Source organism: Orcinus orca, chromosome 1 (genome assembly GCF_937001465.1).
Source record: "Orcinus orca chromosome 1, mOrcOrc1.1, whole genome shotgun sequence".
NCBI classification, from domain to species: Eukaryota; Metazoa; Chordata; class Mammalia; order Artiodactyla; family Delphinidae; genus Orcinus; species Orcinus orca.
In genome coordinates, this window is record NC_064559.1 from 97399771 (window position 1) to 97470756 (window position 70986).

Sequence of the window (70986 nt, forward strand, 5' to 3'; positions counted from 1 at the left end):
AACAAACAAACAAATCGTGGGTATATCCATACAATGGAATATTACTTGGCCATAAAAAAGAAGGAAGTAATACTTCATGCTACAATGGGGAGGAATCTTAAAAGCATGCTGGTGAAAGAAACCAGTCACAAATGCTACCTATTGTAAGATGCTATTTATATGTAATGCATGGAATGGACAAATATATAGGGACAAAAAGTAGATTCATGATTGTTTAAGACTAGGGGCACAGGCAGTGCTGGAAGATGACACCTAAAGGGTATGGAGCTTCTTTCTGAAGTGGTGAAAGTGTTTTAAAATTGATTGTGGTGATTGTTTCACAACTCTGTGAATATACCAAAACCCACTGAATTATAGACTTTAAATGGGTGAACTGTATGGTATGTGAATTCTATTTTAATATAGCTGTTGTTTAAAAATTTATTTTTTTAAAGTTAGCTTTTAAGAACATTCCACTGCTTAAATTCTGAATTGTACAATTGCTAAATAGCTTTATGTTCTCTGCTTTGCCAACTGTGTGACCTTAGTCAAGGCACTTAAATTTCTGAGCATATCTTTAAGCATTCAATGAAAAGGCTGGGCTAGATAATCACTGCATGACTTTCAAGGGCTAAGAGATTGTGTAAATTATAATCATTTATAATTTTATCTGCTGAGTAGAGCAACCTACCACAAATCTAGTATAAGAGCACTAGTCCCACTTCTTTTTTTTAAATTTATTTATTTATTTATTTATTTTTGACTCCGTTGGGTCTTCATTGCTGTGTGTGGGCTTTTCTCTAGTTGCAGCGAGTGGGGGTTACTCTTCGTTGTGGTGTGCAGGCTTCTCATTGCGGTGGCTTCTCTAATTGCAGAGCACAGGCTCTAGGTGCGTGAGCTTCAGTAGTTGTGGCTCGTGGGTTCTAGAGCACAGGCTCAGTAGTTGTGGCACACAGGCTTAGTTGCTCCGCAGCATGTGGGATCTTCCCGGACCAGGGATCGAACCCATGTCCCCTGCATTGGCAGGTGGATTCTTAACCACTGTGCCACCAGAGAAGTCCTAGTTCCACTTCTTAATATTTATATGCAAACCTCGTTTTATGGCCTTTTTCTTTATTGTGCTTCTCAAATACTGCATTTTTTACAAACCAAAGCTTTGTGGCAGCCCTGTGTCGAGCAAGTCTATTGGCCCCATTTTTCCAATAGTATTTGCTTACTCTGTGTCTCTGTATCACATTTTGGTAATTCTTGCAATATTTCAAATGTTTTCATTATTCTTTTTTTTTTTAACGTCTTTATTGGAGTATAATTGCTTTACAATGGTGTGTTAGTTTCTGCTTTATAACAAAGTGAATCAGCTACACCTCTACATATATCCCCATATCCCCTCCCTCTTTTGTCTCCCTCCCACCCTTCCTATCCCACCCCTCTAGATGGTCACAAAACACGGAGCTGATCTCCTTGTGCTATGCGGCTGTTTCCCACTAGCTATCTATTTTATATTTGGTAGTGTATATATGTCCATTCCATTATTCTTTTATTTGTTACGGTGATCTGTAATCAGTGATCTCTGATGTTACTATTGCAAAAAGATTATGACTCTGAAGGCTCAGATGATGGTTAACATTTTTTAGCAATAAAGTATTTTTTAATTAAGGTATATACATTTTTAAAAGACAATGTTAAAAGACATTTAATAGACTACAATATGATATAAAAATAACTTTTATATGCACTGGGAAACCAAAAAATTGTGACTCTCTTTATTGCGGTGTTTCCTCTATTGTGGTGGTCCGGAGCCTATAATATCTCTGAGATATGCATGTATGTAATGTGCATCTTTTTCTGTTTATGTTGCTACCTCTATTTATCTTTAGTCTGGACTGATTAGCCTACTTCTTGTGAACAATATTATGGTTCACATTGAATATCATATTATAGTTTACAAAGTGCTGTCAGGCTAGAAGACAGGCAATAGGGCATAATCATAAAAGAGTGGTGGCTCAGGAGCCACGCTGCCTGGTCTTGATACCTTCTCTACTACTTCCTAGTTGCATGACCTTGGAACAGTTCCTGGTGCCTCAGTGATATCAGCTATACAAAAGGAATACAAAAATACCTACTTTGTAGGGTTACTGTGAAGATTAAATAAATTAATACTTTAAAGTGCTTCAGACAGTTGCACAGCCCATAGCAAACACTCAGTGACCATTAGCTACAATGTTATTATTATTATCATGTCCCTTGTTCTTCACAAGGCTGAAGAGGCATTCCCAGGGACCATTCAGAAGAAGCAGCTGGAGGTCAAGACAAGCTTGACTGATTGCCAAAGGTCACCCAAAGCAGAAGTGTCTAGAGATGAGAGCGGACCCGAAGCACTCTAGTTTCCAATCCAGTGATCTCTCTACACACTGCTTCCCTGTGAAACTAAGGGCTGGAGTTTGACCATTCACTGGTCTGATGAGCTTTACTCCAGCAGAATCTGCCTGGTAGGTCAGACAGTACCCCACAGTGCTCCACCAGCCATCTCAAAGTTCTCAGCTTGAGAACCTTCAAACAAGGCTAGTAACTATAAAGCTTTCTGTGTGGGGCACAAACCTGTACATATAGAACCTCCCAAAGACTGCTGCCTTTACTTCCTTCTCACTGGAAGTAATTAATCTCTTCTTTTAATAGCCACATCACTTTATCTGCACCTCTTCCATTTGGCATCATTCACTTCCCAGCACATGTTATGGAATCCTGCACACATGTCTTATCTGCTCTGCTACACTGCTCACTCGTTGAGTAAACTGTTGCTGCCTTATTCTTTTTATACCTGATTACGTACTCTATCAGTATCTGTTGATTGAATGGATGGATGCATGAATGAATGAAGGTATACTTGAGCGATTGAAGTATTTGGGATCAGAATCAAACCCCTGCAGAAAGACACAATTTAATTCAGCTCTAGTCAATTTTGAGTGGTGAAAATATCCCTGGCACTTTACCAGATGTTATAGGGGATCCAAAACATATGTCATAGTCTCTTAAAATTTTTTGGATGGGCAAAGACTTATCTTCATGAAGAAATTATACCTGAGGGAGAAAAAAGGAAATGATATAAGAGAGTCCTGGCAGTGCTTAAATTAGAAGGCTTCTCCAAAATTTCATTTTTTGTTAGTTGTTGGAAATTTGGAGCACATTTACGTATGAAAACATTGTCATAAATTGTGATCTGTTTTCAATATTGGTCCACAATATTTTGCCAGAAAAGTCAAAGACGGAAAGGAGTTCAGAATTTATCTGGTGAAAACCTTTCATTTTATAGAAAATACAGTGTGACTTTCTCAGGATCACACAGTGGGTGAACTGAGACTAGAATCTGAATCTCTTGACTTCCTATTGTGTTCATTTTAGTAACACTCAGTACTAATGACAGAAAAAGCCATCATTATGACAGTGCACTATATTTATATCAATATTTATCAAACACCCATTACATGACAGACACTGCAAATGTTTTTTCACCCAAACTACTGCAGACCCAGGCAACATCCTTGACTACTCCGTCTCCTTCCTCTACCTTCTCTCCTACCTGGTCCTGCTGATTTTACTGCCTAGATGTTCCTCAGATCTATCCCCTTCCCCCCACCCCTACCATCACTTTCTTAGTTCAGGTCATCTTAACTCTTATCCAGCCGATTATAGCAGCTTTCTATACAATCTCCAAAGTGATTTGTCTCTGATATCTTAAAAACAAACCATATCATCTCATTTCTCTGCTCAAAATCTTTTCATGAGTCCACACTGTCAATAGGATAAAATGTATGCTCCCTAACTTGTTCTACGAAGTTCCCCATAGTCTAGCCCTCCCTACCTCCCTGTCACTCCCTGCCTCCCACTGGGTGCTACAGTAACACACACCTGCTTGCCATTCTCTGCTCAGACCATGATGTCATTCCTCCCTGTGCCAGCTCAGTCCTCCTCCCTTCTGCCTGGATCCTCACCTCCCCACTCTTCTCACCTAGCTAGTCTTTATCTGCCCTTAGGTAACAGAGGTATCCATTTCACTCTCTCCAGGTTGCTTCCAACCGTCAACTGAGTACAGGTTCTTGAACTCCTTACCCAATGGACTGTGACAGAGGAAAATTCAAAGCAATCCTTTCACCCCCTCTTAAGTGATCAGAGAGTTTCTAAAGATTTGAAGTGTCCAAGAGCTTTGCTTGGGTGAGAATCCTCAGTATTGCTGGATGTACTGCATTGACTGAAGAACTGTGGATGGCCTCTCTGAGGCAGAGACAGATTGCATGCAGTGACTCTGAGTACCCAGAGAGCAAGAATGGTCAGGGTTCTAGATGTAGATGGCCAGCTACGCTTGCAGGAGGATTGTCCCCAGCAGCCACTGCTGGAGTGGTCCTCTATGTAGGTGCTACATCCAGGCAGCCTGCTCTCTTGTCCACCAACCCTGGCCTTTCCTGGCCCAGTATCTCGCCTCTATAAACTGCTCTCTCAGGGACTTATGACCCTGACACTTTTCTCTCCTGTGTCTCCCCCAGGTCCTCTCACCTTTTCTCTCAGATCTTCTCCAACAAGGGGTGATTCCACCATCTTTACATAATAGGGGTTTTGGTCCATCAGGGCCCATACATTTTCTTAAAAGCCTATTTAGCAGGTTATGATCTGGGCCATCTGGCAATTTTTCCTGTCCAGTCTTTAAACCCAAAGGTTGATCATTTTCCCAATGAGGGCAAGAAGGTGTTTATTTTGTGCCACAACATTATCTCTCTAGTTAGAAAGAAATTGGTGACATTTATTTACAACAGGGCATTTTGCTAAGTTTTGAGACTTAGTTCAACATCACCACTGACGAGAAGTCACTCTAACAAGCAGTATTTTCTCCCCTCCCCTCCCGCTGGGCTGGGTGCCTCTCCTCTGTGTTCCTTAATAGGCAGAACAATATCTCTCTCGTTGCACTTATTGCACTGTGTTGCAATAATCTGTTTATATGCCTATCTCCACAATGTCTATGAGTTTCTGAGATAAGACGAACATGTCTTATTTGTATTCTTTATCCCAACACGTGTCTGACACATAGTAGATGCTCAATAAATGATTGTTGTTGTTTCACTGACCTCCTTTGCTAATTGGAGTAAATCAGAGAGCTGGCCCCTGCCCTCAAGGAACTTACCTCCCATTTAACATTGATTATTACTGCTATGAATGATGATCTCTTCCTGATAAGAAGGGTAGCTGAGACACCAAGAATTACTATGAAGATGGGAGACACATAGAAATACATTTAGCTAACCAACAACCATCAGATCAGCTGAATGGCTAGCTGTGATGATTCAGCATCAGTCAGAGGCCTATGATAAGAAGTCCACCAGGAGCCCAGGTATCTTACATTCTCTGCAGAGTTCTGGATGAGATATACGCTTTGTGGAGGGGTGGTGGGGGCTCTGACCCACAGAGCACAGAGTCAGATACCAAAGGGGTATTTAACAGATACTTCTTCCAAAGAAGCTCCATGTCGAGGAAAAATCCTAAAGTCTGGAGAAGAGCTGATGAAAAAAAAAAAATAAATCTAGCAGAGTCTTAGGAATGCATGAAGGGTGCTTAGAATAGGAAGTCTTATGGGAACTTTCATTCTTACAGAGAAGATGAGGCAGGTCCTTGTGCGATTGGCATATAGATATCTTTCTAACCTCTTTTCTCCGAATGGCAAAAATTGGCAGAGAAGCAGGATCTAGTGGTGATGAGGGACTTCAGCTAGCAGGACATCTGCTGGAGGTCTCATGCAGAACAGCTGATGAATTCTTCCCTTGCCTTGCTGACAACTTAATCTCTCAGTAGGTAGAAAAAGCAATGAGGGGGAACTGCTACTCAGGACTTAATTATGACCAGTAAGAAAGACCTGGATCATGATGTATATGTTGTAGGAAACTGGGGAAAAGTGACTATGGCATCTCTGAAAACTAATAATAAATGATAGGGTATCCTTTTATTATAATAAAATATGGCAACCATCTCAATACCTTTGGGGAAGCATTATATGAATACATTAGTTCAAATATTCAGATCAGTGTACCCCAGACACCAGGAGAGCAGATTTTTGAAAGTTCAGAGCAAAGGATTATAATCTTATGATCCATGATGCAAAATAAGAATGGAGCTCCACTCTCTAATGGGATGGGCACTTCTAAGAAATGAAATTCAAATAATATAACCATGAGTCATCTTGATAAAAAAAGGAGAAGGCAGCTAACAAAACCCATGGGGCTTCATAAAGAGTTCTTTGATGAGCTCAGATTGAATAAAGCCCTGCACAAAAGATATAAGGAAGAATGTGTAACTCATAACAAATCCAAAAGTTCACGTGGTCCTATAAAGACAGTAATAATATTAATGCCCAATATTTACTGAGGATTTGCTGTTGTGCCAAGTATTGTTCTAAGCACTTTACATATATCAACTCATGGATTCCTTGGAAGAACATTATGAAGGAGGTGTAAAATTTATCTTGCTTTTACAGAGGAAGGTTCTAAGAAAACAAAGTGATTAAATTACTGACCCAGGGTCAGAACACCAAAAAGTTGGGATTTGAATCCAAGCAAGCTGGCTCCGGAGTCGGCACTCTTCACCCCTATGCTCTACTTTTATCTACTTCACAACTCTTCTCAGGCCATTGTAGGCAGGTTCAAGAGCAGAATGCATAGGTCTTTGGCAAAATGATAATTTGATATGGCTTTTAAAGGGGATACTCCTGTAACAGGAAGAAGAAGGAAATATAGACTTAATGGAGGAGACAAAATGGGAACAGATGTCAGAGGAAAAGCAGTCTTATTAAACTCTTCTTTTGTTGCCATTTAATTTGAAGCGAGGATTTTTTTAAGTCGGAAAAGGTAGATTAAACATGGTTGTAATATGGAAGCCAAAATAAAAAGGAAAAAGTTTCTCGTTGCTCCAAAATAATAGCTGTCCTGGATTCTGGGGATTTTAGCCGGCCAGAAAGGAAACAAGACCCATTTGTGCTGTGATGGCATACAGGGTTCCCCTGTCAGGAGGGGTAAAGGGGTGATAGGCATGGAACCCAGGACCCTAAAGACCACCCAATTCAGCTCTTTGTCTCATTTCACTCCATATAGTTGACTAGATTTTGCTCAGACTATTCTGTGGGAAGCATTCATCAACCATTCCATCCATGTCCAGAGGAGGAAAAGCTGATGGTAAAGAGTAGATGCTGTGCTATACGAAGATCTCCTGATGGAAATGGGGCCCCCTGTGACTATAGATGTAACGTTTGCATGGTACATCACCATTCGGAAAGTGCTTTCAGGTGCATTATCTTCCTTGATCCGCACAATATTCTTCAGCAGTAGATGCTCCTGGCCTATTTGATAAGAAGGTTAGAGGAGGAACCCAACACTCTTGTAGAATTGGAAATTAGTTTACACCAAAAGCTCTGCCCACTATCCCAGACTCCTTCGTGGTTGCTGTCTTCAATCATCTGAAGGGCAGTTGTGTAGAACAGGGGTTATATTTGTTCTCTTATCTCTATCTGGGATCCAAAGGGAAAGGAATTTCCCAGCAGGGTGGCACCCTGATCCTTGAAGTGTTCAAATGGAACCCAGAGATTAGCTTATAAGGTTATGCTACTGATTGGAGTTTGGTCTGATACCATAGTGGTCCTCAGGTTTAAATTTCATGAACAAAACAACAACAACAACAACAGTGATAATAAATGGAGGACCGACATAGGATTAACACTCTTACCATCTGCCTTTTATCAGCTCGTTAAAAAAAGGAAACTGAACACAGAGAGAATAGTCTACTGTTACATTGCTTTCTTTGTTTTCTCATTTTGCTGTAGACTGGTAAAAAATTTGTCACAAATTGGCAACAGTCCACAGCCCATTATTTGGGAAGCATTGGATTAGAGGGTTTTTAAGGTTCTTTCTAATCCCAAAAATTGTACACCTCCAAATCATACATTTTGTTACCTAATTATGCCTTTCTTATATTTTAGCTAACATCCTGAAAGCATTCTCAGTGCCAAGAAATGTGTTAAGTTCTTTACATGTCAGGCAACTTAATCCTCTAAATAACCCTATGTCATCGGTAGTTGCTGGTCCACTTTCAATGGAGACCGACTCAGAGAAGTTCTATGACTTATCCCAGGTCACGCAGCTGTGAATTGAACTTTGGTCTCTGCCTTCAATGTCTCTGCTCTCAACGACAATATTACCTGTTTTATTATTAAATACAAACAAAGTATTTCAAATATCTTCCTAGACTCTGAGTTACTAGATGGCAGGGTGTGTACATTTTAGCTTCCAAATCCCATGATTGATGTTAGCACAGTACCTCTACTGCATTCAAAAAAATTAGAAGTATTTATTAAATACCTACTGTAGGTATTTAATAAATACCTTCCTGAGGTGCACAGAAGATATTTGTTGATTAGCTGATCAGCAAATTAGTATAGGAGAATGTTGAATCTATGAAATTGGTGAAACAGTTCTCTCATTTCACTTATGTGCTGTCTGAGTATTCAATTTCACAGAAATCACCAGCAAGGAGAGTCTTTTCTCTGACTTACCAACTCAAAGGAGGAAAGTCCTGATGTTCTATTGCTTCTCAAACTCTCCTCCCATGCCAAGGAGAACAGCAAGGACCCTGTCCTTTATTTCCTGTGTTCTCCAAGCAGCACCAGCTGCCTGCCTTGCAGCCTGAAAGACCAAATAGACTCCCCTCTGGGTCTTTTTGAGCCTCTGCACTGTTAAAAGGCTGTTGGGAAGAACCCACTGTGAGCCAAATAGTGGGAAAAGCTGGTTCTCTGAGAAAAGGAGAGAGGACTTGGGATAATGTGGTGAAGAGGAAAGATTCTAAAGGGACCAAGAGCCCGATGGTTGACTTCACAGTTTATATTCATATAATGTTCATGATGTGCCCACTGTCCTGTGTACAGAAGGGGTTTTATTGTATTGCACTGCCACCAGAACAGTGAGAAACCACGTAACTTGCCAAGAACGTCCAATCAGCATAGTTGTTATCTTAGTCTGAGCACAGCAGATGTGACTGAGCAGCCTCCCCCAGCTTGTCCTGAGGACAGGGACTCAGGAGAGGCTGCTGGAGCTGCCCTTGCTGCCCCTCTCTCTGCCACCAAGCTGGAGCTGGATGTTCCTGTCCCCCTGTCAGCACTGCCCTTCCCACAACACCTGTACACAGTCACCCGGTGTCAAGGCTCGGGGATTGTGAACAGATGAGAAGGAAAGTGAGAAGAGCAAAATCTATCCATGACAACCTGAAGGTGGCAATAATCATATTTACTTGAAAATTGCCTAAGAATGAACTATGCATTCTTGGGTGGGTATGCAAATGAACCCAAATGAGAGACCTTCTTAACTAGTTTCTACATCTGGATGTGACCCTTGTGGTGAAGCCAGAAGGAAGTGGGCTCTAAGTGATATATTCTGCCCAGTTCTCCCTTTGGGCTGGGGGGCAGGGGTGGCTGGATAAACATATTCTTTGTTCTCTAGGCCACCTTTTTCCCATAGCTGGGATTTGGGATTTGAGATTTGGGCACGTAGCTCTTGATCAATCAATATATATTGCTTTGCTTCAGTGTGATCTGATCTGGAGAAGATGGGCTTTGTGTTCTCTGACCCCTTCCTCATTCCCCAGCCCCTCCCATCCCAACCTGGCCCAGAACATTATGTGATAATATGACAACATTATCATGTTGCTCTCAGTACTAGAATAAAAAGGAAACATTCTATACCCCTGAGACTCAACCATCAGCTAGAAAACAAGAAGGCAGAACCTGATTCACTTTAAGGTCCCTCCCAGAAGGTCAGATCTGAATGTCTGGAATCGCTGATGGAAAATATAGCTACAGGGCTGTGCTGTGATGACTCATCACCAGCTGGATGCAAGAGAGGAAGAAGCAAGGGCTTTAAAGTTGAAGTCATTCTGGAACACAGACCCGGGTTCAAATCTTAGATTTTTCTGGTTCCTAACCATTTATGCTTGAACAAGTTGCATAATTTCTGATTAGATATTCCCTTTTGGTACTTAACCTCTGTCCTCCGCACATGCGCTAATACACACAACAGACATTTAACATTTAAAATGCATACTTTGGGGCTTCCCTGGTGGCGCAGTGGTTGAGAGTCCACCTGCCAATGCAGGGGACACGGGTTCGGGCCCCGGTCTGGGAAGATCCCACGTGGTGCGGAGCGGCTGGGTCCGTGAGCCATGGCTGCTGAGCCTGCACGTCCGGAGCCTGTGCTCCGCAACGGGAGAGGCCACAACGGTGAGAGGTCCACGTACCGCAAAATAAATAAATAAATAAATAAATAAATAAATAAAATAAAATGCATACTTTGTGTCCAGTACTGGGCTGGGTTACAGAAATTGAAAGATAAGGAAGCCATAGACTCTGTTCTTAAGACAACTAGTCTAGTGGGAGCAACACACAGGGACAGAGACTAAATAACACAGGGTAAAGTAACTATTGTGCCCAAGATGCTTTGGGAGCACAGAATAGGTGCACTTAATTCACCAACCCAACCTATGAGGATACAGAGGATAGTTACAGGTTAGGGGACACTTGAGTCAAATCTTGAAAGACAAGTTTAGGCATTGACCAGACAAAGGGGAGATGTAGAGAGCTTTTCAGTCCAATGGAGCATCCCCATGCAAAGGCATGGGGTCCCGAGAGAAGGTGATTTGATTTTGGGGAGTTGTGCGTCATGTCTGGAACTCAGGATGCTTGGCGAGGCTGGAGAGGTGAGTTAGGCGAAGCTTAGGGAGGACTGTAGGTGCCATGCTAAAGCTTGGCTTTCCTCTAGGATGGTGGGCCCCTCAGAAGGCTGGAAATGCTAGTTCCTCCACTTGCTCCAAGGAGCTGGATCTGTGTAATCCCAGCCCACATCCTACACCGTGGACCAGAGCTACTCCTTGGCACAATTGTGAGGCTGGGAGAGTCTATCTGGGCTCCCCCACCTCTGCTCCTCCTTGCATTTTGTTCTTTGTTCCTCCTCAGCTGCCTGATTTTCTGCTGTTGCCCTCGACCCTCCTTGCAGCAACATTTCTGATAAATTAACTTGCACTTAGTGTCTGTTTCTTAATTCATTGCCCCTCTTAAGGGAATATACATGTTAAAAGAGGAACCCGGTTGAGGACAATGTTTACCAGTGAGAGAGAGCTTTCTAACAGCAGTCATTTCGGGAATCAGCAGAGTGGACATGGGTGGCAGGGATTAGACTATGAGGCCTTCCCCACACCATCCCGTCCCATCCTCTTCCCATCCCCGACACTCTCAGACCACACAGTAGATCTGAGACAGCCTGCTGGAGTTACATCTGTGCCACCAAATGCAGACAAGCCCTGGCCAGTGAGGATGGGGCAGCACGGCCTTTGCCTAAAGGGCATGGTGCCCAGACAGCATCTGGAAGGGGAATGTGATGTGTGGCTGTGCCCACAGGCAAGTGTGAGTGTGCCTGCCTGTCTCTGTGTATGGTGTGACCCTGTGCGGTCCCCTCACTACCTAGAGGGAGTGATCCTTTTCCATTCTGTGGCTGGCAACCCCTCAACACGTGGTCACTTCTTATCCTCTCTTACCTCATATCTGACTTACTGACAGTTTCCCACTGTTGCCCTTCCTAGAGATCCCGCTCACCCAGAGTAAGAGGAGAAAATAAAGGTAGAAAGACTGTATTCCCCATTGCCCCACAGCCCTCAAACCTGTGCCATTTGGGGCAAGACTTGAGGAAGATCTATCCTTCTGGGGCAGAGGGAGCCTGGGAAGGAATCTGGGTGTGGTTTTTATCTCACTTTGTCTAAAGCATGGAAACCGTCTGTGCAGGACCTCCCCCCCCACCCCCCCACCCCCCCGCGCCCTGCATGATAATTCCCGAATTTTGGAGTGGAGTCTGGAAGGCAGGGAGACTGGAGAAGTGAAAGGTTCAGGGAACCAGGTCTCCTACCTGCTGGGGGTGGGGTGGTAGATGGGGGATGCTGGATGAAAACAGAGCCCAGGTTGAATATCCAACAAATTGTGCGGTGCTCCCCAAACTTCCATGAGCCAACAAATCACCTGGGATCTTGTTAAAGTGCAGATTCTGATTCAGCCGTGGGTCTGGGGTGGAGTCTGAGAGTCTGCATTTACTACAAGCTCCCAGGTCTTGCCAATATTGTGATCCATGACCCACACTTTGAGTGGCAAGGGTGTAGAATATGTAGCATTAATCTTTCCCAAAGAGTTGGGGGAAGCTCACCGTGGGCTGCTGAGCAGGCAAGTTCTCCCACAATAAGGAGCCTCCAAAAGATGCCATATTCCAAGGGACAGAAACTATAGGAGAGAACATGTGAGAAGAGCTGGAATATGGCCATTTTAGGGTCCCTGGGGAAAGGTTGGGTATCATAAACAGCATTTAGGTGATATCACTTTTTGGCAGTCCAGGCACACTTTGTGCTCTGCCCTAAATAATACTGTAATGCAGCAAAAGCCAGCCCAAATGCCAGCAAGATGCCTGCAACAGTCCCTATTATTACCACCACCATCATCCCCACTGGCTCAGCCTCTCTTTTAAAGGCACACTTCCTGGGAGCTTCCTATTAAACTGTCTCAGACAGATTCTGTTAGCCCTTTGGTCACAGGGTTAAGTGGAGACACAAGGACAGAGGTGGAGGTGAGTCTCAGCAGTCCAGCTCGTTCTATGTACTATTGCCTTTGTAAAAACGTTTCAGGGGAATTGCCCAGAAGGCAATGGACAATTTAACCAATTGCCTGCCCGGCAAACTTTAATACTAATTGCATTGTATTTCCTCCTAGCTGTAACTCATTTTACAGCTTCCACATCTGCCAGTTCATTTAATCTTTATGTCAGATCTGTAAGCTAGGCAGGCCAATGTCATTACCTGCCTTTTCTCAGGTGGGAAAACTAAACCTCGAAAAGCTGGTAAATGACACGTTTCAGAATGCCACGATCCCTGTCTCCCAACTCAACCCAATGCTCTATCCAAATACCCATTTCTCATATTTTGTATGTTCCCAGGGAATTGAAAGGACCCGTGGAGTCCCTAATTGATGGCCTGGTGTCCTGGGGAGTTGTCAACTCTGGTTTTTAGAAGTTACCTAAATTGAGATCATCTAAGACATGGCAAGGGGCAGGAGGAATTTGGTAAGCGATTTCTTAGTTTTACCATTTCTATTTATTAACGTTAATTCTAGTGAATAACTTTCTAAAATATGTGTTTAGGCTTCTCTGCTTTATTTTCGTAAGGCTCCTCATCATCATAGAGCCTGTGTCAGAAAATAATTCTCTGGCTAAACGGGGGTCTGGAGAAGTGGAGCCGAAGTGATAATTTCTGACCACTAGAGGGACCCCAGGCACCAGCTACAATTTTTCTGCAGCAGCTGGTGCCTGGAATGGTACCCACCGCCTGGAAAAATTCAGGTCAGGGGCATATCTGGCTAAGAATCCCTTTATTGTTCCACACACCAGGTCTGGAAGAGACCAAAGCATCCCAGCTCTGAGCCAGAGGACTTTAATTCGAGGATCCAAGCAAAGAGATTAAAATGGTCACAAGTGAGACCCAGACACCAGAATCAAAGAATATGCATTTTAGTCTATAGCTCTTTCATTTAACATATCACCTTAGGGTTTTCAGAGTCTTCTAGTCCCAACTATTCGGGTTCAGAATATCCTGACTTGAGTCAAGGGCTGTTGAAAAAAATCGCTTCCCGGGAGATTCTGACGCACTGCCAATTTGGGAAAAAGCTGCTGGACTGGTCCTGGCTCTATCCCAAAGCATGGGATATCCCTCGACTATATTCTGATGATTTGTTACTGTCCAGCCTCAGCTTGAGTCCTTTCTGTTACTGTGAAATCCTGACTCAAATCAGTTCTATCCTCTTATTCTTTTCCATGGCACCAGTTCTTTTCTCTTATAACAGCGTTTGTAATTTATCTGGGTGTTTAGTGTCTAATCTCTGCCTCTCTTATGGTCTCTAAAATTGACAAAAGCAAGGCCCTCATCCTCTATGCCCATCACTGTGAAACAAGAACACAGAGCAGTATAGAGCACATAGTGTGTGTGTGTGTGTGTGTGTGTGTGTGTGTGTGTATTATTTTTTTACATTATCAAAAAAAAAAAAATGCCACAGCCCATCCCTGTAAACTGCAATCTTGTTGAGGAAAGCCTTTCCTAACATTCAGTCAAAATCAATCTCTGTTATTTCTCCACATCCCGTGTTTCTAGTTCTAAAGCTCCAGCTACATATATGTTTAATGCTTCTCTCAAGGACAACTCTTCAGTTATACAAAGATAGCTGTGTATTTTTCTACATTTTTCCAGTGTCAATGCCCCACCCACACTCAACCCTGCTCTTCCAGCCCCTGCTTATAGAAGAGGCATGGTCTCTGGAGTGGCATCATTTTGGCAACACCCCTTGGAAGACCTCTGATTTGTTAGTGGCCAACATTTGGTACCCAGAGCTGAGCCGTTTATTCCCCAAATGGCCTGTCCTGGGCAGGAGAGGACGGTGTAGTGCCCTCCCTTGTCCTGTACACCACATCTCTTAATGCAGCTGGAGTCTGCATTAGCTTTTCAGTCTGCTACACACACTATTGAATCATCTTTAGCCTGTGCCCAAGCAAAACCTCTAATTTTTTTTTTTCATAAGAACTTTTGTTGAGCCAGGCCTCTTCCATCCTGCTTTTATGCAACTGATTTTTTTTTTTTTTTTTTCTTGCGGTACGCGGGCCTCTCACTGTTGTGGACTCTCCCGTTGCGGAGCACAGGCTCCGGACGTGCAGGCTCAGCGGCCATGGCTCAGGGGCCCAGCCGCTCTGCGGCATGTGAGATCCTCCCGGACCGGGGCACGAACCTGCGTCCCCTGCATCGGCAGGCAGACTCTCAAACACTGCGTCACCAGGGAAGCCCATATGCAACTGATTTTTTAAAACACACGTTTTTTATTAATCTCTCAAACTTTATTTAATTTCTGCAAAAGTTTTTTCTCTCAGTGACCTTCCCTCCAACTTACTCCTTTCACACTTCCAGAGTTTCCATAGATCTCCCTGTCAATCAATCAAGCATGTGAAGTGAGCAGCCCTCTTCTGGGGCCTGAAGGAGTAGGTGTAGAGGAGGAGAAACATGGTCATATTTTTGGAAGCTTCCAGGCTGATAGTCAAGAGAGTCCACTTCTTCCTCACCTCTTTCTCAGGTCACAGACAGAAAAGGGCCAACTGATTTGTAAACAGCTTTCTTTTCTAATGCTCCACACCCATCCCCTCTTTTCTGAGTAATTGGCCTTCACTGCACTGGCTTCCAGAATCCACCACATCTACCTTATAAGAGTGTGAAAGGAAAAATGTCCTTTATTCTTGTATCTTCTCTGTATCTGTACATAAAGAACATTCTGGATGTGACAGAGAGACAGAACTACCCATTGGCCAGGGGCTTTATGGTTTGCTAAGGGTCTGTAGCTGTGAAACAGAGGCCTGGACGGAGCGGTCTACGTGATGGAGGGCCTTGTAGATTTCCAGTGTGTCCTGGGATCTGGATATGTCCAGGGTTATTAGGGAGAGGGCTGGGAAAGCCTGCGAACCAAGGAAGGAAGGGGACAGGAGGGGACCAGATGAGTCCAGAGAGATGCTGATGTCCAGAATTGTGTCTGATTCACTTCTGTGTCTTCTGGGACCTCTCACAGTGTCTTGAACTTAGAAGGCACTCAATACATCCTTTAAATGAAATGAATTATACACCGTTAAGTGCCTTAAGGGGTTAACCCGACCAAGTACCTAGAACTGCAGAGAGATGAATGCCATATTCTGGCTACAGGGGCCAGAATGGGAAAGAAGGAACCAGAGTTCAGAGGTTGGGAAGGGCTAGGGGGCAGGGGCACTAAGCTGGAACTAAAGAAGAGGAGGAGGGAGAACAGAGAAGAAAAAAATCATCAAGGAGACGGAAATGACTTTTAGATCCAAGGAGGGTGTGGGCTCTCCCGCTGAGTGTGATGAAATGTGAGGAGGTGGCTAGGCTCCAAATTTGGTTCTGAGCCAATGGAAAACTGTCTCCCAGAACTCTGGTGAGTCTCCTGGGACTCACTTTTCCGCAAATAAAGATGAAGAATGACAGCCCTTCCCAGCTCTCCCCTGCTGTCCAAAGCTCGCGGCTTTGTCCCAAAGGAAAGCACGCATTATTCCTCCGACATGGCTGGGGAACTGAAGTGGTGAAGTCCCCCAGCTTCAGCCACCTAAAAGTTGATCCAGAAATCAGGTTCCCAGAAATCGTGTGCTGACAGCCCTCCAGTCTCTTCAGCCCCCAGATGCTTGCATGGTGCGGGAGAGATGGCCTATAGGACTTAGGGAGAGGAGCTCCGTTTTCTGGCAGTTCTTCTGTGCTAATTCTTTGCTTACTTGTTCCTCTTCCCCATGGGACCGTAAACCCTCCAGGGTGGGGACCATGCTTTATTCATATAAAATTAACTAATTCCCATATTTAACACATGTTTACTGAGCTCTGACTATGCTCCAGTCACAAAAGGGGAAAAGTTCTCGCACTCTTGGCGCTAGTTTTCTAGTGGTGGGGGAGGAAGGGTAGATTAGAAATAAGCTGGTAAGCAGACAAATGAAGAAAGAGACGATTTCAATGTGTGATACATGGTACACTGGAAACATCTCAGGTGAATTGGTGGGGAATCAGTGGGTGCGTGAGGTGGCCGGGGGCTATAGCCCGTTGGATGTCAGGGAAGGTCATTCTTGGAGGAGGCGAGATTTCGCATTGAGATCTCAAGTATGGGAAGGTGTCAGTCACAAAAAGCACAGGAAAGAGCATTCTGGGCAGAAGAGATGTCAAGGGCAAAGACTCTTAGAGTGGAAACAGGACTTGCCCATTCAAAGAACAGAAAGTCCCCTGGGTCACTGGGCCTCTGGCTTAGTGAGCAGGGAGGAGACTTATGGAAGTCCCAACAGGCAGTGCGAAAGCATACGAGTTTAGCTCTGGGTACAGCAGGGGAGAACTAAATACCAAATTTGGGCTGTAATATTATATATTATATTTTCCTGAAAAGAGACTTCACAACGTTCATTAGATTTTCCAAGAGACCTGCAATCTCCCCTCCCCCATACGTTGATGATACCTGATGTAGAGGGAGAAGAGAAGGCCCAGGCCCTTCAGAAACATTGGAGCCACATGCAGTGAATTCTTCCAGGATGCAGAGAATTACCCAGGAGAAAAAGTACAAAGAATGATCCTTGAGGAGGTCAAGGGTGGAACTTGGGACATTATCTGTGACATCTTAGGGAGTAAACAACACCTAAGTGTCCCCCAAATATGGTAGGAACATACCCAAAAATATGGGGAGAAATGGCAGGGTTAGGAATCTTGGGGATCTCATGGAAGACATCAAATTTGCAAACAACTGGACAATGAATCAGAGATATTTGAGCATTACAAGGACCTCTTTCTCTTGTTTCTACAACTGTGTCTAAAAGGTTTCTAAAAGTCTAAGGGTGATGTAAAGATGCCTAAAATCCCCCCAATACTATGCCCCTAAATTTCTCTAAGTCAGTTTTTTCAAGGACCCCTTTCTCCTGGAGATTCCCTCTTCCCTTCACCAGATAGTTATAGGGAAGATGAAAGCTGACACACATTTTGGCTGAATGGACTTCTAACCTCCCCGCACACCCCGCGTGCCCCACGCCCCTCCTGCCCAAATCATTAGAAAATGTGCAGAGATGATTTGGAAGGGCTTGGACTTGTTTATTAACCTAAACAGTCACATTCGTCTGCAAGGTGCGCTATTGTTAATTAAAACTGCGATTCTTCTTGTGCCCAGAGAGTAATTGGATAGCATACAGTGGTTTTCAAGCAAATCCCTGGCAATTAGAGTTGGCAGTGAATGGGGTTTGAAACTCCAGTGAAGTTTTCAATCAGAATTCTCTGAGGGTGGTTTCTGGAGGAAGGTGATGAAGGAGCTGGGGGTTTACACAAATAGGAGTAGATAAAAGGGTGTGAGGACCAGGTATTTGCTTCCTAAATCCTTTGGGAGGGGCTGCAGTTTGAAATCAATGAACTATGGGCGTCCATGTGATCTTCCACCTTCCCTTAGGAAATAAGTCTCTCTCCATAAAGAGGCAGTGCAGACTGACCCTACCCAGGGCGTGGAGTGCTCCCAAGAGCTTGCTCCCTGGCTGTCATCTTTCTGAGAGGGCATTTTTCTTTAGGCCCAATAACTCATACACAGCTAAAGTCTCTGCCTTCCCTGAGATTAAATTCTGAAGGGTTCAGAGGAAATAGGATTTGTATTCCTGAAGGGTTTCAGAAAACATGCCAGAGTTAGACTAGTTTGGGAGTGGTTGGTGGCATTCAGTGGGTTAAATGGACTGGTGGGACAGGACCCCAGGAAAACCTTAAAGAAATGACTGAGGCCAGGGTTAGACTTACAGAGGAGCTCTCCAAATGCAGTGTAGATAACACAGGGAAAGGCCAGCCCCCTAGGGGACTGGGGCAAAGCTGTGGAGATGGAATGGGGAGGAGATAACCATGGGGAGGCGTCTCCAACCCATCCTGACCTCTTATCAGCTGCAGGCTTCTGCCTCTGCCTTTCTTTTGTGAAAGATGTGAGAGCTGTGGAGCTATCTGAGGGTCTCTCTAACAGGACTGAGCAAAGAGGGATTTCTATCTGGAGGCATGGCTTGGGGTGTAGATAAGACAACCCCAGTGGTCTTAAATTAAGCCTCCCTTGCATCAGGTTGACACTGGAAGATTCAGCAAGTCGAAAATGCCCTCTCCTCCCCCTTAACTAGGTCAGCCTCCGAATCCAATAGCTTGTAAAGGAGTTGGCCAATGTCTGAAGGATTGAGAGTGGTCAGGTGCTGGAGGGGGCAAACTACGAGAATAGGCGGGAAAGGGAGTAAGAAAAAAGAGAACACTGGGACACATGCATAAACTGTGGTTAGAGACCTTAGTATAATTTAGGTTTGTAAATTATGTCTTTTTTCTTCATTTTCTCTGCCTTCCTTTCTGTTTCAGAATGTCTCCCGCCTCTCAATAGGTCCCTAAATCCCGCCTTTCAATTTAGGATACACCAATCGGCAGCTAATCTGGTGGTTGCTAAGAGACAGGAGGTGGGGGATTGAAAGGATTTGTCGCTGCACCCACCCAGGAAAATTCCCCAAGCCTAGGATGCTCTAACTCACCTCTGCTCCTCTCCTGCACTCTCCTACTTAGCTCCAAAGTCCAGAGTCAAGCAGAAACGGTTTAGGGGAGAAACCAGTTATAGCACATCTTTTTTTGTTTTTGTTTTTGTTTTTGCGGTACGCGGGCCTCTCACTGTTGTGGCCTCTCCCGTTGCGGAGCACAGGCTCCGGACGCGCAGGCTCAGCGGCCATGGCTCACGGGCCCAGCCGCTCCGCGGCATGTGGGATCTTCGCGGACCGGGGCACGAACCCGTGTCCCCTGCATCGGCAGGCGGACTCTCAACCACTGCACCACCAGGGAAGCCCTATAGCACATCTTTGAAAAACGAAAGACCATACCTAGATTCAGACAGATATAAGGTACCTCTCAAGTCTCCCCAGCTTTTTAACTGGGTTGGAGGGAGAAACTTATTTGTGTGTGGCATCTTGGGTAGACGGTGAATTTGTTGGTGCAAGTAGAAGTTGTTCCCCTTATGAAGTGGGGCTTATTCATGGTCCTTCCCATCATCACCTGAACTTGGCTGAGAAAAAGCCCTCAGGATCATGACTAAGCATCCAGAGAAAGGGGGGGGGGGGCGGAAGGGGGGCGCCCAGATTGAAAGGGTACAGCGTGGAAAGCGGAAGGGTGTATTTGTGTGGCAAACAAAAAAAGGTTTATTTTGAGAGCTGAAAGGTGTTTGAAAGGGAAATTTGGGATCCAAATTCTTGGCATCCAAGAAGATGACCCAGCCAGATCAGGCCCTTCCCCAAGTATCTCAGGCTTCACAACTTCTTGGTTTGTTTAGTTCCCTCTACACATCCTTCACGGAGAAGACTAGATACAGAAACCGGAGTAAGGAAAACTCATTTGGTAAGGAGTGAATGACAAATCCTGATTCCATATCCTGAGAACAAGGAAGGAGAACAGAATGAGGTGAAGGGAGAGGCCTGAGAGAGATCGGAGCATACACAAATGCAAATCAGACACTGATGGAGAGGCAAGTCTACACGTAGACATCTGTTATTACATGCATTCATCTAACGTGGATGTGGGTTCCAACAGATTGAGGACAGACAGATGCACACATGCACACACACACACAGGGATTAGGATAATGCTGAGAAATAAACCTCGGAGAGATGACTCCTGGGAAGTGGCTTTAGAATTATCTTGATTTGTTTCCTGGACTAAGCAAGGTCCCTCAGGATGCTTCTCTCCACCTTCCCGATCTCTAAGCAAAGCCAACAGGGAGACAGAAGGCAGGGAGGAAGGCTGGACAGGCTGAGCCGGGAGGAGGAGTCATGCTCTGGCCTCATCTTCAGTCTTCGCTGTTTTTCTCTCTCTGGCTTCTACTCTGATTTCATTTGCTTTCTGCAACAGCTTCTCTTCTTTCTTTACTAGCTAAGCTATCTCTTCTAGTTTAGGTTTAGCTGCTCTCCTCATAGTCTGATCCCCCTGCTCTTCCCCCTTGAGATGGCAGTAACCCCACACTTCAAGAGAACATCTGTGTGCCCCGAGGATATTTGCACATCATTCATTTTCTCCCCAGGCCAGCCAGACACTGCCAGGAAAGTCTGCTGTGAAATCTCTCTCTCTCTCTCTCTCTCTCTCTCTCTCTCTCCATTCTCCTCCCTCTCTTCTACATCCCCAGACAAAACAAGAAACCACCAGCTTCATAAAAACAGCGTACACTTTAATTCAAGTTGACAGGTGGGAAGAGAGCTAGGATTTGCATCCAAGGATGTCCAGATGAGAAGACTGTGTTGCCGAGAGGGGCAGGGAGGGCAGAGAAGTTTGAATGGCCTGGTAGCAGACCTGGGCGAGGAGCAGGGGTGTAGCCACACAGTGCAATATTGCCAGGGCTTCTGCCAGGTCCAGCAGCACGTCCAGGGTCTGCTGGGCCAGACATGTTGACACCACCATGGCCCTGGACCTCACCAGGGAGTCCAATCCCAGAACCATGCCCTGAGGCCACCAGAAAATGAACCAGACATATAGGATATCAACCCAGGGACATGGCCCCCTGCCCAATGCCTTCTTCAGCCCCTTGGCTCCCAACAAACCCAGTGGCAACAAGATGAAGATGGCAAAACAGGCTGCAGCATGTATGTACCGCAAAATTTCCCATTCCCCGCTGAAGGTCACTGTGCAGAGTCCCTGGGAAGTGTCACTGCCCAGCGTGATTGGCAGTGACAATAGGGCAGCCACTCCCCAAAGTCCCACACTGATCCCCAGCCTGAGGCCTGGGACGTGACCTCTACCCAGTTTGGGGCCCAGGCAGGCATGGCACCCTATCAGCAGAGCTTGGGCAAAGGCTGAGCCATACGAGACCAAGTGAGCTAGGTGGCACAGGGAGGTGATGAGGGCCCCACTCAGCCCCCGTGCCAGGATGGGCACCATAATGCTGAAGAGAGCACTGCCCACAGCCAACTGCACCAGGATAGACCAGTTCTGGTAGAGCTGACGGGGGAACAGAGGTCTGAGAAACGCGTAGAGGACAGCTCCACTAATCAGGATGCCCAGGACACTGGCGAGGATGAAGAAGGGCAGCGAGGAGTCGTCGAGCAGGATACAGGAGTGGCAGGGCGCAGCTGCTTCCACATCGGTGAAGTTATAGTCTGCATCGTATGTCTCAAGAAATTCACTCCAAATCTTGTCTTCAGTGGCCAGTTTAGTAGAGTTGTCATCAGCCACCTGGAGGACATTCTCAGAAGGGGCAATCAGAACATCTATTTACCTCACTGAAGGGTATCCTGGGAACCGAGGGCAAGAGGTGGGGAGAGAAAGACAGTGGGGAAGTGGGGGCTGGAAGAGCCGGATGGAGTGGGGATGGTGGGAGAGGACAAGGCAGGGCGACTCAGGAGGAGCAAAGAGTCGTAGAAAAGCAAGGGAAAGGCCTCCCCTGGTGGTCCAGTGCAAGGGGTGCGGGTTCGATCCCTGGTCGGGGAGCTAAAATCCTCGCAGCCAAAAAACCAAAACATAAAACAGAAGCAATATTGTAACAAATTCAATAAAGACTTTAAAAAATGGTCCGCGTCAAAAAAAATCTTTAAAAAAGAAAAGAAAAGAAAAACAAGGGAAGGGGAGTGGACAGGACTGGGAGAGTGGGGAGGGGGGAGGTCTGGATGGGAGAGACAAAGATGAATGAGGAGGACCTAGGACACTGAGGTAAAAAGGGGAGAAGGAAAACGAGGGAAGGGACAAGAGATGAGAGAAGGATAGAGGTATACAGACCCGAGGGGCAGACAGAAGGAGTGGGGGGGGGGCAGAGAGGGAGGGGCTGTGGGCTCAGACCCACACTCACCGGGTGCAGACAGTTCCCCATGACACTGCTGGGCTCAGGGCAGGCAGAGAGATGGGCTGGGATAGTTCTGTCAGTGGCTGTGGTTCCCAGATAAGTGCCAGGGACTAATGAAAGCCATCGGCTCTGGGCAGGGCTATGGGGCGGGCAGTGCAGGATGGGGATGCATTCAGGAAGCCTTTACCCCACGCCCACTGCCTTCCTGAACCTCAGGACCACTTGAGGCCCTGGCCCAGGGCTTCCTGTTTTGAGGGTGGATTCCGTTGGTGGGGACCTGCGCTCAGGAAAGGAAAAAGGTGGGGACCAGAAGGTGGGTATTTTCCCGAAGATGGAAAGGGAGACTTACTGAAGGTGGAGAAGCCAGGGGGTTCCCAGCATAAAGGGATTCTTCAAGCACAAGGAAGGAAGAGGGGGCCAGAGGTGAAGTGTGAGACAGAGATAAGAGATGTGCTGGGAAGTTGGAGGGAAAGGGCAGCTGATGGCTCTCACTGCTTCTCTGTCCCCTTGAACTTGATCCAAGGAAAGATAGTTCAAAAGGGACGTGTTTGTGGGAGGGGGTGTTAGTGGTGCTTGTGGCTGGATCCACGTGATGCTGGCAGCCTGAGCCACATGTGCGCGAGCAGGGGCTCTTTGTGTATCCGTCTGGGTGTAGGAATGTACTTACTTATCTGTTCTCGTCTGTGTGTGTGGCTGTGTACCCTGTGTATCATATCTTAGTGCTAGGTTCTAGGCAGGTGTCTTGGTGTGTGTACTGCTCTCTCCAGGTCTGGGTGTTTCAGTGTGTGAGGAGGGAGGGCTTGGGGGCAGCTGTCAAGGTTGCATAATGAAGCTACTTCAGGGAGCGATTGGGCACTTGCCCAGCCACCTATGGGCACAGCGAATGCATCTTCCATACCAAGCAGAACACATGACGTGACAAGTTAAAGCAGGCTCTGGGGGACAATGGGACAGCATATTTTCATATGGGACTGTTGCCTATGGGGTAATCTCTATTCATATTTCTGTTGTGGGACATAAAAGCTCTGGAAATGCTACACTGGCCTGGCATCTTAGCAAGATGTAACGTTTCTTGTGGTGGGGGAGAGCTCTCCCAGTTGGCACAGGGAGAAAAGGCGTGCACCCTGCAGGAGGATGCCCCTAAACCGACACCTCTGCTCCTTGGTACCCCCTCTCCCCACCATCCCACTGCTTTCACGTGATCTCTGCTCTTTTGTTCCCTCCACCCCTACCATGCATTTTATTTCCTCACTTGGGGACACTTAGCCTGGACATTGGGAGGGGTGAGTCATGGAGTGTCCGAGCTGGAACGATGAGATAAACAGGGTTGGTTAGGCGACACTGTTTCATTTGTCCAAGAAAGCGCGGGATGTGGTAGTCAGTTCTGACCAGTGGTCTTTCCCACTCACACAGCGCCGCCTGGAGGTGGAAGCAAAGGTGCAGAGGGATGGCCATCTTGCTAAGACGGTCCCCTTTCTCCCAGGACTCTAGCTTCAGTTTCAGGTTCAACATGAGGTGGGCTAGAAAGGGAGTTTGGGGGGTCTGCTGAAGTGGTCCCGGAATGGTGTTGGGGAGGTCTTCTTCTCCAGCACAGCCTGGCACAGGACATGGGGAGCAGTCAGGTGCTGTGGAATGAAAGGACCTGGCCAAAGGGGATGAACACATTTCTCTCCCTTGGAGAGTTATATCCATTCCATACAAGATGCCCTGGGGCGAGCAGCACGGCAAGGCACACGCCACCCCTGGAGGCGCCACGTGCGGGGGGACCAGCAGAACAGCCCTTACACACACGCATCCCAACAGGAGCAAGGGCGGCAAGAAGGAGGCAGCCGAAGGACACGGATAATCCAGATATATTGAGGGTGGCCCCTCTGAGATTAGCACAGGAGAGTTAGAAAGATTATAAAGATACACGATGCCCTCCCTGCTCCCTGCCCCGCCCCCCCCACCGACAGACACACACACACACAGCACAACGGCCCCTCCCCCTCCCCCCCCCGTACAAATATGGCTTCTGTGTAATATGGACAGAGTGGTTCAGCTCGAAGAGGAAAAGTCATTTTACCAAAAGCGAGTGCTGGGAGGCAGGGAGCCCACAGGCCTGGGGCCCTAGGCTGCCTTGCTGCTGTAAGAGGAGGGGACCCCGCGCTCTAACCAGCGGCTGGAAGATTCACAACGGTATTACCTGAACGGAAAGGGGTGGCAGATCTGCTGGCTGCAGCTGCCCCTACTTTGCACGCCCCTGGGTTGTCAGGGCAGGAGGACATGCTGGAGGAGGGGCAGAGCAGTGCCCAGGGGCACCCTGGGTCTGAGGCAGGGCGGCCGGCTGGCGGGGAGGGCGAGCAGTCTCGTCTCCACGGCAACCGGCTCGGCCACAAGGAAGACAGAAAATCAAAAGCAGGGGTGGAGATGGGAAGGAGACAGGCAGCATCACTCCCAGCCTTCAACGCGCCGGGTACAGACTATGGGAACAAGAAGGGACAGTGGTCATTCCAGGGTCAGCGCCAGGGAGAGGCCTGGGGGATGCATAGCAAAGGCTGTGGCACTGACTCCTTGGCTGTGAGAGGGGAAATGGAGGCGGGGGTTGAATGCCCTGTGTTTTAGGGAGAGATGAGGTGGACGACTGAGCAAAAACACACGCTGGGACTGTTTTCTCCATGACAGATGGGCGCTGGGGATGGCATGGAAAATACCAGGATGGAGCAGCGTCCCAGGTGAGGTACACAGCCTGCCTAGGGACCGTCAGCACCCAAAGCCCTCCTTTACAGGAGCCGTCCTCCCACAGCCCGCCCACATGCCCAGGAGCCCCTCTGCCTCTCACTCACACACATATGTGCACAGACACACACACAGACACGCACTCACATTATTCCCTTCGTTTGGGCAGGAAACAGCTCAGTGCAGTGAAGCTCCTTTTAGTATTTTTGTTGTTATGTCTGCCTGGCTGCTGAGGGAGGGAGGGAGGACTAGGGACAGCTTCGGGAACAGGAAGGGCCACAGGGCAGCACACTGAGCAAGGCCATAAGATGAGTGGTTGCCGTGCAACAGGCCAGGGGCTCGGGTGAGAGTGAAGGGCCCCTCGGCGGGGAAGCGGATGCAGTTTAGGGCCCAGAGCAGTGCCTCTCCCACAGCTGCTGGAGCAAGGAGGGGCAGCCTTGCTCTGCTCTTCCCCCCCACAAGGGCGGTTCCTGGGAAAAGGACCTGGCTTCGTTCATTGTGGGGAGCCATCTCCGCCATCCTTCCTCTCCAAATCTGCCCCTCCTGCAAGGACCTGTGTCCTCCCCCATGGGGAAGCCCTGCCCCCCCCCCCCCCCCGCACGTGTGGCTGCATGCCACCTGCAGGTCACATCCCCTCGGGGACCGCCATTCACTCCTTTCCTGTTGGGGTGGAGAAGTGGTGTCAGGTGGTACCTGCTCCTGTGTCCAGAGCTCGAGGTGTGCGACTAACAGAGGAAAAGCCACCTCCAGCTCCTGGTCACAACCTCCCCGTCCCTGGAGAAGTCCAGGAAGAGCCCCTGCTGCAGAAGATGGAGGGCTAGTGAGAGTCCCCCACCAAACTGACCCCGCTTCTTTCCTGCCCTTACCCTTTCCTCATTCTCCTCCTAACACTCTGGGTTTTTTTTTATTTTGTTTTTGTTTTTTTTGTTGTTGTTTGCTTTCCTCACCCCAGGACCCCCTGCCCCTCCAGCCTGGAGACGGATTTGATTTGGGATTGTTACAAAAATAATAATAACCCAAACGCAGAGAAGCCACGGAAAGGGCTGAGGGCAACCCTCCCTCCCCCCGCCCTCCTCCCTCCCCATTCCAAACCGAGTACAAAACCGCACCCAAAGCAGACATTCTGTACAGGGGGGTGGGGGGGGGGCTGGGGAGCAAGCGGGAGGGGCGGCCCTGGGGTCGCTCTGTACAAGTCCAGGTTGGTGATGACCCCAGCAGTCCCCACGGGGTCCCTGGGGGGCTGCCCCTAGATGAAATATTCCTTCTTGTCGTCCCCGCCCGACTGCCCGCCTTCTGCGTTGATGATGGCTGTGTCTGCATCTGGGGCATCGTCAGAGCCTTTCGCCTCGTGTGTCAGGTAGGTTCCTGGGGAGAGAGAGAGAGGCTCCTTCTTTTAGGAACAGCTTCCAAACCTCTGAAGCCCCTCTGTCCACTTTCCCACCACCCACCCACACCTTGCTTCTGTAATTTTTCTCCTGCCTAGAGCTTTATTCTTCCTCCCCACCTGCCCTAATTTGCATCTTGCTGCCAACATTCGTCACCTGACCACACCCCCAAGAATTAACGAATCCTGCCTTTAACTAGAGTCTGATCTATAATACAGGCCAAAAAAAAAATGGTGTGTGCATGTGTATATGTGTGTGTATATGTGTGTATATATGTGCGTGTGCATGTAAGGTGGTGATAGGGAAACTGCTAGGTCAGCTCCATGACAACGAACCTAAGATCTGGCTAGCATTTGCCCAGTCCACGTAAGTCCAGCTGCTGGCTAGAAGGAATAACAGAGGGGGAGGTCTGAGAGGAAGGCATGTGAGAAGAGGGGAGGGAGAGATGGCAGGGATACAGGAGAGGAGAGAATAGTAAAGGGGTGGTGCGAGGACAAAGCACAGGGAGACCAAAGGACAAAAAAACATGAGGCTGAACAGAAAGGAGGAAAGTGCAGGAAGGAATGGGAAGAAGAGGCAGAGTTTCGGCAGTTCTGTCTTATGGCAGGAGACCCTGGAGGCAGAGCAGCACGGGAGCAGCAGCTGACTGAGTGGGAAGGTTTGATTTTACTTGGATGGCCACCAAGGGATCAGGCTCTACTGTGGGGTTGGAGGTGCTCAGTTATCACAGGGTTGGCTGTGTTCTTTCTTCCTCAAACTCTCCAAGGGGCCGACTGAGTCTCCAAAGGCCCTTCCTGCAGCCTTCCCTTCACTGATCTCCCTACCCACTCCCAATCCCTCCTGATGCTTCCCTCATGCCTCTGACCTTTGTGCCGGATCAAGTAGTGGCCAAGGAAGATAAGCAGGACGAGCAGCAGGAAGACGATGAAAGCTACGATCCCACCAATGATGGCGTGGTAGGTGCTGGAGGATGAGGGCACCGGACTGGGATCTGGAGGGAGGTGGGATGCACACAGTCAGATGTGGGAAGAACTTTTATCTCACAGCATTTCTGACCTGGCCGTGGATCATCTTACACAGCAGACAACATGGACTAACATCAGGAGAATGGAGTGGCATCTTCCAGCAAAAAGGGATATGTCTTCTTTTGTACCTAGTTTCTTACAGACTGTCTGGAACATAGTAATTGTTTTAAAAGAATGTAATCATGAATAAATAGATACATCTGCTCACACTCAACCTTTAAGTTGAGTTCGTGAACCTGAAGCTTGACCTTGGTCAAAGATCATCACTTTAATGTCTAAATCATCTCTTGTTCTGTGTGTGTGTGTGTGTGTGTGTGTGGTGTGTCTGTGTGTGTGGTGTGTCTGTGTGTGTGCTGTGTCTCTCTCTTTCTTTCAATTTCTGGGTTAGCAGAGTATTTCTTCCCCATCACCCATGCCCTCTTACCCTCCCGTCTGATTTATATTCTGAGCTGGCCTTTCTAGGGGGGCTTCTCACCATATTCACCCATTGTCCTGATATCAGATAGGGAAGGAGAAGTGAAAAACTGATGGAGCCAGGAATAGGCACTTTGAGAGCACCTTACAAAAGACGATGGGCTGTGACTCCCTGTATAAAGAACAGTGTTCCTTCTTGGCAGGGGAACTTAGAGTTCCAGCAAGACGCAATCCTCCAGCAGGTCTCATCAGCGAGGTCTGGGACTCCATCTTCACTTCCCCACCAACCAGAGGTTTGTAGGAAGGACAAAGACTGAACTGCTTCCTCCCATGATGGCAAGGTCTTGGCCACTGGATATAGAGAATCTGTCCTCCATAGCAGCATCAATAGAGGATAGATTCCCAAGCACAGGCTTGGCCAGGCATGTGAAGGAGAGCCGCAGCCTTAGTCAGGGTTCCGCAGATCTCAGGAGACAGTGCACGGGCCAGGGCACAGTTCTGATGTGTCCCAAATTACATGAGCTCTCGTTGCGGCTCTCCCACCCCTGGGAGAGCTACTGTTGTTTCATGGACTCAGCTTGAGCCTTGATGCCTCATTGACTCCTCATACATTTTGTCTCTCCTACCTTATGTCTCCTCAGGCTTGACTGGACCAGCTTTTTAGTTCCTTGCCTGTCTCCGCCTTATTTGGAAAAACAAAAACTTATGCTCTGGTTTTTATGCTCTGCTTGGGAGGGAGGGAGAAGAGGGTCCGCGGGGCTCTATGATAGGAGGGGTGGGTGTGATGTTGTAATCTGGAGGGAGCACAGTGAGGTTATCCACTGTTCTTCCTTTTCTCTCCCCTCTCCCCCCACCCCCGGGAAAATGTGAGACACAATCCACATTAAAAATCAGTCCTGGATAATTATCCCAGAGGCTATGGGAATGTAAATTCCCTAGAAGAGCATAGGTCTGCACGACCAAAATGAACTCTGGGGTCATCAATTACATGTCACTGTCTCTAGGTAGAGCTCCATTTAATTTCACTCCAGGTCGTTGGGAGTCAACTCGGTTTAGGATGATTTCTGGAAGGAGATGCAGTAACTCATTCTACCACCAGGCGTCAGCACTGGCAGAAGATGCAGTCAAACAGGACCGCGCTTTCTAGCACAGGGTGGCGGGGGATCAGCAAGAAACCAACCACAAGGGCACAGGAATTTTCTCTCACTGCCAATCATCATCAGAGATCTGGGGGCAGACACAGGACCTCAGTGCATTGTCCTTGCTCCTGGCACCCTACAATAGCTTTGTTTGTTGTGCTGAGGCAGCTCCCACATGCTGAGGTCTGCTCCTGGAGTTGGAATCACCCCATCGAAACACTTTGGTCCCAAGATCTCCGATCTCTTATTCCTGGGAGGCCTGGCTGCTATCCCTACACTGCTTTAATGGGCATTTCACATAAGGGAGTCTCTGATGTTCCCCTGACGATACATTTCCCCTGTTCTGAGGAAAGGCTTATTAAGGCTTTCTGGCAGGACCCCACTGCTGTTGGGGTCTTCAAAAAACCTCCTGCCAACTCTGCATAAAGAGGCCTCTGTCCTAGCCTATCACTTCTCCTGAAGCTGGATTGTGTGGTCACACCTTTGGGAAGAACTTCAGAGAAGGAGCATCATCTAGTCTCTCTAGAAAATATGGCATCTGAGAAAAGATTCTGACTGTCTCTCAGCACAGTATGAACTTAGCTCTATTTTCCACCTGAATTCTGTATAATGGGTCCAAGGTCTGCAGAAAAGGAGATCACAGCAGCAGCATGCATCCTGTACTAGTCACAGGAGAAGCAACTCTCAGGACAGCCTGTTGCAAAGGGAGACGCATCTACACTCACACTTGAGCGGCTCGGGGGCCTCTACACACAGAATTCTTATTCTTGTTGCCGGGTGAGTGCAGGGGCTGGAGGATGGTGTTGCCTGGGTCACCACTGCTAAACAAAAGCAGATGAAAGTCCACCGTTCCACTGGTTTTTCCTTATTCCACATTCTAGAATGGACCTAGAGCCTAAGTCCTCGGGCCCTCTGGTGGTGGGCTGTTGCCCTACTAGCCCACTCCCAACTATGGTCTGGGGATGCTATCAGAAGATGGAAAGACCGGGGCACCAGATGTTAGAGGAGAGGAGAAGGGGTTTGCTGGAGGAGAGCTGCAGAGGGCTCACCGTTCACATTGAGGGTGTAGTAAGCCTTGTAGCTGCCCATGTTGCTGGTGGCTGTGCAGCCATAGGTGCCGCTGTCACTCTTGTTGAGGAAGGGGAAGATCAGGGCGCTCTCCTGGGTCATCTTTAGCGGCGGCACACTGCCCTCCTTCTCCCATAGGTACTGCTGGGGGCTGTTGAGGCAGAGAAATCGAAGGGTTCAGAAAAGAGTAGGGCAGGGAGCTAAAGAAGGACAAAACAAAACAAAACAAAACAAAACTGGGAGCAAGGAAGTCAAGAACAGTTTGATGAAGGCTTGAGCAGTTATAGGGGCCAGAGACACTGAGCTGCTCAGAGGCGGGTGGAGAGGGACTCCTTGGGGCTCAGTCTGGGGACGAGGAAGATTGCCTAGCTTGTATCTAACTGTGACTTGGTTCCTTACAGGAACCTCAGGGGCTCAGCCAGGGGGCGGCCCCTCCCCACTTCTGCTGCTTTGCAGGAGAAGCAGTCAGAGGATGGGTGTTGTTAGACAGTGTCAGGGAAAACGAGAGGCTCAGACAGTGCGAAGGAGATGGGAAGACTTCAGGCAAAGTCTCCGTCTGTAGAGGTGATTACAATCCAGGAAGTGGATCTCCTTACGCGGGGTTGCCACGCCCCTCGCAGTGGAGCAACAGCTTCTGGCCCTCGCGGGGATGCGGAGGGTCTGGCCTAATCTTCGCTGTTGGTGTGTCTGTGGAGAAGGAAATGGGGTCAACGTGAAACTCAAGGTCACCTCGATCTCAGAATCATCCAGTTATGCATTTCAGCCACCACCCCTAAAGGCCTAGGAGCCCAAGAGGCTGTGAACAAAGACCACCCCCCAACCTCTGTGAGCAAAGACCACGATGGCTGTTGGATGTGTGAGGGAGTCATATGGCAACCTTGCAGAGGTAGGATTATGGAAGGTCTGTCCTTGCTGGGGACCCAAGGGGTGTCTTAACAGAGAGCTGAGAAGAGAGATCACTGGATCATCTGTGCCTAGCACATAAATGGAACTTAATACATATTTCTGAGGGAACAAATAAACTTGAATTTGATCACTGATTGAGTTCACAACCTCTCCATCCTCTCTGCAAGGGAGCTTAAATGGGAAGCAATGCTTTAATGCAGAACATCATTTTTAGTAGCTGGTCCAAAAATGAAGTGAGAGCTTTGAAACAGCAAGAGATGGAGGTCATATTTTGGCTGCAAAAAGGCCCTGACACAATATAGATGGGTTCTGGGAAGGAATGATGGCATCTGCCACCGATGCCGAAGGGCTGCTTAGGAGGCTGGGTCCAGATGGCCGCATAGAACAATACAACCAGATGCCGGTTTAGAACAACAGATAAAGAGGCCGAGCTTCCCCTAAGGAAAGAGCCAACCTTAACATCCGGTTAATGAACATGTTTCAGTCCAATCAAACGGGACGAAGAGAATCAGGCCAGGTGAGAGAACGGGTGTTCCAAGGCCTCACAGCCAGAGAAGCCTCTAGTGCAGCACCTGTAGTATAGCATTTGTTGACTGACTGCTGATCACAGTTGGGCCAAAATGATCCCTGGAGAGTAACTGCCAGATGGTCCAGTACCTAACGGAGGAGTCTTTGGGGCTCAGACAGGGGAGGGCCTTCTTTAGCCCTGGCCAGGGACCAGGCCCTGGACAAGGAGACCAAGGCCAGGGGCTTTACATTCAGAACTAGTTATCAGAGAAACACCTTATAGCAATACAGAACTTTGAAGTTTACAAAGTTCTTTCATTATATAGTGTTTCATTTACCCTCATGAAAATTCACTGAAGTAAGAAGGGACCGCTACGAGATTGAATGCTTTGGTGAGAGTGACAAAGCTAGTAAGCAGTGGCTCACTGTGGCTAGAATCCAGGTTGTCTGTTTCCAGACTGAGAGTCTGCTAAACGGACAGTGACACCACCCCAAACCTACCTCATGGTCAAGTTTCAGCAATGGGTCTAGCAATTGATTTAAAGAGCATTGAAGTCAGGCCTGGATTTTCCATAAGGAAGAGATGAAAGGTTTGAGTTATTTTAGAAAAACACCCAGCCTTTAGATAAGTTAGGACAAGAAGTACATTCTTTTATAACTCATTATCTTCTCCCTTTCTACTTTATTTTTTTCCCCTTGACTTTTTTTTTTTTTTTTTTTTTTTTGCGCGGTACGCGGGCCTCTCACTGCTGTGGCCTCTCCCGTTGCGGAGCACAGGCTCCGGACGAGCAGGCTCAGCGGCCATGGCTCACGGGCCCAGCCGCTCCGCGGCATGTGGGATCCTCCCGGACCGGGGCACGAACCCGTGTCCCCTGCATCGGCAGGCGGACTCTCAACCACTGCGCCACCAGGGAAGCCCTCCCCTTGACTTTTCTACTCAGAAAAGTTCTTTTTGAAAATTTGTCAATTTCCTCAGGTGAGTGGGTCTTTTCCCACCCATATTCAAGGCAGATTCCATAGAAGGATGAGGATCCTTGGAAAGGTTGGGAGTAGTGATTTTGACAGTGGCCATTTCAGGTCAGAATCCCAAGAAAAATCATAGACCTGGGGCAGACTAGTGGGGGTACTGAAGGGAGAAATCTGGGAATAATGATGCCAGACAGAGAGAGCATGTTTTCCTGCCACCTCTTTTCTTGAACTCATAGTATGTTAGACCAAGAAGAAGCCTTTGTGATTCCATGTCCATCTTCTCATTTAGCAAATAAAGAATCAAGCTCAGTGGGGTAATTTCCTTAACATCACTCAGCTAGTAAGCGGTGAAGGGCAGACTAGAATCTGTCTTCTAATTCTCGATTTGCTACAGTTACTGCTACAATTTACAATCTAGGTGCATAACACTGGCCTAGCCCAGGAGATGGTAAATTTACCTATCGGACCAAATCCTGCCAGCTACATTCTGTAAATAAAGTCTTATTGGAACACAGCTATGTTCATTTGTTTACCTATGATCTATGGCTACATTTCTGCAGCAACCGCAGAGTTAAGTAGTTGAGACAGAGACCACATGGCCCTCAAAACCTAAAATGTTGACTATTGGGCCATTCATAGAAAAAGTTTGCTGACCCTTGGCCTCACCCCGGCAATTCTTGTCTTATTTTTTTTAACCTATTTACTTATCTGTGCCTGGTCCTTCATATACAGTAACCCGCACGTTTCTTTTCCCCACTCCCCATCTCATACCAGATCCTCTTCACTCACAAGCCCATGACATACATAAAACTTCAATGCGTTGAGCGGTGGATCTGTCAGCTCCCTTGAGAGATTCGTGGTTCACAGAGCATACAATGTCTGCCCCATCGTCCTCCCGGGTGACCTGGAAAGTGACTGAGCTGCTCACGGTGAAGGTTTTGCCATTGGGATCTTCCTGTATTCGGGTTGGTTCCCCTAGAGAGCAGAAACAGACACACACTCGCACACACACATAGACACAGAGTGAGCCCTAACATGCAGAGATTGTGTGGGCCCCACTGTAGACATACAGATGGTGCGTCTCAACTTAGGCAGACTTAGGAAGTTGTGAAATGGATATGTACACACAAGGAGGATGGAGTCCCCGACGGGCGCGCGCACACACACACACACACGACTGTACGCAGAATATCTGTCATTCCCCTTTCTTCTTCTACACCATGCCTTATGTGCACATACACAGGCATATAGACATGTGCCCCTCACTCCCTCTCTTCTCCCCACTGTCCCAGCACCACTTCCTCCTGTCACCCCCAAAGCAGGAGGAACTTACCATGAAGCTCTTGGTCACCCTTCCTCCAGGTGAGCTGGGCTGCAGGTTTGCTCCCAGAAGACTGACAGTTTAGGGAAGTTGTATCCTTTTCCCGTAACGATGACTTGTAGCCAGTGATTATGGGCTTCTGTGGGATTCCTGCCATGGATAGGGGATGGCCAGGATAGGAAAGAGAAGCACCCTGAGGTCACACCTCATCTCTCCCTGCTGAGGCAGACTCTCTGAGGGTTAGGATATCTGAGTTCTAGTTTGGTTTATGCTGGGTAGAAGGCTAGAGAAATTATCTTTGTCTTTGATAAGAGAAAGACCACCCCAGGGGGAGGAGATATGGTGGTGGGAGATTTACCATACCTGAGATGATACATGACCCAACAACCCAAAAGCACAGCTGGGTGGCCACAGATATATGTGAGGCTCAGGGGAGCAAAGAAGGAAATTAAAATGTAGGATCAAGATGAGAGCATGCAAACCACTGGGGTACCCATGTTGGAAATTATAATCATACACTGCACATACTTCTCATGTTTCCCTTACACAATCTTGGAAGGTAAGTGGAACAGACACCATCATCCTTTTGTTACAGGTTAGGAAAGTCAGGCTCAAGGAGAGTAAGAGATTTGTCCCAGAGCAAACAGTAAGTAAAGGAGAAAAGATTAGACCCCAGCACTCTTTGCATTTCATTCCATTGCAACGGAAACACACGCTGAACTTTCCCAAAATGCTTGGAGACTTGCTTGGCTCTAGGCTGCTTCAGGGGCCCACGCAGGGAGATTTGTTTGCAAGGAATCACGCTGTGGAGACACTGGGGTTTGGGAGCCTCACCGAGCACGGTGACGAGGGACTTGGCAGTTCTCACGGGCATAGTGAAGATGGAGCAAGTGTATTCACCCTCGTCGGCCAGGGCCACGTTGCTGATGCTGATGCTGAGCTCATGGGGCGTCGATCTAACCAGCTGAATCCGATTATCTCGAAGGGCTGGGGGAAATTGGGAGAATTGGAAGCAAGGCTTTAACTGGCGACTTTCATCTTTATCTTCCAATCCCAGGCCAGCTTTTTTTTCAAGAGAGGGTCTAGTGTGGTTTTGGGGCAGGGGAAAAAAAAAAAAAAAACTGCTCCTGAGTTTGATTAGTCTTTAGTTTATTCAGTTACTTTCCTGGGCCACTGGGCTCAGTAGCCTCAGAGATACTCAGAAAAGTAGGTTGGATTTGTGGGCGACATTGGGGCAACACTGACATCAGCTGTCTCTTAGGGCTCCTTTGGGGTGAGTCGCTCCAGGACCCTATAAAACCATGCATGGCCTAGGTCAGAGTCATAATTATGAAGTTTCCCTGGAACCAGCTGAGGACCCCATGGCCTGTTGCTTCCCCAAATAGCATCCCTTCACGTTTCTCAGCCTCTGGACTACAGGGACATTTCCTCTCAGCTCTGCAGCCCCCTTCCCCAGCCCACGTTTCCCATGGAGGCAGATAACTCATGGGACGTTACCTCTCTTCTCCCCAAAGTAGAGAGTCTGCTGGGCAGGGTTAGACCATTGCAGGGATGAATCCTCATGATCTTTGACTTGGCACTTGAGCACCACGGTGCCACCAGCCACCACTGTCTCATCAGATGTCCAGGGCTGACTGTCTGCAGGAGTAGAATTGGGTTAGTTTCCTAAGGCAGCACTAGCCCCTCCACCCATTTCTGGGCCACAGTCCACCTCGTCTAATTCAGACCATCCAAGGCCCATGTCTCTGTATTCTCTTAACGCATCATGGGGGAACGAATAGAGGTGGGGTGAGGCGGGGGAAGACAGACCTTACTTCCTCTTGCTTTGAATGCACAGAAAAAGAGTCACTTGTTGACTATTTGCTGAATGAACTGACAGGGCCACAAACATTTAGAGGGATAAAGGCACCCCAAATCTACACATACCACTCCCCATGTATCTTTTCTGATAAGAGTTCTACCATTCACCTTTGAAAACACACATACGAGTCTGTCATCCTGTTTTACCTTCCTGCCACCACCTGCATATAAGGGCAAGAACAGAAGTGGTTGTAATAATGCCCAAACTAAAAGCGAAAGAAAGGCCAACCCCCAAGAATGTGGGTTGCACATTCGTTTACACAAGAGGTAGCTGATAAAACTGCAAAATAAACAGAAAAGACTTTTAAAAAAACCTAAAACGTTTTGACACAGACTTTTCAATTCCTCCAACAATAACTTCCCTTCAATCATCAGCTCCCTTAACATATTCCTTTCAGTATCAGTACTACCCGCCTCCCAAATCAACACACAAACCCAAATCACTATCCTGACGTTATTTTAGAAAATAATGGATTAAAGTTTTCCCTTCAATGTGATAGAAATATGGTTTCTAATCCCTCTCTACTTAGTCAAGTTAAACAAAAGAAGGACTAGTAAGATAGCGTGAGGATGACTCATTTGAATCCCAAACGTGCCTTCTAATCAGGCCTAGCTGTGAGCCCCTCAGTCTGTGTGACACTTGCTTCCTCCACCCAATGTTGTCCCATGTTCCCCAAAGCATGGATTCTGATTCCTAATATTGATTCCCTCATCTTCAGGTCTGACTTCCTGTGACCCGATGGCACTGACCCCTGCAGAGCTAAAATAACGCATTCTAGCTCTGATTCCTGAAACATCCACACAATTTCTTCTACGGTACTAAATTACTTAACCAGCATTGTCGCCTCTGAATCAGAAACCAAGAAACGTACTTCCGACACTCCCTGATGGAGCAATTTAAAACAATCCCCATGCTCCCTATGGTACCAACCTTACCCCTGCCCTATCTGCTTATTCCTGTCTTTCCTGGTCACCAGAGCTCCATTTCCAAGGAATATTCAATGAGCGTTCCTAGCAGAGAAGGGGCCCTGAAGAGTGAAGGTGGCACCTGCCAGAGCTGACACCAAACACCAATGCTTCTGAGCGGCTGTCTCCAAATTGGAGCCCAAAGCCTTGCTGCTAGTTTTAGTGTTTAGAATCCTAAAAATTAGAACTGACAGGGACCTTAGGGATCATGGAATCCAATTCCCTCATTTTACAGATGTAGACAATGAGGCAATGGAGGCGAAGTGATTGCTTAAGATCATTCTACCCATCGGTGATCCTAGTCAGGACTAGAATCCTGACTCTCAAGGCAGTGCTCTTTTCACTGGAATGCGCCTCAGGTAATCATCTAACTGGAGAATCAAAACTACGACTTCAGTGTTAGCAAGCCAGAGACTGAGCCGGCCTAATAAAGGTGGAAGTGATATCTTCCTTAAATATCTCAACGAAAGGTTTGGGAAACCTATCATTTACTGCTAGCCATATGCCGATTTTTGACTTGTAATCCCATTGTCCCTGGTTCCTTTTGAAGAATTCTATCTTGATTGTGTCTTTCCAGAACCTCTTTATTCTGAGTAATACACTCCTCCTGGCATCATTTTATTTTTGGAAAAAGGTGTAAGGGATACAGAGGTCCCTGTACCGGAGTGAGGGAAGGAGGAGTAGGTGCCAAAGAAGTTGGTGGTGTAGAAGTAAGTACTAAAATGTCAGATGGAGATGGGGAAGAGTTGTGTGGTAATGAGTGGAGTTGAGAACACAGGGTGGAAGCAACATGAGTGGGGGATGATGTGAGGATGGCGGAGGGAACTGCGGGACATTGAGATGAGGGGGCCTGGATTCTCACCTTGACTGGCCAGCATGTCAGGGCTGCTCCAGACTGTGGAGCTCATGGCCTCTTCGAGTGGAGCCAGAGTCCCCAGCTCCAAATTCTGCTCTTGCCAGTAGCCTGGGGAGAGAGTCTCCATGAAGGATGAGCCCTACATGTAAGCTGCTACCGTTTGGGATCTGTACGTTCATTGTTGAGGATGGGGGAGAGGACTGGCCCCTGTGAAAAGCAGGTTCACCAGGGTACCTAAGAGAAGGTGGCTTTCTCACAAAAGGGGGAGATTAACTCAAGTTCTGAAAAAGGAAGTGAAGTCTTCCTCCGAAGGGGTGAATTAAAGGAGGATGCTAAGCTTTGGCAGTCAATCACATAATGTTAGAGCCAACAGAGATCTTAGAGGTCATCTGGTCCAGTTCTCCCAGTTCACAGGTGAGGACACTGACGCCCACTAGGGTTAAAAGTGACTTGGTGAAGGTCATACAGAAACAGGAAAGATAACCAAAGACTTTTCATTCCTGATCCGGGATTCTTTCTGCTACACCAAATTATCTACTAAAATAATGACAGGTTTAATAATTAAAAAGTACGTTCCCATTTAATCCTTTTAATAAACCAGTTAAATAAGTACGTTGGTATTATCACTTCTACCTTGAAGAGAGGAAACAATGAAGTGACTTGCCCAAGGTCCTACAAACAGAAGAAGAAAGACTAGAAATTAAATGCCTGATTCCAAATCCAAAGCTCTGTTTCATGGTGACACCCTTAGCACTGAAGACAGAGACCACAGCTGGGGTTGAAAGTTACCCCACGCCTTCCTAGATTGTTACCTTCTATCCGGTGCTACGACTCTCAAGCTTTCCTCCTCCACTCTCAGTCCCACTCACCATTTTATATCACTGACTCTACTCCCTCATCTGGCACAACACACGCCCAAGACTTGAGTCACCGGCTCTCTTCCTAGTAGGTAGCCCCTAAACCCTTTTGTGAAGTACTGTATAGTTTCCATGGTCTATTTTCCCCAACTCAACCTGAGAGACGGAGGGACAAAGAAACCGGCCCTGAGAATCTTTACAGGAGCTCCCATTGCAAAGCCAGTAGCCAATCACACGCGCAAAATTCAGTAACGTCATCGGCTGCTGAGCAGAGTCCGGAACTGCTCCTTGTCCCGGGCCTGGAGTCAGGCAGAACTTCGCCAATTGTCCCAGCGCGCCAGCTCCAGAGGCAGCGGGGGAGGGGAGTGGGAGAGAACAGGACGAGAAGGGGGCGATGGGACCGAGGAGGATGGGTAGGGGAGGTGGGGAGGGTACGGGGTGGCAGGGGTGTGAGACTAAAAAGATAAGTGGGACGTGGTCTTAGGGTCCACGAGAAGAAAGGGGACGAGGAAGAGAGTTGCAGAATCAAAGGGAAAGAAGGGTGAGGGAGAGGAGAGAGTGGGGGAGGGAGGGAAGGGAGTACCGGGGAAGGGAGAGGGATGGGGGAAGGGAGAGGGTGTTAGAAAGAGTCCTAGCCTCGGGACAGGGCTCTAAGATAGCTTCAGAGGTTCACTGGCCTTCAAGGAGACGCCTCCCCTCTCCACTGTTCCTCAGACATGCTCCAGGAGGTTTGAGAAATGACTCTGTTCCCGAACAGGAGAAGCGCTAATGCCCAAATGGGGAGGGGGAGTAAAGCAGTGGAAAAAAAAAGAGTATCTGTAACAGGTAGAAGTAGGCAAGAAAGCGAACAAGGAAAGTGTTGGTGAAGAGAGGCAAGAGGATGGGAGAAGGAAAGGCGGCCAGGAAGAGGACAAGGGCGCTCAGATCCAACAGAGAGTCCCCCTGGGTGCCCTCGCCCTGCTGCCTTCTGTGGACATCAAGAATGGAGGCAACCGGAAGATGGTGAGTGTTTCACGGTATTTTGCAGGTCGTCTGTTTGTGGGCGCTTCCACACACAGTGGGAAGCCAAACTGGTTGTGCTGAAGCTTGGAATGGTGGAGGGACAGGGAGAAGCCAGAGAGGGGTCAGTGCCCCACACCACAGTATTGGTACCTAGCGCGCAAAGTAAGCACTAAATAGACCTTTGCTCAAACGGATAAAATAGCCATCTCCTACGCTGGCATAGGGCTTTCAGTTTGCAGAGTGGATTTTCAATCATGAATTCATTTCATGTCAAAACAACCTTGAGGGAGAGGCAGCCAGATAGAATCACTTTTTAGAGATGAGGTTTAGAGAGGTTCAGTGACTTACCTAAAGGCACACAAGTAACACCCTCTCAAGGATCCTCTTTCTCCTGCTGGTGGTGCACTCAAAGCTTTTTCGACAGCTTCTGTTTCTTGTAGCATTTCAGTCCATTGTACTGCAATTTACTTGTTTAGTTATCAGCCTCCTCATCTAAACTCAGAGTTGCTGAAGAGAAGGAGCCTTCCCTTCTTCATCTTTGTATTTTCAGCACTTAGCCCAGAGTGGGCTCTCAGTGCATTTAATTGGCTCTGGTAAAATTCATTCAGTCACGACTGGCGCTCTGCTGTGTCCATTCTTATTCAGGCAGAGCATGTCTTCTGTCCAGATAGCATAGGTTTAGTCTTCATTCTCTTGCTCCTTATTTCATTTGTGCTGTTTTCTGCCTTCTTCTCAGTTGCTTTTCTCCTTGCTTATATTCCTTTCATCCCTCCCCTCCTCCTGCATTTTGCTGGCTTTTTTATTTTTTTCTGAATAGGATGAATAAGTGAAATGATGATGTCGGTCATTCAAACTAAACTGAATTGTTTAGATGAGGGGTCTGATAACTAAACAAATAATCGCCAATAAATGGCATATTGGGGATATGCTTGAGATACAGTATTGTCTCTGTAGGTTTACAAGGAACTCACTCTGGTTTGCTGTGTTTTAAGAAACTGATTAAGAAGTAGCTGGGTTTTTTTTTCCTCCTGGGGGTGATACTTTACCTTGTAATTCTCCAAAGTACTTATGATCTCATGTCTCCTCTTGAGAACTGTCTGTTAATATGCCTGAAAGTTATCTTGCTGGTTTTATAAAATTGTATACCTGTAATGATAAATTCCGAAGAGCCACTCCCCTGGGTGCAGATGAGCGATTATAATGTTATTCACAGAAACATGGATAAATGGCAGAAATTATAACCTGGAATGGAATGTGAAAGCCTTGTTCTTTGGATTTAGAGCTTGCCAATTGTTTGTGACATCAGCATAAATTCCCTCAATGGATTCAGACTCGAAAGGGAAACTTAAGAGCGCTCTGAAAAGGTGGCATGCACTTTGAAGTGGAAATAATGACAGTTCTGCTCAGGCAGGGTCATTGGAAGGAAATGCAGACTTTGAGTCCACAAGACCGTTAGTAAGGGGAGGCCCAGGTTAGTCACATTGAAAAACATAAAGAGAGAGAGCTCCAGTCATATGGGTCATATTGTTTCCCTGCTTAGAAACCCTCACTGACTTCCCATTGTCTGCAGATGATATCCAGATTTATTAGCCTGGCTAATAACATCCTGCATGGTCTGATGCCAATATGTCTTTCAGCTTTGTCTTTTCTTTACTTCACTCACCCCATATCCCAGACATATGACGCTATTTGGAATTCTTTCTATAAACCCTTTCCTTTCCTGCATACATTCCCTTTCCCACAGTCATTCTGTTGATAATGCTCTTCACCCATCTTCACACATCTAAGCCCTAAAAAGCCTATTTTCTGTGGCACTTCCTTCAAGAAGGCTCCCCTGATTCCCTGATTGCCTCAGATGGAAATACTTGATTTTTTTTGAGTCACAACACTTTATCTACTTTTCTCAAATTATGCATCACTCTTTACTTTTTGGACTGCAAGTTTCGCTTTCTTCCTAAATTTTAACCATACACTTCTCCAGAGTGGCTGTTGGCAATTTACATCCCGCCCATCAGCATAAGAAGGCTCCCAGTTCTCCATGGCCTGTCCTGCCTTTCTGGATTTTACACTTTTTTCAGATGGCCCTTTTGACCGGGGGGAAGTGAGACTTCATTGTAGTGCAGATTTCCTTTGCAAGCTTGCTTGGTTGGCCAAAAAGGGCGTATGCGTTTTTTCCTGAATATATTAATATATATTAATATATTAATTAATATATATATAATATATATATATTTCCTGAATATATATAACGATTCTTCAGGTAGGGTTGATATCTGATTCGTCTCTGTATCTGATACTGGCCCCAATACAGCACACTGCACTTAGAAGGTGCTTAATGAGTATTTATTTAATAAATGAATCGAAGATGCTTAACATCTTCAACTGTGAGAACTAGGTTCAAAATCTGCCAGTGAAGAGGAAATAGCAAACCAAAAAGGCTAGGAAGAAATGGGCCAAGGAAGAGGGTAGATCATCTAGAAGCTGAAGCTCTGTACGTTTACAAGATGGGTGGAAATCTCTATTTATTGATTACCTTCTGTGTGTCATGATCCAAGCAAGGTGCTCTATATTCATTATTCCAGAGTAACCCTTTAATAGGTATTATGATGCACATGCTAAGGATGAGTTAACTAAGACTCAGAGACTAACTAAGACTCAGAAAAGTTAAGTAACTTGTCCATATGATGCATCCAATAAGTGTTGGGATAAACTTGGATCTCTCTGACCACAAAGCCCAGACTTTCTGCATATCTTCAGTACACTGCCTCCCTTTGCAGGAACATGTGCTTCGTGTGTGTGTGTGTGTGTGTGTGTGTGTGTGTGTGTGTGTGTGGTGGGGGAGGGCAGAGGTTATAGGTGGAAAGATTCCTTTTTGCATTGCTGGCCTGGGGGTGCTCACCTAAACAAAATTCACAACGCTAGCCTGCAATATGGTAAAAATAACAGTGTAGCGAGTTGGAAATGGGTGCTTGTGGTGGTGGTGTGGTTTGTATCCACTGAATTGCATTTTTAATTGGATTTCTTGGTGTGTCTTCATCTTTATCTTTGGGGGCTCACCCCAAAGACTTATAATTTGGGATGATTCTTCAGTTAACCAAGCAATAAACGTGTCTGGTTAAAACTAACAGAATGCCCTCACGTTTTCATAGCACTCTAGCACCTAGGCTACGAACTAAGATTGTCTTCTTATTTGCTCTCAGTTGTCTGCAGGGTTTCTTAATTCTTGGTCTATTTACTCATGGGTTCCAGTAGCTTTAAGACTCCCAGCATTTTAAAGGACAAAGTAGCCCTTTCACCCACTGATTTCCTTCTGATTAATTGTTCGTATTAAGAGTAGCAGAGGTGGGAACCAGGGACTTATTAATGTGCCTTTTAAAGCATACATTGGCACCTCTGATTTCATTTTTCATCCATAGTACAGGACCTCACACATAGTAAGTGCTCAATATTTATTGGATAAATAAATGAGTAACTCAAATGAATAAAAATGTATTGTTTCCAATTTAAGTGATGCTAGTAAGGAAGTTTATATGTCAGTATAACCCCTTATTGCTTGGTTTATGTATCTTCCCTGCCCTGTTTCGGGAATCTACATTGCATGGGCCTTAGGGCCATGTACAGGGTCACAGGTGCACATTTGGGATGGTGGAACAAGGGGACAGAGCTCCCCTGCATAACTGCTGCTGGCCTTGCCAGTGCTTGGGTCCAGAACTCCACTTCCCAGATTACAGAAAACACCAACTCCCCGAGTAGGAGTTGATGGTGGTGATGATGATGATGATGATGATGATGGTGATGATGATGATTCAGCATTTCTCTAACTCCAGAGTTAAAAATACTCTTCATCCCAGCCTACTTGTTATTCCTCACGACTACCATGACAGGTGGGTGGAGGAGTGTTATCTCCAAGGGAAAAACACATTGGGGGCTGTGGCCCAGAGTGCTGAAGGGACCCACTTTTAGAATGGTTTACCCACCCCCATCACTGGGCTCCCTGACCAGGTGATCTCACTCTGATTCTTCCCTAACACTAGCTATGCAGTGAATTCTTATATGTATTTCGATCACACACTGAAGAGAATGGCCATGAAATCAGAATTAGAACTCAGCGCCTTAATCTTTTCTTTACGCGCAGAGCCACATTTTTCTTTAGCAGGGAACGTCTGCTTCCGCATTTGGAGGAAAGTGGACCAGTCTCATCTGAGGCCTGATTTAATAGATAATTCCAAGATTTGGGAGGGGAGTTACTTTGACCTGAGTAACTTTAGAGCACAACACCCTGATCACAAAGGACTCTCTTTAAACTCAATTTTCTACATTTGCTCTTAGGTTGCCAGGAATTATGCTACTTCTGCGGAAGTTACTGTGTAGTTTCCTAGTCTAAGACACTGAGGGCAGGAGTGTCAAAATATTCTCTCACTTCCTGCTCTACGTTCCTTTCTAACTTTGTCCTCCCCAAGCTCCCGATTCGCTTCCATTCCCAATGTTATAGTGCGGTCAGACGAAAGAAAGCTGGGGCCATAGAGGTAAGAGTTATTCGGTCATGGGGGCTTGTCTGTCTTTTCAGGTGTACTTCCTTCCTTTCCTGTTGCTCTTCAGGGCAGGCCCCTGTCCCCTCACAGGCAGTAGGATCCCCTAAAGGATCTCCTTGCTCAGCTCAGATATGCTCCGGCTCACATCCACTTCAGAGCCTCACAGCTCAGTCACGCTTCAGCTGCCGGCCTCCCTGATCTAGGCCTTCTCTCCAGCTCGCTGGCGCCTCCACCTTTCTGGCTTGAGCTGCTGAGGCCTTGCTCCTTTGTGTTCCCTCCCTCCATTATTTCTGTTGCTGTCTGGTTTTCCCTCCTGGAGTCTTGTTTATCTACTTTCTCTCTGGCTCCCAACAGCCTCTTGAGCCCGAAGTCACTACTCTCTGGGTGTAGCTTTACTCTCCCAGGAGGCGTACACGATATAAGTGAAACTGGAAGGTGAATAGGGTGGGGAAGGGAACCTTCCCTGTAAGAAGTTCCTACTATACTGATTAGCCTCATAGCTTGGTAAAGGGTGGCCAAGAGGTACAGATTTATAGAACCAGGGATCCTATTCTGTTAGATGATCCAAGAGATTTAGGTTTGGAAAGGACGGATCTGGGCTCAAACAGGTTTATTACTGCATGAAGGCAGATACCTTTTGGTTCCATCCTAAGCAGTGTTGAAAATGAAAGGCTTTTGTTTCCTGGGTTTGGAATGGTGTGGGGCTTAGCTTTTCTAGGCTGAATGAAGAGGAGGGAATCATTAGGGTACTTGGCTAGTTTGGCTAGCTTGCCTGTGGTGGGCGTGAGGGTGGGGCTAAAACAAAAAGCACATCTTGATGTTAACCCTCTTTTCACTGAAAAAAAAAACAAACAGTTATTCCAAATGTTTTCCTATATCCAAATGTTAAAAAAGTATACAAGTTTAAGATGCCGTGAGTAACTATGTTTGCTAAAACCCTGCAGTCCATTTGCATGTTCTAGTCATTTTCTACTGACCCCTAATGGCCAGAGGTGGTTATTCCTCAGATCTTTCTGAGTCTTCTAGACAGAGGATGGAACTGGATGTCCTTTCTGACTCCCTATTACCAAAGTTCAGTAATTCCTTGCCTTCTCTTTCTGCACCTCATTCTTCCTAAAATATTTTCCCGTCTAGGATTCTTAGAAGCATAGACTTTTAGAGTTGACAAGAATCTTAAGTAGCATCTAGCGCAAACTTCCCATTTAAAAGATGAAGAACCAAGGCTCAGAGAGGCTTAGAAACTTAAGCATGGTCACACAGGCAGCTAGTGGGAGCTGTGGTTACAACCCCAGTCTTCTGTTCTCGTTGCCATTTGATAGCAGTCCTGTGAACTAGCTAATTTGGAAGTTAAGTTGCCATTTAGTGTTACTTTACTTCCAGTGACGTCCACTCTTCCTGCTTCCCATCTCCCTGTGCGTTGTAGTGTGGAACCCCAGGACTCTAGATCTCAAGGGAAGTAACTCTACTAAATGCTGGGCAGGTTACAGAAGTTGGGGTGAGATGAGGAAGGAGTCCCTGAAGGTGCGAAGAATGGCATCGTCAAATGTCAGGGTCTTCATGGCAGATTCCGGTTCTCACCAAAGAGGAGGCCATGGGGCAGAAGCTACTTCCATGCCCTTTAGGAGTTAAAAGGGTGATGAGAAGGACAGGCCGTGTGTACGTGTGCGTGCTAGCATCTGTGTGGTGGAGAGCTGGAGGATGGTACCCTGATTGTGATGTGGGAGACAGAGACTCGAAGAGAGAAGAACGCAGAGGAGCTTTTCTTATTCTTGAGCTAGTGAGAGAAGAAATCTGGAGGCAGAAGTGGGCTTGCAGTAGGCTGGGGGGGGGGCTCTCGGAGACTTAGTTAAGATTCTGAGGAGCAGAGACTGGGAAGTGGGTGGCAGAGAAGGAGGTGGGGACAGCTGTTGCTTTGATTTGCTATTGAGTCAGTGTTCTCGGTGCATTAGCACTGGGAGGGAGCCCTGGGCTGGCCCCCAACAAAAACAAGCCCCTCTGGAGCCAATACTGTGTTGTAGTAAGAACTGCAGTTGGGAGACAGAAAGGAAGGGGATCTAATCCCCAAAGAGCCCCTTCCTCGCCTTAGCACCTACCTTCTAGGACTGGGCTCTGTGCTCCAGACAAGTGTCTAGTGTTCTGTACTAAGAGGCTGGGGGGAGGTGATGAGACACAGCAGAACGGATCGGCTCAGTAAGGGCTGCTAGGAGCATGGGTTCTGTGCAGGGCTTTGACTTTCATCAGTTGTTTCTCAAGCAAGTCCCTAAGGTAGGGCATGAAATCACTCCAGTTGAAGACAGCCTGGAGCCATTTTAGAAGTGGCCTTTTACCCCTATCTCCTCATTCCCTTCCCACCATGCTCACATACTCAGAAATCACAACAGGTATGACCTGGAGTCTGTATTCTAATGCAATAGAGAGTCAGGAGTCTAGACTTTGAACTCTCAGATGTCCCTTGAACCAAGTGCAGGCACTTTTATACCCTTTCCCTAAATGTATCTAGCTGCTTTCACACGTATGTAATAGAACTGGGGAAAAAAATCACCCCATCTTCGGAAAGTACTTAGGAAAGGATACATAACAGAGTCAGCATGGAGTAAATGAAAGCATAATTCAGTTTAACTTGTTGGAAAATATGTTTAGCGATGAGAAAATACGGACTGGGAATGGGAGGGAAAGCCCAGGGACCCTGGGGAGAAGTAAAGAGCAGATTCCCTGAGGAATCTCCAACCAGGTGCCAAAGCCTTGCTCCTAACCCTCCAGAGCCTCCATACCTGTTCGAGTGCATGGATGCATTCCCTTCTCAACAAGCTCTATCTTATTCTTTGCTCTTTAATGTGGCACTTTAGATATTTCAGGCTGATGGCTTGGTGTGGCGGGATAACAATGCTGTGAAAAAGTTTAATTTGTTAGAAGTCAGGCAAGAAAGCGTTCATCTCGGCCGGCTCTCATTTTACGGACTTGTTTCTCTTCACTGGGTCATCAGAATCAGGGTGTGGATGACAGGTTCGGGGCAGTGATCAGGAAGACCACATGGCGAAAAAGGTGGTCTGCTCTACACACCCACACTACTCTGGGCTCCCCTCTTCTGCCAGTCCTAGCTGAGATGTAGTCTCTGCCCTTCACTTTTCTCACCTAAAAATGTATTTTTCGGCAGGTTGTTGTTCAGTTAGCCTTACTTTGGGCCTTCCTGGGAATTTAACCCTTCTGTGAGATAGACACATTCTTCCAAGTCTGCAGACCTCACAGTTCCCGATATGGCAAATAATTCCGTTCTGACCCAAAGAGCTCCTCTCCTTAAATCTTCTTGAGAGTCTCTTCTTCAGTGTGGATATACATTTGATTTTGTTCCCCAAGATGCACATATATTCCAACCTGGTGACTCCCTTTTTCTCCTTCAGGATGTGTCCCTCACTACACACATGACAACTACAATTTTCACTATTTGTATCTCTGTTTTCATTATTTTTTGGTCATAAACATAGCATTTTCTTATGACCCAGATACAGAGCCCTTTTCACAAGCCCGTTATTAATCAAAATCCCTAATGTCCAGCAAACCATATGGTTTAAACTCAGAGATCCTCCCCAAAGCAGAATTCAGGCTCTCTCTCCTGCTCAAACTCCCCAGGAGAGGGCCAGAATCCTCTTCTCCCCAGGGCTGAGGCTCAGTCCATCTGTCACTGACACTGGACTCTGGGGCTTGGAAACCAGAAGAGAGTTGGCATGAAGCAGCAGTTGAGGATAAATGAGAATGTGTGAGGCCCATGGGTTTAGTGATGGTGGTTTTTATATTTGTTTGAGATTACAGGATGGAGATTAGAGGAGGGAATATATAATATGTGTTTGGAAATATCTCATCCTTAAGAACTAGAGTAAGAACTAGTAGGGCTTCCCTGGTGGCGCAGTGGTTGAGAGTCCGCCTGCCAATGCAGGGGACGCGGGTTCGTGCCCCAGTCCGGGAAGATCCCACGTGCCGCGGAGCAGCTGGGCCCCGTGAGCCATGGCCGCTGAGCCTGCGCGTCCGGAGCCTGTGCTCCGCAACGGGAGAGGCCACAACAGTGAGAGGCCCGCGTAACCGCAAAAACAAAACAAACAAACAAAAAGAACTAGTAAGAACAAGTGAGTATAACTGTCTCACTGTTAAGTTTACATTTGCTGAGGGACAAATGATTAGGAGCAGATGGTAAAACGGGCCCCTCATTTTATGATAATGAGAGAACTTGACTCTAGGCTCTTCAAAGACTGACCTAGGCTAGGCTAAGTCATAAGTTACTTGTCATCGATGTATTTATTAGAGGTTTGCTGGGTTTCCAAGGAGTATCGGGTATTTAAGTCAGAGACTCAATAAACCAGTTCACCTTCTGGAGCTTTTTACTCTGTCTGAGGCTTTGGCTGGAATTCTAGAATCCAAATTGGAAGCAAAGAGCCAGGTCCCAGAAGAAAAATGAACACAAGAAACAAGGATCTGCATCTTCCCAATGAAATCTGCTCTTGGAAGTATAGTTCTCCATTCTATTTTGCTAACACCTGGGACTATATGAAGGAAATGGAGAACTAAGTAGTGGCTAGCTTAGAGATAAATGGCTGAGATGTCAGCTTTCATTTCTTTTTCTTTTTTTCTCTAGGGTGAGGTGATGCATCTGACCTTTCTGACCCTGAACTGGAAGTAAATGAGCCAAAGGTGCTTATCATTAGCAATCAATACACAATTAGTGTAGGTCTAGCTGGGGTAAGGAAAAATAAATCCTTAGAGAAAACAACATTTTAGTTCTTTTTATTATTTAGCTTTCTTATTCTCCTGGAGATGTCCAGGAGAAAGATGGAGAGAGATGAGAGGGCTAAAGAATCCCAGAGGTAAGAGCTCACATGGAAGAATGATACACATATTGAAAAAAATGTTGGCGTCTCTGCATTAGAATCCTTTCAGAAACATGTCTGCTCTTTATGAGAACGGGGTCTCAGGGAGATGAGGAGATGGGAGAAACTCCAGCTGTTACCATAACCCTAATTCTGTCTTCTTGAAGGCTCTCTCATGGAGATAAATCACTTCCATTACCTGTCCTTGAGGAATGAAGTTTCTCCTTGTATCAAAGAAGGAAATGGAAGAGGGGTCCTGGAAATTAATTCTGGAAACCTGTTTCCCCAGCCTCACTCTGGTGTAGGTCATTCATAAGTGTTAACTATTCTATGAACTATTATGCAAAACTGACGTGGGGAAATCAGCATTTAGGGGAAGAGAAGCTTGTGTAGCTTTGATGTGATGGGAGGAACATGTTGGCTGTCTAGTCTCAGACTGGCAGGGGCTGAGCATTCTCATTGGGATCATTGGCAGATACCCCAAAAGAGTAGCAGAGTCCAGTTTAAAGATCCAGCTCCTGAGATCTGGCCAAGGACTTGGACTCTGGGATAGGATGGTTATATTTAAGGCCATGTAGTCTGTACTAGATGGTTATAATGATGAGGGACATGAGCCAGGGATTCGATATTTATCTTCTATGCCTCTCATATATTGAATTCCTCTATTATCTATTCTGATAACCTATCCTATATGTTGTCTTTACGTTTACTGCTAAGGCTGAGGGGACAGGAACAACGGGTACCATGACAGGACAATTAGAGTTGGTTGTCAGGCTCAGAGTGGTGTTAAGAGGTACATGCTCATAAACTGAGTAGGACTCATTTTGCATTCCACATTTATAGTGTATATGTGGTTATAGTGTATGAGCAATGCTGTCTCGATCTAAACCACAACTATTTGTAGTTCTGTTTTAAATCTATGAGTCCATATATGGCAAAACATTCAGTTCTTTTGAGGCCATTTGAGGTCACTCTATGTCCTGGTCTCCTGAACACTGCAAACCACACTTCTTTTCAACCTCAGTATTATTTGCTCTTTCTGTCCCCTTCCTACAGGGGATTAGGTGGTTATGAAGACTCTCCAGATCTATATCTACAGGTCTTGTTTACCTCTTTCTGGTGGAGCAGGTCAGGGATCATAACCAAGATCATGTGTGTGTTTGTGGTAGGGGGAGGGAAGTTCCAGCCCTGTTCTGAGGGCTGCAGTGTAGAGAGTAAAGAGATTAGGAGCTTGGATGGGAGCAGGACCACGGAGAGCAGCAAGAAGAGCCTGGAGCATCCCTGTCAGGGGCTAGCACCATGGAGAGCTCAAAGTACCTGTGGTTTGTTCCACAAAGAACAGGGCGACCAGGATCATAGGTTAAGGCAGCCAGCTCTCAAGCCAGACATCAGGGCTTCTGCTAGGATCACACCACACACATCACTTGCTCTCAAAGGCCTCCTGAAGTACTCTGTTTGAACCTGCCACACATACAACCAAGAGATTGTGCTAAAAAGTGAGGACCGCCACCAGACTGAGTTTGTCAACATGAGCCTCAGTAATTATGAAAATTACATTAGTATCAGTGGTGGTGGAAGAGGTTTTGACTTGCTACAACCAATTTTGCATGAAATTAATAGTATCTTTCAGTGTGGGAAAAAGAGCACCACAAAGCCTGTGTCCCCTCAGAGACACGCTAGGCATGAGGAAACCAAAATGTGTATTACAGTCAGATAGGGTATGAGATGTATCAGAGTCCGGGTGCTCTAAGGCACCCCAAATTGCTGTGAATCGTCCAGTCTTGATCATACACAGAAAAATGGAATGGATTATGACTCTTAAAAAGGGTATTGTCCTCAGGACTTAGAGGCCTCTGTGTTAGTTGGGAAATTTGGCCACTCTCTTTAGACTTAGGGGAATTTCAGTAAAGGGACAGATAGTTCTCTCTTTCAGTACTTGTTGCTTCCATGAAGAATATGTAGCTTTAATGAGCTTATATTTTGTAAAAACTCTCAGCAGCTTCATGTGTTCGAGACTCTTGACAACTTGACTTCTCAGTGCTAGAATGGATGGATCTCCTTGTTATAACAGGATTGGATTGGGTTTTTACTTGGGTTATAAAACCTCTGAGCATCAGCTGGTTCTGACCTTGTAAAGAATCATCTCTGCTGCTGATCCTAGAGGAAGAAGCAGATCTTTGGCCCCAGAGACTTGTTCTCCTCTATTTTACAATTAGGTGGAGTGTTTGTTCTTAATTTGACTGAGTTCTTAGAGACCCTGAATCTTTTTCTGATGGCTTGCTTTTCTGGTGGTTTGTTTCTCTCTATTTCTTATAAGCATTCCCATGAGGATGGCTATTCTCAGAATTTATGGATGGACTTCTAGGACATGACCTTATCCAGGAAACAAACTGTTCCAGTACGTTGACCTATGGCCGATGATTAAACAGGAAATATTAACTTTTAGCATGAAAAATGAAAGGAGAAGATATAATTAACAAAACTACCTAATACCCTGGCTTTTTCATTCAGTAGTCAGTAAGGAGCTGGTCCAGTCCACAGCTTGCTTTCATGGAGAACCTGGAGGCTAGATTACCACCCTTCAGTGAAATTCCATTACTGAGAACTAGATGACAAAAAAGGGATTGTTGGGCTGGTTCTGTTGGAGTAGGAAACAACAAAGAATGTGACTAGCCACAGCCCCAGGGGTTTTATTATTTCTCTGATGAGAACTGTGAGGATCTTTTCCTAGGTTATTTTTTTGTGACCTAAGGACAAGCAGCTTTTGATTCTATTGTATATATTATTTGGACTGCAAGAAAGCAGTAGTAATACCAAGGGGTACCAAAATCAGATCTAAGGATTTTCAGAGCAATGGCACAACTACTTAGTCTGCTGTTTCAAAGTGACCAAAGCACCAAAAAGATGCCATCTGTGGAATTTTATGGCTGCAGAACTATGAGTCATTCTTCAAGTGAATAGTGAATGTCTCCAACAAGGCGCTCTTGAAATTAGATTTGGCCCTCCTTTTCTCCTCAGCTGGAAGAAGAGAGAGAGAGAGAGAGAGAGAGAGAGAGAGAAGACACCTAAGGGTAGTGAGCTGTCTCATTTACTGTTAGTCTAGGGCAGAGGATTTCAAACTGTATGTGGCAGAACCTCTGTCTATGCCTTAAGGATTAGGGGGAGTGTAGAGGAAGCCAAGAAGAAGGGTGAGAGGGCTCCAGGTCTTATCTGTTTCAATAAGAGTAATTCTCCTTGGATCTGTTTTATTTATTTGATAAAGGAATTTCACATCTTTAAAGATAAAAGTGAGAAAACCACTGTACTAAAAGAAACTACTAAAACCAACAGTGCTGCCTAGCCCTAGGGAGAGCTTAGGACAGAATCTTTGGTGTAACTGCTGGATAGGCAGCTGACATGCCACAGCTTGGACCCCACATCAGACAGACTGTATGATTCCAGTGTCTCTCTGACGGTTTCAACTTCTTTGTGCCAGAAAATGCACATGTCTGAAGGGAGAGCATCTCCTTCCCAGGGGTTCCCAGCTGTAACTGGGAAGAGAACAGGAACAGAAACAGAACAGCTACAGCTGCAACTAGGAACAGAAACTGGCTGGAGTAGGTCTGCCAAGCAGATCTGTGGGCAGCTCTAGAGTGAATGTCTGCTGGATTTCTCCGGCACACTGGGCATGATCTCTGCACTGGGCACCTGGCCAGGGGGCTGCAGAATGGATGGCAGTGGACAGAAGGTCATTGGGAAGGGAAAGATATTCATGTGTGAGGCAGTGCAGTCCAAAGTTAAACTGCTATATCCTGGTATAAAGCAAAGTGAGGCTGCCCACCTGTCTGTCTCTGCACTAGATCAGCTCACAGAGTGCTGGAAATAACTTGAAAAGGAAGAATCCAAGGAAGTCTGGTTACAATGTTGAATGTTGAGCTGCTCACCAGAAAGACAACCACAGAATACATTAAGTTCACAGGCCTTGTATCCCCCAAAGCTGGAACTGCCAACTTCTACCAATACTAGTGGAGAAACGTGAGAAGGAAGGGGCAGGTGGCAAACTCTCAATATCTAAGCCATCCCTGAGTTTCTAGCCACAGCACTCATGGCCGGGTTCAGATAACAGTTGTTTGCCCTTCTCCAACCTCTCAATCCCTGTTCAGCCTTATGAAACCTAAAAAAACCAAAATGTATGCTGTACTTCAGGGAGCTGTATACCCCAGCAGCATATGAAGTTTGTTTTCCTCATTCTAAATGGAAATAGCCTCTCTGCCATACACCCTTGACCACTCCAGCATCCGTGTATTAGGATATCTTGTCCTTAAACTTTCACACCACGTCTCTTCTTGTTTTGGTCAAATGTTACCAGGTAAGCCATATACTGCCTAGCTCCCTGCCCAGGGACCTCAGGCCAAGTCAGGGGTACTAGACACACCTTCTTCATGATCCTGGGCAGAATGGCCTTAGGATCACCACCCATGAGCATTAAATCTATGCACCTACCTCCCCCATCAGAGTGGGTCTTTTTTGATCCTGAAGCTAAGAAGTAGAATTAATTTAGATAGAAGATCACATGTGGTTGTGCCTCTTGTACATCAGTACATCCTGAGACATTACAACCAGACATATGTCCACTGTCTGCACAGATGATGCTCTACAAGGAAAATGATGCTTGATTTGACTCTGACTTGGGAACAGATCTCCCTCCCCATCCCCAAATTCTCAACCCCTCCTCCAGACATTCTCCATTCAAAATGTACTGCCTTCCACTCTTCCCTCAAGCCACTGCTCTGAGATATATATATATATATATATATATATATATATATATATATATATATATATATATATATATATATATGGATAAAGCATTTCTCTTCCTCTAAACCTTAAAGCCTGAGTAGGGGCTGGAGCCTGAATTGAAGACCAGGAAAGAATAGTGCAGTTGGTGAAGAAAGACTTGGCTAGGGTATGGATTTTCTCTCTTCTCCAATGTTTACATCCTAGGATTGAGCTCACAGCTTTCTGGGATGACTTCATTCTGTTTAGGTCTCAGCCTGGCCCCATCAGTTCCCATGGCCGAACAGGGGCAGTTTGGGTCATGCTTGTCTCTCTTAAACCCAGCTACCAGGATGGGAAGGCCAGGGGCTGCAGCTGAAAGTCAAGGCTTAGTAGAGACTCGTTATTGTGGTCCATACACCCAGCAGCCTCTCCTTGCCTTGCACTTAGCCTGCCCTCCCTCAGGACTCTCTTCACCTCCTCAGCGAGTAGGGTCATCAGGACAGTCCTCTGGGGAAGGGGGATTCCACACAGGGGAGAGGAGGGGCTGCTGTCTCTATGGTGACTTGGGCAGGAACTCCCCTGGGGAGGGTTAATGGGTACAGAGTAGAAGGACTCAGCCGGCCAGCTGTAGGTAGGGGATCCCCAGTGTCCTCATACCAGCAGAAACTCCTTTATCATGATGGAGACAGGGCTAGGGGAGCAGGTCAGGCGAGATGGAGCAATTATTCCTCCAGCACCCGGGCTCTTCGCCTGTTTCCTTCAGATGAAATTCTCTACATCATCATCCCCAGTTTCAACCCCTCCCCTCTCCACCCCCGCCCCGCCCTGTGCCCATCCCTTCTGGCCACTGGGTCCATCACCCAGGAGCCGCCTCCCCTTTCTCCTCCCCTGCGGTTCTTTCTGTTTTCCGTTGGCATCTGGCCGGGCATAGCCACCACCCTCCCCTTCACTGTCCCCACATCCCTTGGCTCTGCAGAGGTCCCGGTCCCTCTTCCCCTCCCCCAGCCCAGCCTGCCTCACATAGGGGCGGAGGAGACCGAAGGATGCATTCCTTTAGTCCCTTCACAGCCTGCCCTCACTCCTCCGGGAACCTGAGGCTCGAAGCTGTGGCTCCCTTCCTGGTCTCCCTACAAACTGCCCCCTGCCACCCCATTAATCGTCAGCAGCCTTTAAGAAAGCTGAGGTGCCCCGACAGAGCTGACCTACATAGCCCGGTCCAGGGCAGGAGGGGGCCCCAAGTCCCCTCACCCCTGGCCCCGCCTCCTTTCTCCCCCCCCACACTCTCTTCCTTCATCTTTCTACCGTGACAAACCCAAGAAGGTTTGAGTTCCTGACTGAAGCAAAGGGGGCTAGACAAGACACCCCACCCCAAATTTGGAAAATCAATCCTTAGCCTTGGAAAGCTTTGGGTTTTCTATGCATCCTCCTCCCCAAATACCTTCATCCTTCTCTTTGCCCAGCCTCTCCCCACTGCCCCCCCCATCCCCCTCCTCCGCTCTCGTCTGGGTTTCTTTTACCAGCTTCTGCCACCGCTAGGGATGTTGCCATCCCGGGGCCCTCTCCGCCCAGTGTTGTTGTTTTGCTCCAAGAAGAAGCCCCCCACTTCCTTGCCCACGCCCCCCTCAAGAGCCTCACCCAGGCTCCCTTCCCTGCCCACTCGGAGCTCCGCCGCCGGTGGTGGGGACGGGCTGGGGAGCAGAAATGTTTGCATACAGCAGTTTGGGGTATTGCACTGGCTACCCAACCCCTCCAGACATACATACACAAACACCCGACACACGCCCTGACTGAAACAGCGACAAATCTCACTCCGCCCCCAACACACACTGACACAGACATACACACAGATACTGACACAGAAACGCAGAACCAGACACCAACACAGACGCGCACACCCAGACACACACACGGACATCAACACATCCATACCCCGGGATGCTTATAACAGACCCAAACCCCGACTGCACACGCAGACACACTCGACGGTGTACAAGGAGGGGGCATACCCGGCACACCCCACGATCCACAGAGACACGGACGCTCAGAGACAGACACAGGGGTATCAGCAGCGACTGGCGACTTTAACCCCCGCTTCCAAACAAAGCCAACAGGCTCCCTCCGCCCCCGCAGCCGGTCGGAACCCCCGCCCCGGTCCCACCCCCCCTCCCCTGGCGCCGCCCCCTCCCTCACTCACCGTCCTGGGAGAGGTTGGCCCCGCCGGGCGCCCAGCAGCTGGCGAAAAGCAGGAGCAGGGGCAGGGCGGAAGGGGCCCCCATCGCGCTTCCCGGCCGGCTCCCTGGCTGGGCGCTGGCGAGCCTGGGTCCCCAGGGGCTGGGGCTGGGGAGGGGGTAGACGACGACACTGACCGAAAGGGCGCCCCCGAGCCGCTTCGGAGCCCGGGGCCGAGGCGGGGACCGAGAGGGAGCCGGCGCTGCTGCAGTCGCGGGGATTAAATAGGGCGCTCGGAGCAAACCATTCGGTTGGAGGTGGAGGGGGGGTGACGGGGGCTGGGCTGGTCGCGGGGGGGACAGGTTGCCGCATTCCCCACGCCCCCCCCCCCCGCCTCACGCACCCCCTGCGCGCAGTCGTGGTGCCTTCCACCTTCTCCCTCGGGAGCTCCACCAGCCCGGCTCGGGCGTGGAGCAGAGGGAGAGAGCTGGCTCAGCAGTGGGACCTGCCGCCCACCCCTCTTAGGCTTGGGGTGGAGGGGGGGGGGTCGGGCAGGGCCCTGGGCCAACTGACGGGATCGGCCACTGCCCGCCTGGGCAAGGGTGTGCCCACTAGCCCGAGATCCTCCAGCCCCGCCCTCCCTCCTTTGGCAACCCGGGATCCCCAGGAGCCCTGGGGTTCCCCTATCAACAGTATGCCCAGGGACATCTCTTCCATGGGTAACCAGTTACCCTGGTCAATCTCCAAAGCACTAACATCCCTAGTTCCTCTTACCAAATGAGCCCCTAGTTACACGCCCAGTAACAACTTGTAGCCCCAGGCAATTTCCTTTGACAGGCATCTTCCAGCAAGGCCCCAGGCCATGGGAATCAACACTTCTCTCAATCCCTCCTCAAAGAAATTACTCCCCATCTAAAAACAGTGACTTCCCTTCAGACTCTGCCCAACCAAGCTGCCTACAAAGCAACTCAGTGGTTTCCCTCCTTAATCCTTCCTATTCCCCCACTTTACTCCCAGCCCTTACCCCCAATATTTTTCTTCTTAATATTTCAAAGGAGTTTGTCCTTCCTTCTCAAATTCTAGTGAGTAAGATTCCTGGGTGAGCAGAAACTAACACACCATTGTAAAGCAATTGTACCCCAATAAAGATGTTAAAAAAAAAATTAAATCTTAAAAAAAAAAAAAATTCCTGGGTGAACGATCTGATCTACAGACCCTCAGGAAGCTGCCCTCTTAAGGGCCAGTGCATCTGTGGCTAATGCAGTTCTTGCCCCTGAGGCCAGATATAAGATGAAGGAGAGAGGCGGGGTGTCTGTACTTGCTCTTGGCTCCTGAGTGCCAAGCCCCCTGGGGTTTGGGTTTGTTTTTGTGTGATTGAAGTTCTCTGGAAGCGTCTTGGTACATCTCAGAAAGAGATCCTTCTGAGTCAGTTTTGCTCAAACTTAGCTTTTGGGAATACATTCCTAAATTTTAGAATCTCTGAATCAAAGAATTTTATGTATATAAGGATTCTTAGAAAATATTTGGTCCAATCCCTTATTACACAGGTGCAACTGAGATCCAAAGGGTATGAATTGATCTACCCAAGGTTATACTGACAATTAATAGTAGAAAACACAAGGAATCATATGATTTTTAAAGTACCGTCCAATCTTGGGAGGCCAATTTTGTCCCTAGATGAGGGATTTGGGTACCTGTCTTCTAAGCCCTGGACCAGTCCCCTCTCTGAACTGCTTGTACCTCACTGTGCTAATCTTCAACGTTTGGGTAATCTTTCCTCCTCTCAGATAGGCTTCACAGCTGTTTGTGATGGACTTAATGTCTCTGTCACCTAGTAACTCAAGGACAAGGATGTGCAAAGTACTTAGTAATCAGTAAAGCTCTGTATGAATGTTAGTCACTGGTGGAGAGGATGAGAGAGAATATTCTCCAGGAAGACCCTTGAGGATAGCCAGAAAGCTGCCCCTCTGTTTTTCTTCTCGCTGTTTGTGGAGTTTATCGATCGTTTCTGGGAGAAGAGCTCTGCCTACCTCTTGAACACTTACTAAATGTCTGGGTGTTTATTAAGAATTATTTGTAAGAGTTTTTGACCACCTTGGGTTACCTGACTTGCCTACCTTGACACATCTTAGTGACTCCAAACCGTTCTACTGCCCTGGGGTTCTCTGCCTCCCTGGGGGTTCTCTGACACCTTGGAATCTGTGAGAGGCAAAGCTAGAGGGAGGAGTGTGGTTGAGGGATACAGACACCTGGATGTAAGAGAGAGGTGAGACTGGACTATGGGGTGGGGCAGGAGGGGAGATAAGGGGAAAATTGGACCTTCTGACAGAGGTGGGATTAGGTCGGCTTGAGTTTAGTCCTTCAGAGAAAAGGAACGAGTGGGTGTGTTTTCAAAGAGAGAATACGGCTTCGGAGAAGAAGGATCAGGCTATCCTAGTTAAAGAGTCTTGATGGATAAAGAGTATTATCTTTGGAGCTAGAAGAAGTTTTAGAGATCATCTAAGTGGGATTAAGAGAGGACAGGTTAGTGTTGGGGGGAATGAGAGTGGGCATGGGTGGGATTGGGATGGCAGGATGTGGGATTAGGTCCCAAGCTCCTGTCACTAATCACCTTTTCCATCTGCTACTCTGCCGTGATCCCCTTCTGCCTGTCCTTTAATTCTCTAACTACTCTGCTGATCTGTCCCCACCCTCTACTGTAACTGCACTGGGATGAGAACCAAGGGTGGGAGGAGAGGGCGAGAGCTTTTGTGGAGAGAGAGTATTAAGAGCAAGCAAATGAGACTCTGGAATGCTCTTTTCCTACTGGCTCCTTCTCTTTTCTGCATCATTAGCATCAGTTTGGCAGTACTTTAGGCCCTGGGAATAGGAAGCAGTCATTGGCTTTTGGAATTATAGGATAAAAGAGTATTAGAATTGTAAGGGACCTTCAGGATTACCTAATTAATACCCCTTGTTGAACAGATGAGGAAAATGAAACTCAGAGAAGTTAGGTGACTTTCTGTGTTCACACGGGGATGTGGTAGAGGGCTTAAGGTATTGGATAAAGGAGGCAGATATACTCTTGGGGGCAGGAGGAATAAGGAGAATCATTACTCTCCAGCATTGTCCTCTTTGAGGAATTTCCACTTCTGCGTATCTCAGAGTGAAAGGGTAGTGTCTCCTACAGAGGCAGATGTCTCCATTTGGAATAACTCATTACCTATAATCGCTCTAATGCCCTTTGTCTCTGTGCACCCAGCATCTTACAGGCACCCTTTTCACTAGGAAAAGAATTTTACAAAGAAAGCCTGACCTGCAAGGATTATCCTCATCCCAAAAACAGGTAAAATAAGAGTATCCATGTTGCTTTGTGATCTCTATGGTTACTTTGCACTCTAAAATGCTATGACATACAATCTGTGTTTCCCAGAGACTTGCACAAAGTCTGGAGTAGGTTGTCTGTGGGATTAAAGAACTGGTCACCACACTGAAAACTGGGGGGAACAGTGAAGGGGAGTGGAGAGAAGGCGAGTTCTGGCTCCTGGGTGCCCCTATCCACTCAGCAGCAGCCTGGGTGGCTAGGGTTGAGGAATGTGGTGCTGGCACCGGTGCTGGGCTGTGCAGCTGTGTGGGCCCTGGGCATTCCTTTCCCCACGCGCCTCCTCTCAGGGAGTGGGGAGGGCAGGAACTCGGCCTGAGTAGGGTGAATACTACATATTCATCTAGGAGGGGGATGACAGCACCTGAAGGAAAAATCTCAGAAGCCTGCCTCGGTTCTGCTTTGCCCTCTAACCCTTCGCCTCTGTATGACTTTTTCTTTATCAGTAAATTCTATACAGGTTTCCGTATTTGCTTTCCCCTTTAATTTTCCACCCAACTAAACCAGGATTCCTCATACTGCTTCTTGTTTCTATTATACAGTTTTAATTAACCCTATCCTTAATAATAACCTTTGTACGTGTTTTAATTCTAACCTTAATTGAATTCTAATTTCAACCCTAACCCTAAGCTATTACAGACTCTACTAATCCTAATACCAACCCCAATTTAATTGTTAATTTTAAGCCACATCTTAATTCTAACCTGTTATAAGCCACCAATTTAGGACAGCAACTTGCACATCATAAAAATGATCACAGGTACCATTTTTTGGGAATCCGTTGTATGCCAGACTTTGCACTGGGTCCTTTACATGCACAGTATGTCATTCAGGTACCGGAAAGTACCCTAATGTGGTTGGAATTATTAGCTGCCTTACAGATACGAGGAAATAAAGGTTTGATGAGATTATGTAATTTGTAAATAGTGCATCCAAATCCACTGTTGATGGTCATCTCTCTTTCTGCTAACAAATACTTTCTGATCCATCTTTTCCTAAAATCCGAATTCTGACTAGAATAACTTCTAAAATACTGAGTTTCTTGAAAGTGTATTATTAGTTACATTTAAAAAAAAAAATAGTGGTACAAGATAGAAACCAAACAGACCAACAAAAAGGCCCAAATTCTCCCTGCCCAGAAACCCCACTGCCACTTTAAAACATTAAAGTAATGTATTTATAGAGTTAAACTAATCAAACTGTGGAAAGAAACAAACCAAAAGGAAAAGCCTCCTTCTCCTGCCAGGCTTGCCCTACCCCTGGGGGCATTGTTCCCATTGGAGTTTTGCAGCACAGCTGCCCTGCCTCCCACTGTGTATCAGGAAAGCACTTAGAGTCAAAATAAATACCTACCAATGAAATCACCATATATATGCACGACTTAGGCTTGAGGCCCTCTAGACAATTTGAATTTACGATTAACAATGACTGTTAAAGGCTAAGGGTGTGCCAGGTTCTATACTAAGCTCTTTACATTTATTATCCCTTTTAATATTCACTAGCTCCTGGTGCAGAGGATGCCTCACCCCTATTTTACAGGTGAGGACAGCAAGGCCTGGAGAAGCCAAATGACTGGCACAAAATCACAAAGATGGTGAATGAGAGACACAGGTTTCAAAGACAGATTTGTCTTACTACACAGCCTCAATGTTTAACCACTAGACTTAGCCAGGGAGGCATGTTAGAGAAGAGGTCATTTGAGCTTTGTTCTAAAGGAGAGAAGGGAAGTTGCTTGACATTAGAAAGGAGGATGACCTATGAGACTGTAGATAGACTCAGATCGATATGGGAGGAGACAATACAAGGGGAAAAGGAGCAAGATAGCAAATGGAGGGAAGTGAGTAAAAGGTGAGAGCATAACAGGGAAATAGAACGAATATGAGCAGAGACCTGGGGGATTTTTTGCAATGCATTCAGGCAAAAATAAAATCATGTAATAAATATGTGTGCCACTGTTGTTTCAGCTACAGGCTGATTGATGTATTTTGGAAAGACAAGTAGACACACAGAATCATCTGCAAACAAAAATACACATTTCAGTTACATGAGTATCTGTAGCCTCTCCAACAAAATATCTCCGCATCCCTCCCCTTACATTCCGTGTTCCACCGACATCCAATGGCTTGTAATTTCCCAAACACAGTATGTCGTTTCATGCCTCAGTGTCTTTGCACATACTATTGTCTATACCTGGATTGCCCATCTCATTAAGCTTGATGAAACTTGTGTTTATTCATCCAAACTTTGATTAGGTGTCGTTGCCTCTGTGAAGCCTTCTGCACAGAGTTAATCACTCCTTGCTAGGTGCTACCACGATATTGTATATATCCTTCCAGTGTTACACTGTTTTCACTGTGTTACGATAGTTTGTCTACATGTTTTTCTCTTCTAACTGTGAGCTCATTGAGGGCAGGAATAATATTTTATGAATGTTGTTATTCCCGGTGCTTAGTGTAGAAACAGAAAAATAGTAGATTCTCAGTTAATTCTGCTGAATTAAACTGAAATGATATGTTTACAAACACATAGGCTTAATCAACCGATTTTTTTTTCCAGAAGCATGGGCACACTGATTTCATTGGTATACTTCCTGTACATTTGTATGTGTTCATATAGATACAATGTGCCCCAAATTAGGTGAATGAGTCTAATCCACATGTACACATATTTTCATCCACTTATTCAAGATACATTTTGTAATTCTTGGAGTTGACTTAGAGCCTTCCACTTCCTTTTGCATATCTTCAATTGTGGAAAATTTTTATCCTTGGAGGTTAGCTTTTAATTTTGAAAATAGCCAACGTCTTTGGGATCCAAGCCTTTTAGATAAGTGGTGGTTCGTGTTGGGTAATGCAAAAACAAGATTTGGCTGTAAAGTAATAGTAAATGGCTTATAGGTTGACTAATATGTTGGTTCTTAAGGCAGTTTCTGAAGAGGAGTTCTAGAAAATTTCTGAGCAGTGGCATTCTGATAAGTTTGTTAATACAAACAAAGTCAAACAGGATTTTTGTCATTTTATAGTCACACTCGAGTATAAGAACACAAAAAATCATTTGTCCAGAATAGATCCCTGATCTTTCATTCATTCATTCATTTATAGTTTATTGAGTTTTTATGTGCAGTGCACAATGCTAGTTGAAAGTGGGTGTTTTGACACAGCTGTTTTGTTGCAATCTATAAAAAAAATCTATAAGCCCAGGTTTTATTTTTATAATGGCAAAACAAAATGATCAGTGGATGCTCTTACCCCATCCCCAATTCCCACCCTGTTTGTTGAGCCTCACTTTATCTGCAAGGAATAATGCAAGGGTCAGGATAACATTCAGGGATGCAAAGTTCATGATGATGAAGACCAATCTGGCAGTAATAGCTTACTTTTTAGAATCATAAAGTAGGAGTGAATGTTAAAAAATGTTATGTCTAGTGTTGGCCTCTAGAGAATACAAAGATAAGTCATGAAATTTACCTTCAAGGAACTCATAGTCCAGTAGGAAAGATAGGCAAACATATAATTACTACACCATGTGATAAACGCTACAGTACAATTATATATAAGGCATCATAGAATCAGGGAAGGGGCAGGGATTAAATTTATGGAAAACCTTAAGAAATGACTAGGAGTTGGTCACGTATAAAAAGGATGAAAGGTATTGCAAAAGGGAACAGCATATACAAAAGCAGGAAAGCAGGCAAAGCACTATAGTCTGTTGTGGCTAGATTGTGAAGGGAATTTATGCTCGAGATTGCTCTTTATTCTGCAGACAAGCAGTCATTGAAGGGTTTTAAGCAGGGAAATGTCACTGCCACATTTGCATTTTAGAGCGATAACTCTGGCAGTGGTGGATGGATGTACTGGAGGAGGCGCATCGTTTGATTCAGAAGCCTGACCCTTCTGGGGACCACACATCCAGTTCCATGACATTGAATAGGACCCACCGAGTGTGGTCTTGTCTGATCCTATGGGTAGGGTGAAGATAACCCCAGGATACTGTTGTAGGACCCAGATATCAATATATAGTGTAGACGGTGCTGTGGAGCATATACAGACCCAAACAGTGGTGCACAGCAATGTAAAGTTGTATAGAGAAAGGGGTTAGGTACCATGACCAACTGTCCCTGCTTGCCAGAGGCAATTGCCAGGACTTTCAGTGTTAAAATTGGAAAAGTTCCAGACAAACTCAGATGAGGTTGGTCTCCTTAGGCAGTTCCTGGCAGAAACAGCCTGCATTCAGGGGCACCTGTTACTTAGACCATCTCCCTGGCAAGGAGCTGGGATCATCTCCAGGGCAGGCTGGAGTGGGAGGAAAGCTGAGCGTGCTTTTTTCTGTTTTAGGGGAGGGTAGCAGTGGGAAAGGGTAGAGGTGGCGATGAGTCAGAATAGCTAGGCCAGTTGAACGACAGGGAAGAAGAAAGGCTAGGCAGGAGGCAGAGGGCGGACGTTGGTTTCTGGTCCGGGATCTCACCTCCATTCTCTCTGAGATCCTGGGCTCTCTGCTGGTGGTAAGGAGTACTGCAGACTCGAAACAGAAAGGATTGCAAAGAATGAATTGAATGTATATATTTAGCTTTTCATTCATGCATGGGGTTCATATACAGTTGACTCTTGAACAACACGAGTTTGAACTGCACTGGTCCACTTACACGTGGATTTTTTTCAATACGTGTAGTCAGCCTTCTTTGTTGGAGGATGTGGGACCTGACGATACAGAGCGCCAATAGTAAGGGACTCGAGCATCTGCAGATTTGGTATCCTGGGGGTGGGGGTGGGGGCCTGGAACCAATTCCTTGTGGTTGCTGAAGGGTGACACATATTCACACATGTATTTATTCCTTCAGCATTCATGGAGTGCTTACGATGTGCTTGGCACTTTGCTCATGCTATATCATTCAGCCTTCACACACGGCCCTGTGTCTTGTCGGTATTATTATTCCCAGTTTACAGATGAAGAAAATGAGGCTCAGGAGATGTGGTAACTTCCTACAAGGCACACATTAACTGGTGGCGTCCTTGGTCATCCAGAAACCCAGTATATCCATCTGTGCCTGATCGTAGGAATTATATGGGGGCAGTGGTTAAAAATAATACAGGTACCCAGGAGATTCTTGTTCCATAGGGTAATAATGAAGATTCCTGACCTCACTGTTAATAAGTGCTTCCAGATGATGCCTAGGTCCTGACATTCCCGAGAAGCAACACACCACAGCTTGTGTCTCCTCATAAGGGGCTGACTGACTCCTGAGAGAACTGTGTCTGTAAATAGTCTTTTGTGTTAAGTTTTAAAACCAAAAAATATAACTGAGTCTTTCAACACATAATTTCCTTGACTCTTCCTCTCCAGCGATTGCTAACCTTTTTCATAAAACCCTATGCAGTCTGGCCCTTGCCTATGCCTCTGACCTCATGTTACTTTTTGGCCACACTACCCCTCCCACACTATTCTTCCTTTTGTATCTCTAACACACCAAGCTCGTGCCCACCCTAATCCTTTGCACTGGCTGGCCTTCCTAATCTGGAATCTTCCCTCTCTGCTCTATGCAAAGCTGGCCTTTCTTGCACATCTCAGCTTAAAATATCGCCTCCTCAGAGAAGCCTTCTCATTCCCTTGTAATCAGTTAGCATTTTCTGCTATCTTCTTAATAATTTATCTTTGGTTTATTTGTTGTCTGTACTCCTTCTCCCAGTAGATGTAAACTTCGCGAGGAAAGAAACCCTGTCAATTTTTCTGTCAAGTTGTGTTGTCAGAAACAGAAGGGATATTGCACATAAGAATGCTTGGCACATAATCGGTGCTTATTAAGTGTTGTTTGAATGAACGCATGAAAGAGAACTCTATCCATCACATTTGGAGAAGAGTGTCCACATTCTTTGATTCTACACGTTGATTTTACAATCAAGAACCTCCCACTGTCATTTAAGGCTTTTCCCTCTGGTTCACGAAAGAAGACATCTCTTTCTCTTTCCTAGCATCTGTGTAATGTCCCTCTAGAGCCTTCAAGACTGTTATTAAATTGCCCCTCAGCCTCCTATATATCAGGTGGAGTGTCCTAATTCTTAACCTTCTGCCATTTCCTTTCTCATTTCAGAACGTCTTCTCTGATTTCTCTTAGATAGTTGAGTTCAGAACAGGTCCCAGTAGGTAAGGCCATGGCTGATGGTTATGAGTTGGACATGAAGATACTATTCCAGGCTCTCTTGTATGTTTTTCTGCTATCCTTGATTTTAAATCTGTCTTCTTGGCTAACTCATGATCACTTGTGGTCCATGTTGGTCCTAAGACCTTTTTAAGCCCTAAAATTCCAGAGCTTGCTACCACTCGAGGAGTATTCCCTTGCCAGGTGACACTTGATAGATTCGCCACCAGAGAGTCCAGTCTCAGGGCTTCCTTGTGGACTACTGTCCCCACTACCTCTTACCACCTGTCAGGCTGACCATTGCTGCTGCTCTTCTTGTGGCAAATGAAGCCAAATGCCGAGGCAGGTACATTAGGGTGTTCTTTCTACAGTCACATGGAGCCCTGGCTAGTGATGGTGTGGACGAAGGAGGCCAGGAAAGCCTGTGTGTCCGGCTCTAAGGAAGTTAAACAGTCTCTAGGGTCCAGCTGCAAGGAGCTATTCCTGACTCCTTGCAGAAACAGTGCAGGACGAAGGATGGCTTTTGAAGTTGGACTGTCCTGGGCTTAAATACCAACCATGCCACTTTTTTTATTTGAGATCAGTCTTTTCACTTGTTGAATATTCCACATGGTTGTTTTCCACCTTGTTGTGAAGATTAAATGAAGACATTTCTGCAAAACTCCTAGCTAAGAACTCAATCCATGTTAGTTACCTTTCTCTGTGCCCCTTCACCTTAGAGCAGATGTGTGAGGGATGTTTCTCTGTTCTGCCTGTGTGTACCATACAATTTTCCTCTGTGCTCATTGTCTGAATAGAAAGTACTTCTTGGGTCTAGATGTTCGGTTCCAATAACTTGTTCACTCTTACCCAGAGCGTTTCTGTTTAGCCTGCTCTCTGCTACCCTCGTGTGGCCACCCTGACCCCTCACCATTCCTGGTCCTCTGCTCCCTCGCTGTGGTTGCTTTGCTGTAATGCAGCCTCTTCCCAGCTTCTCAGCTGAACTGGCTCCCAGCTCCTCTGAGTTTTGAACACATACATACAGCATTTTTCAGGTTAACTTCAGTCTTTTCTCTTCAGGTAGTATTATCTCAGTTCTTCTAACCTCTCCTGATTCCTTTCTAACATTCATCTCATCAGTCAGAGATTCTGTAAGAAATGTATGCTGAATGTTATGAGTTTGCATGCCAGTAAGGCTTCTTCAACTTTCAGATCCCATTATCTGTTGCCTTGTTTAACACCAAGTTCTCTGGCCTAGGAATGCTGAAAGAGCGGTATGTTGCCATAGGTTATTTAATCATAGAAATCCCCTCTTTTTTACCCTCAACGTCAGAGCTTTTTAAGTTAATAAGAGAAAATACACCCATTCTTGCCTTGCCAAAGGGTAGTGATGGACCTTGGACAGACCCACAATGCCAGTGCTTCAGACTAAAGATGTGTAGACAAAGGATGTATCTGCTTTCGTTCTCTCCTAATTGCAAAGCATGCCTAGCAAAGGTAATGAAGGATTATTTAGGATACAGTCAAGTACACTAGTTTGTTTGAAAAACTTTGTGGATAAGAATAAAGGGAAATAAATTTGGTGAGGTGGCTTTAAACCAAATTTGAGAAGGTAGGACGTGAAAACCAGACACTGAAAAGTTTTATCTTCAGCCCAATGTCAGTGGGAAAAATTTTTGTAGCAGAATGTTATGTGATTGAATAACCAAAGTGATTCGGTTATATATATACATATATCTATTCTTTTTCAAATTCTTTTCCCATTTAGGTTATTACAGAATATTGAGGAGAGTTCCTTGTGCTATACAGTAGGTTACTGCAAGATTTTTGAAAATTGATATAATTGTAGACACTGTAGGCAAAATTTAAAAGTAAGTTACAGATTGGGATAATTTTATTTACAACATATATAACAAAGTATTAAATTGATAATATGTAGAATATTTAATAAACACACGTAAAAGACAAACAATTCAATAGAAAATTGGACAAAGGGCATGAGTAGGAATTTTCAGAACAAGTATAGCTGTCCAATAAACATCTGAAAAGATGGTCTACTGCATGTGAATTTTGAGAAATGCAAGTTAAAGCAACAAAGAGACCCTAGATTGTTAAAAATTAAAATGATGGATAATATCCAACTTGCCAAGCGTTTGGAAGAACGGGCACCTTTATATATTGTTAATGAGAATGTAAATGGGTGCAGTTTTTTTTGGAGATATTTTGGCAGAATGTATCAAAATTAGAAATGGAAATACCAGCAGTGCTATTTCCACCAATCTGTGCTATAAATCTATTCACATGAGTACCATGATTTATGTACTTAGGAATCACGTCATTGTTTACAGTAGTGAAAAATGGAAAACAACCTGAATATCCATCAACAGTGAATTGGTCAAATAAATTATGCTATAGCCATACTTTGTAATAACATATAACAAAGAATGAGGTGAATTTATACGTATCAACATGGAAAGATAACCAGGATGCATTGTTAAGAGCAAATACAAAGAAAATACACATACTGTTATCCCTTTTGTGTAAAATAAGAGAAAGGACTAAAACGATATTTTTGCATATGTTATATTTCATATATAACATATGTGAAAATGTGTTTAAGTAAATGAATAGCTACTTGCTGGCTGTGTGACCTCGGGCAAGATGCTTAACCTCTCAATATTTCATTCTCCTTGATTGGAAAATAGAGATAATAAGAGTACATGTGTCCTAGGGTTGTGTGATGTGAGGCTTAAATAAATTAATCTATTTAAAGTGCTTTGAATAGTGCCTGGCACATAGGACATCTTGATGAGTGATCCTATTATTCAGACACATATAAAACTTGGAAAATTATTATTTTTGGGGTGGGAGTGAGATTTTCAGATTTAAGATAATTTTAAAAGCTTATTTTAAAGAGGTTATCCAAAGATGATTATAGAAATCCAAGAGCAAAGTCACAGTCCTGAGCTAGGGTGATGGCGCTGGGAACGGAAAGGAGGCTCTGTGTTTGGTGTTGATGATGTAAAGGCCGAGAGGGAGAAGGCAGGGGCCGCTCTCAGTTTGCGGGTTTGAGTGATTGACTTGGAAAATGCTGAACCCTGGAAAGAAATAGTGGAGGCAGGAGAATCTTTCTGTGGGGTGTAGTATTTTGGGATGGAGGGAGGTTAGTTTTGTATAAACTATGTTGTTTTAAGCTTCTGGAAACCCATCTAATTAATATTCAATAGACTGGATATAAAAACTGGAGCTCTGGAGAAAGTTCCAACTACCGCTTTGAGGTAGAACAGAAGAAAAAGTCTCCAGTTCTTAGGACTCATTTTAAGGGTTTCCATCTAATATTTCCATTATAAAAAAAATTATAGTAGTATTATGGGATAATTTCTGGGCGGCTGGGGGGTGGGGCAGAGACCAGTTCTAGTCAGTTTGTTTGTCTATTCTTTTTTTTTTTTTTTACCCAGCAAACATATGTTGAGCAACTCCCATGTGCCAGACACTGCTGGACTGACGAAGTAGAAGGAACTCAGTTGCTCACCATCTGGTCGGAGAGAGACCTGCACAAAATTGATTGCAGTACAGTGTGCTTGGTGCTCCAGTAGCCATCTGCACAGGGTTGTGTGAAGATGGGTGTGATCCAGTCTGCTTAGGGCTATGGGGGAGGTCAGGGAATATATGATAGAAAATGAGGTGATGGAGTTGAATCTTCAAGCAGGAGGAGCAGTTCTCCAGGCAGAGGTGAGGGTGGGGAGAAGGGAAGGGCCTTCCAGAAAGAGGAAGCATTGCATCCCAAAGCATGTTAGCATGGGATTGGAACAGGTTTTTCATTCTGGTTTATTTTGTTTCTATTTTAGGGAACTGTAAGTACTTTGGCATGGCACAACATGAGGGTAGGGGTGGGGAATATTAGTAAATGCATTGAAAAGGGGAGGAGAGATCAGATCATAAATGGCCTTTAGGCTCTTCTCTAGGCCATGGAGAAATATTGAGGGGTTTCGCCTTCCAGAAAAATCACAATTGCTCTTGGTGGTGTTGTGGCAGATGGGTAGAAGGGGCACAGGGAGGGTTGCAGGTAGACAAGAGATGGGTTATTAAAATTTTTTAATTGCCCTGGTTACAAAGGATGAACTAAAAGCGATGAGAATGGAAAGTGAGGGATAGATTTGAGAGCTAGAGAAGAGGCAGAATTGCTAGAACTCAGTAGCTGATTAAATTTGGAGGATAAAGGTGAGGGAAGGAGCCTTGACAGTCTCCATGTTTCCAGCTTAAGTGAATGGATGACCAGTTCTTTCTCCTCAGTACTCTTTATGGCAAATCAGTCTTCTCCTATCAATTTACTGTTGTGTAATCTCTTCTATTACTGGGGTCCAGATCTCCATCATAACTTACCTTGATGACTGCCAAAGCCTCCTCACTGTGACCTCTTGAAATTATCCACCATGCCCCATCCCGAATGATCTATCTTAAATGCAAATCAAATCATAGTTCTCCCTCACTTAAAACTCGTCCGTCACTGCCTCTGCATCTGCTGCAGGATGAAAATCGAAGGCCTTTAACGTGACATATGAATGTCTCCAGGATGTGGTCTTTCTGGCCACGTTCTTTGTAACTCCCTGCCTGAGACTTTGGACTTAAGCAACCCCTCATTTCTTGTAGTATCTTACACAGAGCTATATCATTGCTTGTGCTGTCCCCTCTCCTTAGAATGCCTTTCTTTCTCTGTTTCCCCAACATACACACACACGCACACGCACACGCACACACGTACATATGCACGTACTCTTCCCGCTCTAACCTCTTTGGCTCAGATTCACAACTGTTCTTACTTTAAACCTCAGGTTAGGTCTGCAGCTCTAGAAAACTTTCTCAGGTTCTGCAGCCTGGATTAGTTTGCCCATATTCTTTGATATTGTAGGACGCTGGACCTACTTCTACAGTTGGGCAACTTTTTTTTTTTTTTTTTTTTGCGGTACGCGGGCCTCTCACTGTTGTGGCCTCTCCCGTTGCGGAGCACAGGCTCCGGACGCGCAACCTCAGCAGCCATGGCTCACGGGCCCAGCCGCTCCGTGGCATGTGGGATCTTCCCGGACCGGGGCACGAACCTGTGTCCCCTGCATCGGCAGGCAGACTCTCAACCACTGCCCCACCCGGGAAGCCCTGGGCAACTTTTTTGTTTTATGATTCTGTTTATTTTGTTTCTGACTGTGACTCTATCCAGGGCAGGTATGGTATCTCCATGATCTCTGTGTCTCAAATGCTTAGCACTTTCTTGGTATATAGTACATGTTTGTGGGTTTGTGAAATCAATAAATGGATAAATGAGTAGGTGGATGGCACTAACATTAGCTAGATTGGTGGATTATGAAGAGCAAGAGATTTATGGGGAACTGTAAGTTCAGATTTGTACATTTTACAGTTGAGATGCCTGTGAGTCACATAGGGATGGCTGTTTCAAGGCAGCCAAATACACCAATCTGGCTTTCAGGTGAGATGTCTGGCTTTGAGATATGGGTATGGGAATTTTTAGCTCGTAGTTGGTAGTATGTGGTATGGTGCTATTTAAGATCATTCAGGGTGAAAATATGAGAAGAGAGCAAGGCACACTTTGGGAGAGTATTTTTGACCACAGCTCACAGAAAAAGTTAATTTTTATTGTGCCCCAGAACATACAAGCCCACACAAATCCATGTACATGTAACTAAAACAAAATTTTATGAACCGGTACATGGTCTTGTTAGAAGGTGATGCCCTCTGA

At 46.2% G+C, this 70986-nt stretch overlaps 2 protein-coding genes across 7 annotated transcripts; both read right to left on the reverse strand.

The window, feature by feature from the left end:
* Positions 1-20827: 20827 nt before the first annotated feature.
* ACKR1 (atypical chemokine receptor 1 (Duffy blood group)) lies at positions 20828-25445 on the reverse strand. Of its 5 annotated transcripts, none has more exons than XM_049694513.1 (4): positions 25319-25445; positions 23706-23872; positions 22460-22592; positions 20828-21861 (listed from the first exon to the last, which is right to left on the reverse strand). In XM_049694513.1, exons 2-4 carry the CDS (start codon positions 23801-23803, stop codon positions 20878-20880), a joined length of 1215 nt encoding a protein of 404 aa, XP_049550470.1. In that variant the 5' UTR covers positions 23804-23872; positions 25319-25445; the 3' UTR covers positions 20828-20877. The 5 variants fall into 5 exon arrangements, with proteins under 5 accessions (XP_049550470.1, XP_033270186.2, XP_004284514.3 ...); XM_033414295.2 differs by lacking the exon at positions 25319-25445 and having other exon boundaries at positions 23706-23757; positions 23863-24358; XM_004284466.3 differs by lacking the exon at positions 25319-25445 and having other exon boundaries at positions 20828-21849; positions 23706-24360.
* A 653-nt stretch (positions 25446-26098) lies between these two features.
* On the reverse strand, positions 26099-56045 carry CADM3 (cell adhesion molecule 3). Of its 2 annotated transcripts, XM_004284467.3 has the most exons (10): positions 55790-56045; positions 37594-37695; positions 35403-35543; positions 34740-34892; positions 33918-34055; positions 33389-33559; positions 30799-30889; positions 30184-30353; positions 27422-27547; positions 26099-26536 (listed from the first exon to the last, which is right to left on the reverse strand). In XM_004284467.3, the coding sequence occupies exons 1-10, from the start codon at positions 55869-55871 to the stop codon at positions 26418-26420; spliced, it is 1293 nt and encodes a 430-aa protein (XP_004284515.1). In that variant the 5' UTR covers positions 55872-56045; the 3' UTR covers positions 26099-26417. The 2 variants fall into 2 exon arrangements, with proteins under 2 accessions (XP_004284515.1, XP_004284516.1); XM_004284468.3 differs by lacking the exon at positions 37594-37695 and having other exon boundaries at positions 55790-56039.
* Positions 56046-70986: the final 14941 nt, after the last annotated feature.

Coding starts and splice junctions, on each gene's coding strand:
- ACKR1 (XM_012538499.3), bottom strand. CDS start 24,145: ATGGATATAACTCTCCAAGGGAGAGAAATGTGTTCATCCCCTTTGGCC. Junction 22,593..23,705: donor TCCAGGCTAAGTGTCCCCAA/GTGAGGAAATAA, acceptor CCCGCCCCATAG/CCCTGCCCAGAGCCGATGGC. Junction 21,862..22,459: donor TGGGGAACTGTCTGCACCCG/GTGAGTGTGGGT, acceptor GCCCCTTCTGAG/AATGTCCTCCAGGTGGCTGA.
- CADM3 (XM_004284467.3), bottom strand. CDS start 55,871: ATGGGGGCCCCTTCCGCCCTGCCCCTGCTCCTGCTTTTCGCCAGCTGC. Junction 35,544..37,593: donor TGACATGCTGGCCAGTCAAG/GTGAGAATCCAG, acceptor CTACTCCTGCAG/ACAGTCAGCCCTGGACATCT. Junction 33,560..33,917: donor GGGTGACCAAGAGCTTCATG/GTAAGTTCCTCC, acceptor TCTGCTCTCTAG/GGGAACCAACCCGAATACAG.